The sequence below is a fragment of the Diadema antillarum genome, unplaced genomic scaffold (assembly GCF_040938485.1).
Source record: "Diadema antillarum isolate AM-2024a unplaced genomic scaffold, OU_Dant_1.0 seq00001131_RagTag, whole genome shotgun sequence".
In the NCBI taxonomy this organism is placed as follows: Eukaryota; Metazoa; Echinodermata; class Echinoidea; order Diadematoida; family Diadematidae; genus Diadema; species Diadema antillarum.
In genome coordinates this window covers 302,346-361,026 of record NW_027271944.1, presented here as the reverse complement: position 1 = coordinate 361,026, position 58,681 = coordinate 302,346, and the positions used below count along the sequence as shown (strand labels likewise).

The 58,681-nt window shown below is 39.2% G+C and overlaps 1 protein-coding gene across 1 annotated transcript; it reads left to right on the top strand.

Annotated features, from left to right (window-relative positions):
* Window positions 1-4,763: 4,763 nt before the first annotated feature.
* Window positions 4,764-53,298, top strand: LOC139744048 (bifunctional heparan sulfate N-deacetylase/N-sulfotransferase 1-like). Its single transcript, XM_071654507.1, has 11 exons — window positions 4,764-5,855; window positions 11,065-11,307; window positions 29,632-29,817; window positions 30,762-30,890; window positions 38,824-39,006; window positions 40,436-40,532; window positions 46,897-47,020; window positions 48,097-48,271; window positions 49,151-49,321; window positions 50,281-50,393; window positions 51,795-53,298. The coding sequence occupies exons 1-11, from the start codon at window positions 4,764-4,766 to the stop codon at window positions 52,012-52,014; spliced, it is 2,733 nt and encodes a 910-aa protein (XP_071510608.1). The 3' UTR covers window positions 52,015-53,298.
* Window positions 53,299-58,681: the final 5,383 nt, after the last annotated feature.

Genomic DNA, 58,681 nt, shown 5'->3' with positions numbered 1-58,681 from the left:
TACATGTTATATTCTTATGATATTTTCAAAAACGAATTTACCTGTCATGTAGAATATGCGTGTAGTATTCATGTTCTCTATCTGATGATAACCTTACTTTAAATAAAATCAAACTGGTTTGTACCTGTTTTGCAATCACTCTTCATGTATACACAGTGTAAAACTCATCTACTTGTAGACGTAAAAAGCGAACGTTTATGCTGGGAGTGCTTTGTAAACCTGTCAACGTTCTATCAAATATATTTAGATATAATATCATATTTCGATGGCATTCGTTAACAACTTAAGGGCAGAATTAGATTTCCGGATTGCAAATGCGACTGAAAACGTTTTTATGATCACCTATATAATCTCTTTTTCTGCTAAATCCGATAAAGATCCGATATTGATCGAGGTGATCGGATGAAAGACTGATATAGCCACCCGATATCTGCCAGTTGTTTTCACTGCGGCGTCCGATCCATCTGATTGTGATTACTATGGAGAGTAATTCGAGGTTGACCTGATGAGGCTAAGTCCAGACTTCCAACAGTCGCCCGACACCAATCTGACCGATAGGTTAGAAATCGGATGGTAATCCATTATAGTAGGCGTCCCCCCCCCCCCCCCCGTCAAAATCGGAAATCGTATATAAAAGCGGGTCATATTGACACCAATTCAAATGCTGCGGCCCTGACTGTGTTACAGTTCGTTATTCCGAAGCCAGGTCCTTTAATCCGAAAATGTGCACTAATAAACTACGTTATTCTACAGGTTCGTTAATCCGGAAATGAAAAAAAAAGGAAAGAAAGAAAGAAAACCATCCTAAAACGAAATGGGTCCTTCAGTACGCGTCTTCTACTCGTTTTTGGCTTAACCAATCTTATTATTTTCGGACTAACGAACCTTTGGAATAGTTACGACCGTTCGGAATATGCCACAAATGTTCTCATTAACGAACTCTGTTTCATTTTCGGATAAACGAACATCAGCTAATAGGAAAGGGATTTTGTGTGTTTCGGAATAACGAATCTTTCGATTTAATAACCTTCGGAATATTCCCTACGAACATCACCCGTGTTTTCATGCTACAGCAACATTATGCGCAACAAAAGCTAAGGCCCTTGAGGTTGATGGGGTGATTGGGTAATTAGTGGGAGCCAGAGCATCTTTCGTCTCTGAATCCTCAGGAGCAGTACGACTGTAGAAGTACATGTACGATATGTAGGCAGCTGGCATTTGTGGTGGAGGCGCAGAATAGTCTCCAGGCACTTGATTTGATCTATCAATAAGTTTTTGATTCATCCAGGTAACATTCAATAATATCAAGACACAAAATGAAATCACTGCATCTGGACTTACAGTTTACGAATTCCGAAAACGGTTACACGTCCGATCCGCGATGTTTCGCGAACTCGTCTCTGCTACACAGTTGTACTATCATTGCTATTGTCTTCATTATTCACTATTTTATATAGGCTACGTCACAGCCACAGTGTATATGGCAGCTAGAAAACATATATGGGAGCTGAGAGAGTAACAGAAAGTGTGACGCGTGACAGCTGTTGACATGCAATCCGAGAAAAATCCTCGGATGTTCACTATTTTAAGCTCAGCTGGACTGAGTGCTCATAGAAAATTCGTTGATTTTTTTTTCCAGCAACGTTGATAGCAAAGAATACGATAACTGCAACAAACGGTGGTGACATCACACACAAAGGAAAATGCACTCCGAACTCATCCATGCAATCCTTTTATGGCGGCTATATCTCTGCGGTTGGGTCTAGGGCAATTACCCCCAGGAAAATTTCCTTAGACCCTTCCCCTGGCCCTAACCTTAATCCTAATCAAAACCCTAACCCAAATTCTAACCTTAAACCTAACCCTGCATGCACGTTACTCCAATCTTATCACTAACCAAGTAACCAGTATTTAGCCGGAGGTAATTGTCCGGGGGGGGGGGGGGGGATAATTGCCCTGATATGCTGCAGTTATATAGCAGAAATACATTTGATCTAATGAGAGACTGTCACAGGAAAAAAAAGCTATCAATGTTAGCTTGTGGCAGAAATCATTTTTTTTTTCTGAGAGTGTGTGAAGAGTGGTGGTAAACGTTGCCACCCTGTGAATCACACGCGAAAAGATGCGCACTTGTACTTGGTAATACACTGATACACCCTGCGTTCAGACGATCCCCCGCTGCGAGGGGAATGTCCCGTTTGCCAGGACATCCCCCGGCAATCCCATCGTGTGGACGCTCGGTGGGACATTCCCCTGTCCCCCGGCAAGCTTGTCGAGCCCGGCAACAAATTCTGGTGGGGGACAGTGCGCGCAGCACATGCAGCTGTTTTTCTCCTAAGTGCGCATGCTCAAAATGCCATTTTGTACGCGCATACGGTGCCTAGCAGTGATTTGTCCCCCGTTCACCGGGGGATATCAAGACACGTGTGGACGGTCGATCGTAAAAAAGATACAATCTCTCTACGCGCTCCCCGCGAAGAGGGGGATCGTCTGAACGCCGGGATAGTCGCTTCTGTTTACATTGCTTTTCCAAGAAACCGGAACTAAACTTGGTGAGTACGCGCTGCCAGGGCGCAGCTACGCGCTGCCAACAATGTATCATTTTACTTTTAAAAACAAAAAAGTATCGTGTGTGTGCATGTATGTGTGTATGTGTGTATGTGTGTATGTGTATGTGTGTATGTATCGTGTGTGTGTATGCATGTGTGATGCGTATGTACGGTGTGTATATATGGCTGGCCTCAACTCCAACAGTGTACGGAAGACGCTCCCATTGCCCATCGCAGTACGTTGTACCTTGCTTGCACCCTCACCTCCCTGCTTGCACTGTGTACAATCGCTTTGCAGCACAACACTGATTGCTGTGTATTATCGTTCTCGATCTGCGGCCAGTCGCACGCTGCATTTATGTACAAAGGCATAACACTTCAATTGGTATGGACGAAATTTGTGTACGTCGTCGTCGGGCGAGGTAAGATAAATCTTGAAATATTGTGAATCCGTAGGGTGAAATTATTAAGTTGATACTTAAACTATGAAATTATGGTCATGATAGTATCCACTGGCCAGTTGTGGTTGTCATCACGCCATCTCTTTTCCCAGCACGACGTTGACTTCGCGGCATGTTTTCACGGGTACCCAGCCGCACAGCCGGGTCGCGGGTACGCGGGTCAGCAGTCGCCACCCACGTCCCGATCCTCCGAGAGTGATCCTCAACCAACTCCTGCACACACACGATGTACCAAAATAATTGAATTCATGCATATCAAGATGAATTTTTACTCTCGTTCGTCATAATGTCAGATTGAAATTTTATTGACGCTAAAGCAGTTATAAAGCATGTGGTAACAAAGTGTAATTGTAGGTAAATTTATATATGATATGATTTAAATGAACATATTACACCATGCCAGTGCCCAGGGCAGTGCAGTATAAAGTGCAGTGTAAAGTTAAATATAAAAATTTGTACTTGTAGAACCTGTGCAATCGATTCCATCTGACCTGTGGTCGTGCTGAGTAAAAGTGTGTTGTAATGTGTATGGTTTAGTAAGTAATGGTGTCTATAATTTTAGGAATATGTGATTGCCAATGCCATGCCTCATTACATTTACAATTTGTTATGGCACCTTTTAGCCTCCTTGCAAGACTACGTGTATATACTAAGTTGATAGTTTCACTTGAGCTATTTCCAACGCAACGGGCCCAATGGCAGTAGAACCGTCTCGGTCTATACATTTCGATGAAACATTTTCTACCTCATACAATTTATTGAAATAACCATAAACAGCAGTGGAAATTGTACAAAATAGTTTGTACCTCTAATGATCTTGAAAAACGTGTAGGCCTACCATATCTAGTCAGTGTACATGATGTATACTAAAGATACGGGTACTATATTCAGAGACTCCAACCCTAAGCCCCTTTTGATGATCTGGAGATTCTCCCGCCTGAAACCCCTAGCGAACGGGGGACTCTAACTTGATGTGTGCGAAGCACAAAGTTCTAGGGTTCTAGATTCTCTCTCCGTGCTATCTAAGGCTTATTTTTCAACATACATTGTACGTTGACAATAAGTAAGAAATCATTTCAAGTGGGAGACACAGAGCCAGGGCGGGAGAAATTAAATCTGAAGCGGGAGAACGGGGGATTTTGCAAAAATGGGCTTTCGGCCGGAGATCTCCCGTCGAAAACGGGAGAGTTGGAGTCTCTGTATATTTCATTACCTGCTTCATACTCATTTTCATTTCATATGCCGTGTCTTTCTCCAATGAAACTACTCTGACCTGTACATGTACAAATACATGGAATGAGTATGTGTCATACTGCCCTGCCAATTACATGTTTTCAGAATTATTGTTTTGTGATCATCCATTAAATACTGTTCCTTTTGTCTTTGTTTTGATTTTTACAGCTGATCAATGACTGGCAAGTACAGTGTATTTGTGGGGGAAATTAAAGCCCACATAAACATATGCAGAAGCAGAAAGGCAGTGAGTGAAGTGAGATCCTTCCAGTATGTAGCAGTGTACATCTGAATGGCATTTTACCCTGACATTCAGGGTTACCACGGTATCAGAGAAGAGCAGCTTGTCCAGAATTTCTTGCCAGGGGCTGGATATCCATGCTTGTAAAGCAAGGAACACAATCTAAGGAAAGTATGCCAGCCAGTTTGCTTTGCTTTTTCTGTGTCCTTTGCAATCGTTCAGGTTAGCAATGCTGATGAACTTAGTTGCTGGGCTTTTGCTACAGTCAGGACAGCCGTGATGTTTAGCAGCATCAAGTTGGCCGTGCGCCGCTGCCTCTTGCCGGGCAGAGCAAGGCGCTGCTTCTTGGTCATCTCTGTGGTCAGCCTGACTTCGCTATGGATGCTCGTGATGCAGGTGTCGCAGCCGAAGGCCTCATCGGATCTCGACAAGTTCAACAGGCAGGCAGCGATGATGAAAGATGCTCCTTTAGTACGAACAGCAATGCCATTAAAGGTTACTGCGAAAGAAACAGGACCTATAGGGGTGATACCAGCAAAAGAAATAGCCAGGCAGCTACAAAATCACCACATAGATGATCAGCCTGTTTACAAGACAGTTGGCAAAGTCATAAAAGAAACAGAAGATTGGATACTTGTATTTGTGGAGAGTCCACAGTCAGGACGCTCTATTCTAAATGTGCTATGGTCGCACCGCTTCAAAGTCAAAGTCGTGTCAGTCCACGGGAACATGTGGCCATCATTGGTCCGTGGTGAGAAGGGCATATTCAGTGTATTTATCTTCGAGAGTCTAAAATCGTACTCCCACCTTAGCAGTTTAAAAGCCAAAGTACTTGAGGAGTACTGCTGGACATATGGAGTGGGCATGGTCATTTTCTCCCAGCCAGATGTCGTCAACGATTTCAAGCAAATTAGGCAGTATCCCCTTTTTGTCGACAAACACGTGAGATTAAAAGATCCCATTTTCAACCAGAGCAGCGGAATCCCTCGCATCACGAGAGCAAACCAGAGGTTTGTTGGGAACCTCCCTGGAAACTCATGGACCACCTTTAGGACTAACCATTCCACTTTTGTTCCCGTCATGGAAGCTAGAGTAGCAGTACCACAACAGAATCTACCTTTGTTCAATGCCAGTGGAGCGTCAGAGAGTCGGACCTGTGTGTTATACGATCGGGGCTGGCTGGATGGGATCAAGCGGATATACTTTGGCTACTCTGCAGACCAGTTTATGCTCTCCATGCTTCTCCTGGATAGTGTTGCTCACCTCACACAGGGGAGATTGCAGACTGCCCTCAACAGGTACGTCCTCATCGACATCGATGACATCTTTGTCGGCAGGACGGGGATACGTCTGAAGGAATCTGATGTTGAGGTGAGAGAAAATTTATCCGCACAAGATGCTGTTGATGAATGTACTTTTCTCTATTTCTTTTACTACACTGTTCTTTTTGTCTAGTGGAGATTAGGGGTGAATGTCCCTGTATTGTTATGCAAGAATGATTGATTTGAAAAAAAATAAATCTAATCCTATCATTGCTCAGTGACTGCTGGGTTTGTAATTCCAGCTACTGCACATAGCAGTTGGATGTAGCCAAGCATTATAAGTACACGGGATAATGCTGTTCATCATTGAAGCCCATGTGGGTTTTATAATACACATGTACCTAATTGGTAGAGTTAACATAATGTGATTTTCTTGCAGTGACTTTAACTTACATTCAGTGTAGCTCTGAATAATTTATGACCCACTTATTAATGCTGTGGTTATGATAATACGTGTATATGGCATTACAAAAGTTTTAATTAAGTACAGTGCAGTCCCGTTATAACGAACACGGTTATAACAAAATTCCGGTTACAACGAAGTAAAAATTCAGGCTGCAGCATTATTGGCTCTATTTTTTTGTGTTATTGTTTATTTGTTTGGTTATAACGAAATTTTGATATAACAAAAGAAAACTGCCGGTCCCGAGGACTTCGTTAAAACGGGAGTCCACTGTAGTTCATTACATATGTGACCTCTCAGATGTCAAAACTGATGAGAAATACAGAATAAGGTGACTAGCGTAAGAAAAAGGAAAGTTTTGTCGGAAGAAAAAGGAAAGTTTTGTCGGTGAAAAAAATCAAAAGTTTGATTAAGTTAACCATCTCCTGTGTAAATTATGAAACATAAGATTTTTTGTTTAAATGTTAATTCAGAACTCTTTTCTCTTCGTAAAACATAAAACTCTGGTGTTGATAATTGATCTATAATTTTCAAATGCCCAATCTCTTGGATATTGTGTAATTACGTAGGTCTAAACTTTACCTGCATTATGAATACACATAAGGTTACTTGGGATTGTACATGCAATGTTACAGTGTACCTCTATAATCTGTGTATTGTGGTTAGGTGGCTTTATGTATAGTAGGCAGAGGTGTGCTGTGGAAAATGTCATTTAGCTGTTTGATTAGTGGCTGTCACTAGTAATCAGGAACCTACTGAATGCAAACTGAGTGCCTATTGCTGTGAATATGGCCTTGTCACACTAGAGCAAATGCCCAATGCTGGCCCAATGAATGCCCAATGGATGCCCAACGAATTCAACAATTTGAAGATAAGTTTGCATCCATTGCTAATACTAGAATAGTTTGTAACATGTTTGATGTGCTTTGTATTCATGAGCTATTTTTAGGGATTCACAGAGATACGCTGGAGATTTTGGACATGTTCAAAATAAAAATGGCTCCAGCTTACGTATATCTCTGCGACTCCCTACGAATAGCTGCATGTAATGTATGCAAAGAACTTCAAAGATATTACAAACTATTCTAGTGTTAGCAATGGATGCGAATGTATAGATCTTCAAATTTTTAAATTCACTGGGCATTTGCTCTAGTGTGACGGGCCCTACACAATTGTGCATAGCATCAATGTGGTAAATGTACGTAACTGTATAGGTACTGTACCTACATGATTCCTCCATTTGTAAAGCATTCTCTTCCTATTATTGACATGCATGTACCATTATTTAGAGCATTATGTACCCAGTACATGTACAAAACGTGTACACATGTACAAAGTAGAAGTGCTTGAGTGGGTTTTTGACAAAGTTAGTGTGTTATAGGGGAGGGGCACGTGTACATGTAAGAGTAAAAGAGGACATATACAATTTTGTAGGCCAGAATGAGTACACAGGTAGAGAGGCCTGCTGTGCAGGATGTGTCTGGGGAAATGAGAATTCACATCATACATCCTGTAAGTGTGGCAGTCCACAGCGACTGCTTTTTTTTTCTCTCCCCCCCCCCCCCCTCCCTTCCTACTCCATGTCTTTTCTGTTTTTAAATTTGACTGTATGTATGCTATATGGCTGGTGAGTGATTTACTAGGTTGTACACAAGTGTATTTTTTAACATGAACAAATTATCTGCAAACTATGAATTACAATGTATCAAGCACTTGCCATTATGCATTGTCTTTCAGATTTGTACAGTGATATTCTTATCTTAACTTTTTGAGCAATTGTGCATTCTTAATTCATTTCATTGTCAAGTGTAATAGTCCCACTTAAGAAGTTTCGCAAGTGTTATGGGAAGTGAGGATGCTGTCGCATCGGGGCCCCTGATTGGGCCTTTTCATCAACAAATGAAACGGCCCCTGCCGCAAACAGGTAATGCTCTACTATGTTGGAAAGTCCCCACCGCCACAAAGTTTTATATCACGAGATTGTGGACATTGCTGATATCCACATGCGTGATAGAAAAAAAATTACCTTGTACAGTACTGTACTTGTGTTTCATGCATTATGCCAGCAGGGGTATGACAAATGCAGTTAAAACCTGCAATATCATTTCTCTCTGCCTGTAGACAAAACTAGACAAGTTCCAGGTTGACTTCAAGGACTTGACACTGACTGCTGAAGTGTTTGATGCAGTAGCTGATATGACTCAGTACAGGAGATTGCTACTACCTAGGGAATTGTTTTTTGAAGTTTGGAAATGGCGGTTGGGGATGGATTTGGGGGGAGGGGGAAGGTAGGGGGTGTAGGTGTGGGAGGGGGGTTAGTGACGGGAGATGTGTTTGTATTGATTTGAGTTCGCTATTAGAGATGTAGGTCTCGGGGTATGTCAGTGGGACCGACGCTTCCTCCCTCACATTTGTGTAGGACTACAGTGACTGCATGACTAATGTTTTCCAAGTCGAGGTACCATGGCGCTCTGGGAATTTTGCAACCCATTTGTGTACTGTTATGTGGTATTGGTAGCGACACAGGCTGCAAAGAAAACTGCTGCAAAAAGGGTTAGATAGTCAGGGGTTTATAGTTGTTGTTCTGGAGTCTTACTGTAAGAGATTTTCCTGGCATGAAATTTTCGCAAATTGCCAGTGGCATCCAATGAATAGAGTGAAGACAAGAACTTTTGCATGCATTTTAATTTCGCGAATCTTGGCTGTCACAAAATTTGAGAAATTAAAACACACACAAAGATTTCTGGTTTCTGGTCCCAATGCAGTCCTCTATCTTTGTGCCATCATTATAACTTTTTAAAATTTTGAATCCTTCATGATAAGAGCTGCCTGGCAGCATTTTTTTTTCATCCTGTTTGTCAAGTATTAGGCACCTATCTTTTCTTAAAAGCTTATTTGTGTGTGTGTGTTTTTTGTGTGTTTGCTCAAAAACAACTCAGCAGGCCTCATCGTATGCTAGACTGGTAGGTGACAGCTGGCAAACATTTTCAAGGTGTTCATTGATCGCATGAGTAAAGCTTAGCTTCACCTCAACCTTGTTGATGGTAATAACGGTTTACACGGGCCCATGAAATATGATATTGGGGGCAGAAGGCTTGCTCATAATGTCAAGCTATCCATGATATAACCATAGGAAAACTTACAGTTAGGATCCTTGACTAAAACTGGCAAGTTACCAGGTACGTACCAAGTATACAAATAGATAATTTCCATAGTGGTCTGTTTGCATAATCCCTACCTTAAGCTTTAAAACTCATTTAGAGCTTCGCTATCATTGAATTTAGCTTATTTTAAGTTAATACATGTATGAAGTCAAATCAGCTTAGTGTGAACATACATGTGTAACTATTGGTATAGTTATTGGGAAATTGGGCATGATTAATGACATCACAGGTTATTATACATGAAATGCATGAACAGAATAAGATAGGTGAAGCTCATGGAAAAAAACAAACAAACAAAAAATAGCACACTCTAGTAACCTACAATATATGTTGCAGTAGGCCAGGATTTCTTCCAGGGTAAACTCCATTCAATGTTCAGGTTGAATTTGATTGGAAAAGTGAGTAAAGGCAAATTTAGTAAGGAAGGAATACTCATTGTACAAACACTTGACAAAGCAAAGACAAAGAATTCAATTGTTTTTCATGCTTGATTAAGCAATGGTATCACTTATTGTTCATGGTCTTCCATGTGATAATAACAAGATGAGATAAAAATGGCACTTCCTCACGATTTTCCCATAATTTGTTTGTGTGTATATAAGTTATACAAAAGAATGATTTATTTGTCAGTACCGGTACTTTATTTTCAAGTTGCCATTTATTATTGCATAACATTTCTGGAATTATTGTAGATGCTGAAGGATTGGATTTCTTCTTGGCCTGATTCATACAAGTAAAGGGAAATTTAGCAAGGATAAATGAACACAGCTGTATTAATGTACATTTGTACACTGTACATTGTAGGTTGTCCTACAAAATGTGGAAGCTTGAATTTGGTATCTAAATCTTGGGGCCTTTTGGATCTCTGTTATCCCCCTTCTAAAAAAAAGAAAGAAAGAAATTGAAGTGAATAAAACTCATGTACAACTGTACATATATGTAATGATTGCAGGACCCTACTCATGTTTGGTGAAGAGCGAGTACAGCCGAAATATGTATGTGCAAGATCATTAACTTTTTCTCCCCTCATTCATGAGACTTTATTATTTCATGTCTTAGGTGTAATGTACACTTTGTAGTTCATGGACACATACAATGTACATGTACGTACACATTTGTACATATGTACAAAATACATGCATACCCGTGCATGTACAAAGGTTCTGCATTGCAATGTGTAGCCCCTTACTGCCTGTATGCCAATCCTATGAAGGTGCGAGTTAAAGGGATGTGTGCTGGACTCTGATTGTACACGTAAGCTGAGGTTAGCCATCTCATCACCTGCCAAGCAGGAGGGCCCTAGCGTGAAATTTCACCTCCACATCAGATTGTTGTTTTTTTTTCATGACAATTTTACAGAGTTTTGAAAGCTCTGACATATGATGTGATCATCGTTTTTTTTTTTTTTTTTTGGGGGGGGGGGACGGGTGTGGGGTGTGATTTTTTCGAGCCTGCAAGCTGTAGGGCCCTTCTGTCAGGCAGGCGATGTTCTGTCAATAGCATCCTGTCTGAAGCTTGATTTTGCTTCAAGGAGAAGTGGCTAAGGACCTAATCATCAAGGACTTTTTAAATGTGTCATACAAGTATTAATTCATTAATATCAAGCTTCTGTTATTGAAGTGCATGTAGTTTTCTAATTGGTTTCTCATCATTTTTCCTTTCCATCTTTTCCTGCTGTCAAACACCCTCAGAGCCTAGTCTCAATCCAGGCTGAGTTGCAAGAGCTGATGCCGGGCTTCCACTTCAACCTGGGGTTCTCTGGCAAGTACTTCCAGCGGGGGACGGAGGAGGAAAACCGCGGTGACCAGCGCATCGTAGACCAGGCCCACCACTTCTGGTGGTTCCCCCACATGTGGGATCACATGCAGCCCCATTTCACTGGGAGCACGGCCAAGCTGATGGAAGGGATGTATAAGAACAAGCTCTTTGCCGAGGTGAGTCGTGAAAGACAGTGTACTCCCGTTATAATGAACAGCGACATACTGTAACAAAAATCTTGTTACAAAGAAGTAAAAATTCAGGTCCCAAAATTATCATTTGTATATCTTTACAATGTATGTACTTAATCGTTCCGCTATAACAAAATTTTGATGTAACGAAAAAAAAACCCTCAAAAAAACTGCCAGTCTTGATGACTACAGTAAACCTCGGATAAGTCGACGTCGAGTGAGTCGAAAATCGCTTAACTCGAAGCAAAATAAAAAGTCCCGATTTTCCCCTGTGTATTTTCCCTAAGAAATATTTGGATAAGCCGAAATACGAGAGTCGAATTTCGGCTGTGTCGAAGTAAAACATTCAGTCCCTTTTGTACAAAATACACGTAGTATACATCACTTGAGCCGAAGAAGATTTGTCTGGCATTCTCATGACATTTAGAGGAGAACAAAAAAATCGGCATGTCGCAGAACCCCGTCCCTGACCTGCTGCAGGTAAGCATGCACACTCAACGTACCGCTCCGCCGCACGCATGTCGAATACATACACATGTATAGTATACACACAGCACATCGATCCATTTATCCATACACACAGCACATCCATACTTTATCCATGTCAAGCCAGAACTCCTTGGTCAACCAATCGCTGCTTTGATATTTTAGTGACAGGCCAAGTGGGCGGAGCTTGTTTGTGCGTGCCCGGCTGGCTGTATAGTTTTGTTCAATGGAGGTGGGATGGGCCTGGGAGAGTGTTTGTCTCAAGGGTAGGTTGACAGAGATGGCTACCTATATTGCACCATAGGCATAACACATGCACATTGCCACATTAGCGCAGACATTCTCAAAACTACGTTTAACTACTAGTATTGATACAAATTCCATGTTCAATTAAGAACAAAATAAGAACATTATCTTCAAGAACAGACAAATTTGAATGCAAAAACACACACGCACGCACACACACACACATGCATGCAAATGTACTATAATACATGTACATAACTGTGAGTCGAAAAAAAATCGACTCTCGCGAGAGTCGAAGTTCACTTAAGTCGACGCATTTTTGTCAGTCCCGAGAGCTTCGACTCAAGCGAGGTTTACTGTATATTATAATGGGAGTCTGTATACATGTGTAAGAGACTGTCATATACAATGTGTATATGTATTACCGACTAGATCTGCATGTATCACATGTGAATATTCCATTTAACCTGATGACAGTTGGCAGTGCCATGTCCATTGAGCCACAATGGCCCCCTATGAGCTAGGAATACACGTTGTGGTTTGAATACAACCGATGAAACCAGGGCAGCAGCTTTATTAAAAGCCTGAACAATAGTGTCAGTGAGGGGTTACACACAATGAGAGAAAATTTGTCATTTGAATGGTGATTCTAGTGGAAAATCACTCAAATTTTGATTTTTTAGGATGCGTGTATTAAAGGGACTGTACAGTACTGGTTGAGGTGAGGATTCAGGTTTGTAACATTTTCTTTTGTGAGATAATGAGAAACGTCTAATGAAATATGAAAGAGCATGTAATTTCAAGAAGGATTCAACATTTATTTGATGAAAGTTGGCCTTGAAATGGCTGAGATATCCAAAAAAGCGATCCTAATAAAATTGACAGGCCACGACTTTTATTAGGATATCTTTGTTTTACCTTGTTTTTAGATATCTCAGTCATTTCATAACTGATTTTCATCAAATAAACTTTTGATTTCCCTAGAATTGTATGCTCTTTAACATTTCATAGAGTGGTTTCTAAACATCTTGCAAAATGTTACAAGCTGAATCCTCACCTCTACCAGTACTGTACATTATACAGTCCCTTTAAACTAAACTAGAATCACCAAATCTAATTATAATCATGAATTCAAATTCTAATGTGGAGTTTAACACTAGTAAAAAAGAACAAAAAACTCAAATCACAGTACAGAATATTTTATGTACAACTTGACCTAGTAAAATTTGATTCTGGAGGAGGAGCTTTGATGTGACCTTCCAAGCACTTCTGTCAGTAAACTTTGTGCCACACATACATGTACTAACTGCTGGTTGATGTGTAGCTTCCACCACCCTCACTCATCGTCGATATCGGTGCAGTGAAGGTAGAAACATTTCAAAGTGCACACTGAACATGCAAGTTTGATTGACATGGCACAAAGGATTAGGCTGCCTCTCCTTTTGTGAATTCACATTCCAGTTATAAAATTGTCGTTTCCAAGGTACCATGCGTATGGTCCAATCAATTTAGCAACGAATTGCAATCACCATTCAAAGCTTAATTTCAACAACAATTTCTCTCTCGCGTGTAACTACTCTTAGGCTGCGTCTATCTAAAAGATTTCTGAGGCAGAATCATGATCCTAAACGCGTTTGAGGCATTTTCAGGGGTTAGATAAACGCAATCGTGTTTTCAAACGCGTTTAGAAACTTCGTTTTGAAACGCCTTTCGAAGGGCTTTTTGAAACACGTTTGAGACCACGATTGCCGTTCTGTGAATAGATAAACGCAATGCTGTTTTGAAACACGTTTATATCTCAAGGTCAAATCCCAGCTGTTTCCGGTTGTGCTCTCTACCCATTATTTGTGTGTGACTGATGAGGCATGTTTGGTGGTATGCAGTTGACCTATACTTCACGGGTCAAACGGCGCAAAGCAGCTGCGCAGTGACACCACTCGAATCGCGATTGTATGATGGTTAGATAAATGCAGCACCCCAAGAATCACGTTTCAAACCACGTTTGCAAACACCGTTCCAAACGCGTTTGGAAACGTGATTCTCTCTCTCAAGTCAGACAAACGCAGCCCGAGTCAACAATGTCAGCATATCGAAGATGGCCAGTTTGAAGATGTGATGTGAAACTGTGTGAGCAGAAATATTTCATTACTTTAGGCATCAAACTATGAAAACCTATCAATAATTTTATGGTTGGGTTGTGATGATGACTATGATAGTGAATCAGTATATTTCTGCAGCATACAGCTGTAGGTACAATATAAGTACTTAGTTGATTCATTCGCATTGAAGTACAAAACATTAAACTGGAAAGTTTACTGGAGTTGGGAAGTGTGAAGATTCTTTTGTGTTTGGTTGGAAGAGAATAATTCAAATTTTACATGTGTCTGTGGATAAGCAACACAATAAAGCTGATATATAAAGTGCTGAAATATGAAATGGTTGTTATCGTAGATGGTGTAGCATTTTCAGTGAATGAGTTACACCTTTTTTGTTTTCCCTGGTAATATTTTGTAGGCTCTCAGAGCTAAATATTCTTGTCATATTGCCTCTGCCACAAGCCAGAAGTACAGTGTACATGTAGTGTACAGTTAGTGTAAAGCAAGATATTTTCATGGCATGAAATTTTTTGTGAATTGGAGCTGACGGCCTTTTTGTGGCATGTAATTTTCGCAAATTATCCCTGGCATTCATATGCGTATATAGTGTAGACAAGGACTTTTGAGTGCATTTTAATTTTGTGAAACTTGGCTATCACGAAATTTGCGAAATTAAAATACACGCGAACATTCGTTGTAGTGCTGTTGCGTGTTGTGACATCATAGCTTCTTCTGTGTATTAAATACAGCTGTAGACTCCCTGAACCATCCCATACATACATACAGTACATTGTTTTTGTAAATAATCTCCCCTCATACATGTGCTTTACACACATACATGTGTACATTGTGGAGTCACTTTTCATTGTTGTGTATGATTTCAAAGGAATTCACTGCCGAATTCTGGGCTAAACTGTGAATTCTGTGGTCTGCCCTCTGATTAAGCTCATGGCAGGCAGTGAGAGTATTTCATTTCCTATCATAACCGATATGAGATACTAATCCATGACTCATTTCTCCTGCCTAGCGTCTGCATCCATGTCATCTGGCTTACTCTGACCGGGTCGCTCTCCTAGTCTTGCAGGCAGACCTTTCATTTGATGGAGATTTTTCACGCAGATTTTGAATTTGCTCATATCATGTGTCTCCAGTCAGTGTGTGGAATTTTGGTGTTAAATAAGCAAAACATAGTTCTCAGTAAGGCTCAGAGTTTCATCTGCCACCATTTGGAAGTTGCTTGCAATATTTTGAAAGGCTCTACAGTACCAAGAACTTGTGTGGCTGATGCAGTTTGCCAGGATAATGAGTTGTTGTAGAGTATTGTGAGATCAAAAAGTGTGAAATGATTTAGGTTGGAGTACCCAGCTTTTATTCCTCAAAAGCCCTCCCTGCTCAGAAGTGTGTAGGTAGAATGTGATGATAAATCGTGCATTAGCAATCGCATTTCCCAACAAGCTACATGTACAAGCGATTCACTCTTGCATGGAAGATTGATGGATACTGCAATGGCCCGATTTGTCAATAATCGATAATAAACATTATATGTATGTAACAACCATGAGGGGATGTGTTCTCAAATTGCAGTACTGTTGGCAAACCTTTTTGGCTGATATTTTACGTTTTAGTTGTTAGCCAACTGAACTTGTGTTATCACATTGTTATTTCACACATTTCTTATAATGCATAGAGCACAGATAAACAACTTCTGTAGGCATACATTGTATGAGAACTACGTTTAGCTTTAACATTCTCCTTGAAATAGACGGTGCAGAACATGTTGCCAAGTTTAGTTTGAAATGCGACTTCTTCCTTTTATAACTCAGCAGCACAGATGAATAACACAACAAACCCCTTCCCGGTTTCTCTTTAAATACCACATGCTTGTATTTTTTTTTTAGTAAAGAGTATTTACCAGTAAAAAGTATTTTAATAAGAAAGTTGTAGATTTGTTTTTTCTGTACCATGGCAGCTAATGAAGTAGGTATGAATCCTCGGGATTTGGGAGAACAGTCATACAGGTGAAGTTACTGAAGACTATAAAATCTCAAAGGTAATATGGTAGAAGTGCTACTCATGCCATTTTTTTTTTTTTTTTAAAGTGAAGGTCACCTGTGATGTTAGAGAAGGATATCCGAATATCAGTAATATTGGTCTGCAAGCAGTTTTGATCGACAGCTTCACATACTGATTTCTTTATGCAGTGTCAAACTTTTCCTAATGATTTTCTGTCAAAATGACATTTAGGATACTGTATCTCAGAAAAACCTTCTCAATGACATACATAACATGTAGATGTCATTTTACGTCTGCAGTTTAGATATGATAATTTGAGTCCCGTTTTGCATATACTCATACATTTTAATGTACAAATTGTACACTGCAAGTCATTTTTGATGTACACAATAATCTAACAAAATATGAATTATCCATAAGACTACGTTCACTTTTTTCCTCCTTTAAAAGACCATCAGTATTCTGTGTTTTCATATCTAACAATGTACAGTATCTAGTTGTTTTTTTTTTCTCCCTGACTTGACATTTTCATTACAGAAGTCTAGGCAATTTCAGACTACATAAAACTTGCGATAGCAATTTCCCAGCAAAATTAACTTTAAATGGATAGCCATGAAGCTTCCTTCATGATAAAATGACATTGAATCTGAGGGTAGGACCAAACATGGGCTGCGAATATGATGATGGTAAATTGGCCTGATGGACTACGTTGATATTCCACGCATGCTGCATCTTAAGGATACATTTTTACTGTACGCGTATATGCAGAGTCGTTAAAGTGGCGGCCTGGCCAACCTATAATATGGATGACACCATATTGTTGACGTGGTTACCCTGCACCATCCCATTACAGTAAATTGGCATTCCATGTGTATGGGGGACATACTGTCAAGTATGTGAAAATCATTACTAGCTAGTTCCATCCCAGATGTTAGAGGATGGAAAGGAGAATTTGAATACAAACTACCAAAACTGCATGTTTAAAAATTCAATGTGGCATCTCTCTTTAATAGGGCTAGGCAACGTTAACAAATAACCATCAATTTTACCTCTTTGCTATTTTAGTTTCATAGGAATTGTGATATTAATCAAAATGTGTCTGCTCAAGATACAACTGTAGTTATGTCTGTTTTTGTGATACATAGGGCCCTTATATTGTGATCACTAATGTCTACTAGCATTTGACACCCTCCTTTTTTGTGTGTCTACTAAATTGAAAGGTCATGTGGTCATTGCTATAGCCTCCTAACCCAGGGACTACAATGCAATATGGTCAAGTCGTGCTAGTGTGCAGATTCTGGATTCACAGTAAAAGTTATGCTTGTGTGACTGGGCAGCAAGACTATGTGTCAGATACTTCCAGGGACTGCGTTGTGATTTCAGCGGGATTTGACATCATAATCTGTGATACTCAGCACAGAATAATTCCCCAGCGTGTTGATGAGTAGAATTAGATCTTTACAGGGAGCAATACCAGAAGATCTTTTATCTCATCTGCATTCAGAAGGAGCTTGTTATCCTCCTCCCCCGTAATCTCATTACGTCTTATTTTTCTCAAGACAAGGTACAGATCCTGGCACTGAAGGTGGTGGCTCTACATTAAATGCAATTGATGTGCATGTACTGTATGTAGGCCCATCCTCAGTGTTTCTTATCTACCACCGTACTGTGAGGACTTTTCACAACTGTACGAGCTGAAATTTTCGCGTACAGATATTTTCGCGAATTGCTACATGGAGGACATTTTCGCGTGTTGTTTATTTCGCGGTTGCGAGGGTCTAACTGAACTGAACTTAGCTATTCGCGCGCTGTCATTTGCGCGTGTTGTTATTTTCGTGGTTCAAAGGCAACTCGTGAAATTCGCGAAAATAAAACCACCGCGAAATTTCAGCTCGTACAGTATCAGTGTGACTGGTTCTCCAACCACCCAATAACAAAATATTAATCTGTGATATTGTTTTTGACGCTTTCTCTCATAACACTCGTAGCACATTCACAAGATCTGTATGAATGCATTTACCAGATCTTGCCTTTGCAAAATGATTTTGCTGAAGCATGCTAGGTGAAATTATATCCCACTTTAGGAAGATATGGAGGGATTTCCTAGCCACTGTGCAGTATAGCTCATGGAGAGCATCTGAATTTTTTTCCATTTGAAGTTAATTGATTGTAGTGACTTATTCATACTTGTACAAGTGTACCTCTAGGATCTCTTTCATCCCTCAATGCACTGCATTTCCTGGCCTGGTAGCATTAAAGGATAAATGAGTAAAATCTCTTCTTCAATACTCTGAGTTATTCTGTTATACAGATCTGTAATGTTGTAGTAACAGGAAGCACGTACTTTCAGTCAGACGATCTTTTGTGTCCTTTTGTCCCATCCCTCTCTTTCTCTCTCTTTTTAGCAGGCTTACATGTATGCTTTTGTCTCACTCACTAGACCGCCAGTACTAAGTATGGCTACAATTTGATGTGTGCTCATCATTCTGCACAGCAAAAAAAAAAAAAAAAAAAAAATTGGTGGTCCTAGTAGAATATACATGGCAGAGCAGATACAGAAAGCAAATTTGATTACTTGTATGGGTGGTGTTATATTGTAGGTAATTGGAAAGCTTTCCCTCTCAAAGTATCAGACAATCAGCTTTTAGCAGTGTAGAGAATTCAACATTTATGCTATTCATTTAAAAAAGTGTAAAAAAAATGTCATTGTATCTTTTTGTGTATTTTTGCTATTTGTTTCTACTACAGAAATGTTCTCCCATGGGCTACATTCTCATAATATTCTACTCATGGGAGAGCATGGCCGCCAATCATTACTTTTCTTTTGCAGCAAAAATATGGCAGGTTTCATGGAAAAATACTGCTTTTCATATATTATATTATCATACACTGTACACGTCTCTTGCAGGAAAGGTAAAAATTTGTTTTTTCTACTGGTATTTGATGACCCATATGAATACTATACAGACACAGACAGACAGACAGACAGACAGACACACAGACAGACAGAAACACACACGCACAAAGAAAGTCATAGAAAGAGACGAGTGGTGAGAGAATAGCTGATGTGCACTCAGTTTGTGTCCAGAAGATTTTGTGACTAAATTTACCAACTGCTGTAGCAGCTTTTGATCAAGACAAAGACTACATCCAGCATTCAATCAGCGAATGCCAGCCATGATTTTTCATGACCTGGTCATAGTAGTGTAATTATTTGTACCTGAAGTTTTTGTTAATTATGCTATGAAAAGTTAGGAGCGAACTTACTCTTGTAAAGCATGTGTATCATCTGTTAAAAAAACAAAGAGTGTGACATGAAGTTCTGTTAATTCATGTTTTTGCAGGAGAGAGAGAGCAATTAAAACTGAATTTGTTAAGTTAATGAGTGTTTACTTAGTGTAACTTTTTTTTCTCCTTAGGTATTTGTCTTTCACATGTCAAACATTTTAGTGATCATGCAAAGTACATTCTGAGTTTTTACACTGTATACCAATATCTTGAGGCATTATCCATCATGTCAGTCAAGATTTGTCATTTTAGCAGAGATGAAGAAATTGTTTGTGTGACAGGAGGGTTGGAGAGTAGTCTGTTCTGAGTGGGCGTGTTTTTGTAACATCTTTAACATGTTATTTCAGCAGATTTTCTCAGCTGATTTGGTGTGGACTTAACCCGAGTGTTGCAAAGGACTTCCGTCAATTGGGAACTCTGACGTCTTTTTAACATAGACTTTCTTTTTTGTGGAAAACACACACAGGGGAGTTCATGGCACTTCAGAGACGACCGAGCATCAGCGCCAGGTACACGTTGAGTAGCTTGCAGACAGTCTTGGGTGTGACTCATAAGACTGACTTATACACATGTAAGAGTTCATTAAACTTTGAGTGGTCCAGGCAACTTCTGCAGTGCCTTTTTTTCTTCTTCTTTTCTTTTTTTGCCACAGAATTGTATCCAGGTTGTGGAAAGGCCACCAAAAATTTTGGAGGAAAGAAAATGTTGTGCACGACAGCACCATCGGCAATGGTCTCGCAACGGGACAGAATATTGTGTGGCGAATTGTTGAGATTTGCATAAATTAGTTTCTGATTGCTTTTGAGCAGGATGTCTTTTAATATTTCAAGTTAGGGTTTTATTGTAGGCCTACACTTTCACTTTTTTTTTTGGGGGGGGGGGGGGGTAGAGTCAAGTGGTGTGATAGGAACACTGTTTCTCAAGTAGAAGGATATGAAATATGTGCTGGATATATGATAAAGTGGATCACTTGCATCTAATCATTCTAAAATACAGTACAGTATGTGCAGTAGTTGCCAACATAACGAGTTTGAGATTGTTATCTTCTGCTGCAAGTTCCCTCAGACATAACTTTGCATAATTCAGTCATATCATATTGTCTGACATGCTTTCTAAAGGAGAAAAAGAAGTGGATATATCAAGAATCTACATCATTGTCTTTTTTTCTTAAAAAAAAAACGAGAAGAAAATTAAGTTTGAGCTTTGACAAATGTAATGCAGTCATCGCATTGATGAAATGGTTGATTTGTGCTTCCTTTTTTATATTATCACGTTAAATGATTTTACAACAGATCAAGAGGTTGCAACCTTTTCTATTTTTTGATGAATTTCACTTGGCTTGTCACCAGTCCATTTGATGGTATTTGCCTCCCCCCCCCCCCCCTGAAGTACGAAAACAGTTGTTCTGTCAAAACATCATACATGTCATTAGTGGTTCCAAACCTTAGGCAGATGTGCATATGATGACTGTTGTCTGTGACATGTGTCCTAAGAAATAAAAGAGTGTTGTTGTCCTTTGTTATTACCATGGTTTCAATTTCTAGACATGTATACCTGCAGGCTTATAGCACTGTACAGAAAAAAACAAACACAGCATGTAGTCAATAGAGTAATAAGTCTCATCAAAACAAATTTCACGAATTTACAACATGATGCAACAGCCAAGTGTTCTGTGTGAAAAATGTGAGACAGTTGCATTTGTGCTTCAGTCACAGTGTATGCTTCTAATCATATTTCTGGATTCATGGCCGAATACAGTTTGTTGTTAATTTCAGCGAATTGCTCCCGCGGTATTGCATTTAATATTTTCAGGGACTCCGTAATTAAATCTTTTAGACAGAGGAAGTCGTCTAGCTGTTTGCTGCAGACCACCCTGTTTTGTATGAATGAGATTCGAGTAATAAATCCTGGATGCCCTTCGCCATAAAGCCAAATTTGGGGTTGCACACGTTTATAGCCTGGGGTGTAATGCCCATGATTGGAATTGTATGCAAACTTTTGTAGAGAAATTATCATTTAGAGAAGTCATCGTTTCAGGAACTCATTGTATTCAGTACTGTAAAAATGAATAGCTTAAAGTGTGCTGTAACTAGTGGCAGAGATAGGGAGAGAAATATATAGAGAGAAGGGGAGGGGTGAAGGAGGGAGGGGCAGGAGAGAATGGGGGGGGGGTAGAGGGGGTTGGGGAAGGGGAGGGGAGAGGAGGGGTCCTGTTCACATCAGTTGCTACATTTTAATATTGGTGAAAAATGAATACAAATTTCTTATAACCTGCCATAACCCTAGCTAAACCTGTCCCTAATGTGTGGAGGAACTCTTGGCTGATTCAAAAGCTCTGTCGCTTTCGTTGTAGCTCCATGGTTGGGGTGTAAGTTTGTGCCTGTGTGTAGGTCTCGGGGCATGAGTCAAGGGCAATTGACACCATCTGACAAGAAATCAGAAACCGCCGTTCCGTTGAGAACGTGCTTCGGCAGAGTATGCCCTGCACCTACCCACCCAAGATTGGGTTACGGATCAGCACCGTATCAGTGTCACACTCCACAGAGTCACGGCGTTGATGAATTGCACGATGTTGTGCCTTGAGAGCCATAACTGCACTGCGTGCTATACATGTCTGTGACATTGTCAATGAAATCACAGTTTACAAAATTTCTCAAGTTTCTTCTTTACATAAATATAGGTATGTACGTATACACTCAAAAAAGAGAAAATGCATCCAAGTTTGCATGCTAATATTTACAGAAATGCAGTAAATGTGTACGTCCTTGAAAATAATGTCATTTAATATACGGTTCATTGGAACAGTTCTCATGATCGATCACATGAAAAATAAGTAATTAATCTCATTGACAGACAGCCAGCCAACTGTAGAAATGGTTATGGAAGTTCCTTCCGTAAGTGTTGATGAATCTAGATAAGCATTACAATACATTATCACACAGTTGGAAATGATTCCGTCTCGTTAATAGTGAGTTCTCCTTGAAATGGAATTCAATCTATTATATATCTTTCATTAGGGCAAAGAGATGTTATCCTTTGCTCAAATCACATCATATCAGTACACTTCTAATCTAAATTTTCTCCCTGTCTGTGGGACCTTGAAAATATTGTATTTTAAACATTTGTATTCCATGATATTACATTATAAATATCAAATATATTTGATACACATGTTCATCGAATAACCAGAAAGCTAATGTCAACTGGTGTAAATGTCAGACATACAGTGTACAAATGTAAGTGTTGGTGAATAGTAGCATTGCTTTAGCATGTAGACTCATACTGCATACGCCATATATTTCACAGGGTTTTTATTTTCGCAAAGTTTGTGAGTCACATGCTCTTCACGAATTTAACAACACACGAGAATATCAACTATGATCCTGACATAAATGTGACATGCACACACATTTCTCCGTCTGGTGAATTTCACCTCTCCTGAAATTTTCTGAAAGTCCCGATTTATGAAAAATTAAAGTCGCTATCAGTACTGTCTGTGGCCTTTACAGTACACTGCCCACTGACCAAGTAATGATGTATAGGATCAGATTTCCAGTGTTAATGGATCTTGATGGTGTGTGCATTTAAAGCTGTGTATAAACCACACTAGCATTACAAACTTGGGTTTTATTATGCTAAAATGGTCAATATTAGAGCCTGAAGTGACTTGTATTGCCATGACTGCTCTGTGTGTGTACAGATTACATGTATGTATGTACAGTGTATGTTTATGCACCGCCATAGGGGTCATTATGAAGCTGAGAACATGGATGTGGGTTGTGTGTTGACTGGACGCTCTATGACAAGTTGTTGACTTGGACATGAAGTTGTCAAAAAGGGTTTGGGAAATGGAGAGATTAGGGTACAGGAGGTCAGTAAGTTAGGGGGGGGGGGAGGGGGATAACTTACTGTATGCAGTGCCAGATGTTGGCACAATTTCTGTTCACTGTTCGGTGAATGCAGGAGGTTGCCCCATATGCATTGCTGTGGTCACACAGCCAAATTTCTGGCTTGAATGTGGGAAGTGTGATTCAGAGCCAAGTTTTGGCTACAGTTGTACTATCTGTAGGAACAGTCAGATTTCTCATGCAAGCTTGCCACTGGCTCGGCTATTTCTTTACATAGAGTAAACACTAGATGCGTGGTGAATACTGATATATGCTATATACACGTAATAGCGAGTCTAAATTTTTGCAAATCGGGACTTCCCAACAATTAGCGAGTGGTTAAATTCGCAATCATGAAGTACAGTACTGAACGGAGAAATGTATGCGTGCATGTCACATTCATGTCGGGATCAGAGTTCATATTATTGTGTCTTTAAATTTGGAAATATCACCTGGCTTGCGATATTCGCGAAAATAAAAACCTTGTGAAATAAATGGCGTATACAGTAACCTTTGTGAACTCTTAATTAGTTGTACCGGTATCTGCTGATCCCTGTATGTACACAGGCATTTTCTCTTTTGCCAGCTGACAGTTCGCTGGCATTCGCTGTATGGTTTTCAATTTTAGTTGTTGATCCAGGGAAGTAAATTTCTTTGAAGTACTTTGCAACATGACTGTTGTTGTGAGCACATTGTAGCATGGAGGTACAACAATTGTTCATACAGTTTCCATGATTGTAGGGTTACTACAATGTATCTATACCACTGGTAATAGTCTCACATCTGGTCCCTCATTAGTTACTCTACACCGTCTATTGCTGATGTATGACAATCTCATTTATAACTGCTGTACCATTCTTGTCATTTTTACAAATTGTGAATGAAGTATGTTTATGTACAGTACGTCACAGAGTGTAAGGTTTTGACCTTTGATCCAAAAGATTTTGGTTACACGTCATTTTTCTCTCTTTGTGTATGAATAGTTCCAAGGAGAAAGAGAAACCATGTAAAACTTCCCAGATCAATGCTGGACTTCTGGCCTTGTGTGAAAGCTGGTACTGGTACTGGACCCAAAAGAACCTATTCACTGTATGGGCAGGTCTACAGTATGTAGCCAAATCCTGGACCAATCTCTCTTTGAGTTCTGGTCAATCAGCCCATACAAATGGGTTCTTCTATTCACTCTTTGTGGGCATCTAATCTTGCTTTTCTGCTATAGATGTATAGACTTTTATTTGCTGGGGTTATGGAAGGATACATTTCGTAGTTTCCTAAAGAGTTTATTGCATATAATCTGTGTCTTCCAAGTTGGCCTAAAAAAAACAAAAAAACAAAAAAACAAAAACCTCTTTGTGTGACATTCAGTGTGCAGAGCTTGTGAGTACACTTTCTGCAACCCATTCACATTACACATTTCCAATGCTGGGATACTTTCACATTGGTTTTGCATGTATTAATATGATTATCCATGTGTTTTCTTGCTTCCCTGCAGTGATGTTCATAGCTCATTTGTAGCACCTTCGAGTCTTAACATATTGCGTATTTCAAAGTGTTATGTTGAAGGAAAAAAAAAACTAAAATGATGGAATTGAAGGGGGAAGAGGGTCTGAGGGAACCTAAAGATAGTGATGACATGTGTAACTATGATTTCTTTTCATTTGTGTTTTGTAAATTGCATGTCTTGGTCATGTAAATTGTGAATCTTGTATTTGATTCATTTTGATTTTGATTCATTTTGATTTTGCCATCGTTGCCCAGTAATTACAATAGAACTGTCCAAAAGTTGAGTCAGTCTATTATAAAAGAGTGTCATATTTTTTTCCTGCTCGAGGTTAGTAAAACCACCCCACTTTTTGTTTAAATCAAGATGGAGCCATTTCGGCTGATATTTTTGGTCTCTGGTTACAGCTTGAATGCACAGATATTATTACACTGTAGTGCGTACCCCATGTATGGCATAGATGACCTGCATAAATTTAGATTGTCTCTTAAATTGGATCGAGTGTCTCTCTCTAGTATCCTCTCTGTTAGGGCGTACAAGATTTATGAATAGGAAGAGGATCTCCTTTCAGGTTTGCATGTTGAATACTGTTCTCAATCTGGGGACAGAAGGCAGAACACATTTTTACAATAATGCTAGTTTAAGATATGGTTTAACATTGTGGCAACTCACTCTAGAAATGAAAATGTCTGACAAAACTTTGCTGACTTGAGTTTGAAATGATGTTCAATTTGGAAAAGAAACACTCAGATATTGTACACATGGAGTCACAATCAAGATACATGTATCTAATAATAAATGAATATGTGGGAGAAAAGTCAATATGGTAAATCTAACCTTACAGATGTTCACTTTTTCCTAATTGTTAGGAATTTTTCTTTTCTTTTTTTTTTTGTTGCAACTACACTGTACCTCTTCAAAGTTCCTTATTTTCACAGTATCAGAGAAACTAGTAGCATGGAAAACCATGTAGCTCAGATTTTGCACAATGGAAACTTTGTGTGTAACTTGTAATGTATATCTTCAGCCTTGCAAAACAGTCTACACATGTATATTTTCCCATGTAAAATATTTCATTGTTTTTAATGATGTGTGTCTGACATACAGTAGAAGGGTGATCAAGAAAGGATGTACATTGTATAGTGGAACAAATTTTGTGTGCTGAAATCATGAGAAATGGTGAAGATTGTAAATAAATGAAGATGATGACAAGAATGATGGTAGTAGTGATAGTGATGATGGTGATGATATTGATGATATTGATGATAATGATAGTAATTGTAATGATAAAAGATAACAATAATATAATGATTCTACTACTGTTAATTACTAATTAGTAGCATTATTACATAGTATTGCAATTGTTTTTACTACTGGCATATTTCATGTTCGTTTATACAGTGTAAATGTTACATTTTAGAACCTAATAGGATAAAGACCAGCTTCAGCTTCAGAAGTGTGGCATTGTTAGCATTCTGCTTTATCTTGGAAACCAAAAAAAAAAGAAAAGAAAGAAAGATAAAATTAAAATTACCCATTTAACATTCACAGCACAGTGTGCCTGCACAGCCGGGCTCTGCCACAATAAATCCCTAGTGTATTCCAAGAAACAGTTCGGAATGGGCGGGAAAAAAATTGTCATTGCTACTCGTGGTACAGAGAACCTTGTAAATGGCTGCTTGTACACAAACTATCATTGCAGTGTATCTCATTCACAGATTCCTTCCTCTGGTATTGAATGAAAACATCAGCTGTCCTCCATTGGTGGTGGAAATTTGCATTGACATGAAAAAGAATATGAAAGAGTCATAAATATAGCTCTTTTTGTGACTTACATTGTACATGAACCACACACGCAGAACTATGCACAAAGAGAACACAATTATGATGCAGGCCCTATTCCAGTGACCGTACATCAAGCAAGTGTCAGTGGACAGGTCTGTGGCTGCCATGTTGAGTAATGCTGAACAGCACCTTTAAAGGGGTAAGGGAGTGAAGGTAGACAATACGGGACATAGCGAGAAAAATCACTTACTGGGCATATATAGTCTCCCCCATCCTCTTTGCCAAAATGTTGTTGTGCCTTTTGCAGCAGCAAATGCTGTTGTTTATCCTGCAAAGACCATCCGAACCTCCCACTCCAATGACATTAATGCTTCATCATTATGAATTTTAGGTACAGCTGGTTTTGTGATTGTGATTCATCAAAATATTCAAACTATTTATTGAATGTATTTTCCAGTTCTTCCTTTGGGAGTTCTCCTTGTCAGTATTCATGTCAGCTTGCTGGATCTCTTGTGTGAACGATATCGCTTGGCAGCGAATCATACATGAATGAGTCGATGCATTCACTGATCAGTCATTATTTTTACTTTGCAGCGAACAGTTCCAAAACATATTTTCATGTTAGACTGGCTACCCATAATTCTTTGCAAATTGGGTCAGGGTCAGCATGAGGTTTTTTGCACAAACAGGCAAGCATTTTTTGACTGTACAGAACATCATCAACCACCAACAATAGATGTCTCATTTGACTACAATGTAGCTCCACACCTAAACATCAGCTGCATTGATTTACTATAACTCCTCTCCCCCCCCCCCCCCCACACACACACACAAAATCAAACTTCTTATGTGATGTTTATAAGCTTGTAGTATTAAAGTGCAAGTGTGATTATCCTTTGTAAAATAATGTTATCTGTAAGACAGAGTAGAGAGCAAGAAATTGTGGGAATGCAGTGTGTGTACATGTACTATGCCATTCAAAGATTAGGGGCCTATGTGCTGTCCATAGTTACATGTGTAGGATACTGTAAGTACACAACATAAGCATTTGCATGGAGTGAGTACTGTAAAACTAGAAATGTTCGCGTGCATTTTAATTTCGCGAATTTCGCGAGCGTGAAGATTCGCGAAATTAAAATGCACGCGAAAGTTCTTTTGTACACTATATGCACTGAATGCCAGTGGCAGTTCGCGAAAATTTCATGCCGCAAAAAAGGCCGTCGGCTCCAATTCGCGAAAAATTCATGCTGCAAATATATCATGTTTTACAGTAATTGGCTGTCTAGACTCTTTCACCAGGAGTGACAACTTATCTTGCAGATATCCTGTTTTTCTCCATAAGTCATTTATTTGGAGGCATGGAGATATAAACCAGGGTAGTATAGTGTTTTTATTCTTTTCCTTTTTTGTTTCGTCTAGGTTGACCCCTGTGGTATTGCGCACAAAGAAATGAGCACCATGCTAGTTTCCTCTCTGTCATGGATCTACTACTGATCAGGCCTTTGCCAAGTTTTTGGTTTAAGAATCTAATATAAAAACAGGAAAAAACAAACCAAAAAAAAAAAAGTAATGCTGAGCTCTACAGCTGTTTTGAAGTAATCCATGCATGATACCTTTACAGAGCAATACTACATAAGCTGTTATTTTTACGTACATATATTTTCGCGAATAAGGAGATCACAGACATTATCGCAAGATATTGTTTTCACGATTTTGACACCGATTCTGTCATGTGTGCACTGATGCCTGTCAGTTTGAGATATTTATGCATGTTGTTAAATTTGCGGTCCAACCGTGATTAATGAAATTTGCGAAAATTAAACCCTCACGAAAATAACAGCTTATTAACCTCCTGCAGCAAAGCAGGCTTGAAAATTACATTGTCCTTTTGATGCCTTAAAGGAAGTTTTTTGGGTTTTTTTGTATTGGTGATGTCAGATAAAAGAAAACATTAATGGACAACAAACAATTTAATTTGAAAGATACGTAGTCTAATTGAAAAGTAATGGTTGTCCAGGTGGGCAACTTCTGCCACAATTTCCTTGCCCTAGGGCTGGCTTTGCCCATCCTGAGGAAGCAGAGCTCTGTTTTGCATTGTGAGTGCCCTGCAACACTCACTTATAACTGGACATTGATGGATCGGTCATCAGGAGGCTGACCGTTGTCCAGCCCCCTTATAGCTCTGTGGTCTCCTACCACAGAGCTGTGATGAAACCATTGCAGAGATATCTGGATGTGACAGCGACAATGTTCCCATTCATTTCCTCTCCTGTTCTTGAGCTTCCACAGTTAGTCCTATGGTGTATACCTAGGCATGGCTTTCTGCCCAATCCTTACTGGTACATTGTACAGAGTGTGTGCATTTCAGAGTAGATGTGAGAATTAAACTGGAGTTGCACCCTGATATCTCCTTCCTCACATACAACAGAATCAAATGGATTGCACTGTATGTTTCTTCCTAAAGTTCATAATGAATCTGCCACAACAGTTCCGAAGGCAAATTAATGAACGACTTCAACAGACAGTGCGCATTGATGTTGTTTTGATTTGATGGGTATTTTTGCCACAGAAAAGACATTGCTTGTGGTGTTACTGTATTCTACAGATGTCTCATCAGCCCTTACTATACTGATTATTTATGCCTCCCAAGCACAGTTAACTTCATACAGTATTGTGAGTCAGCTTCTTTATAATTGCCTTAATGAGTAGTAAATTATGATTTGATTGGAGGTTTAGGATGCGGTTGATCTGAAAGTGCTGAAGGATGAAATCTATTTCCTGTGGCATTCAAAGTAATGCCAATCTATGCGGTGGTTGCAACTCGTGATCATCATCATAATTGTCATCATCATCATCATCATCATCATCATCATCATCATCATCATCATCATCATCATCATCATCATCGTTTAAGATTCATTTTTCCCACTCTTGGGTTGGACAGATCAGGATGATCAAGCAAAAATAGAACAAACATAACATGGCATAAATTTTTTGCTCCTTCTAGGAACATGGTATCCCCATCACCAAGGGGTACTCGGTTGCACCCCATCACTCCGGAGTGTACCCCGTTCATGAGGAACTTTACGATGCCTGGAAGGAGGTCTGGGGAATTGAAGCCACTAGCACCGAGGAGTATCCTCACATAAAGCCGGCTTACAAGAGGAAGGGATTTGTCTACAAGGATGTTATGGTAACTATGACAACCTCATGAATGTGGAGTCTAGATGTTACATAATTCCTGTACTCAGTGGAAGTTGGGTTTTTTTTTTTGTCACTTAATGATTAACATTCTATAACTGACTGAAATTTCTCTGCATGGTTTTTAAGCTTTCAAAGGTGATGTTTCATCAGAATATTTGCACTGCATATTTAGTAAGATTAAGAAAGAAGGTAAATTGTTAGATTAGAGTTGACTGTGGCTCTGACAATAATAAGTCATTAGGCTGATCAGGAAGGTGAAGAAAAAGAAGAAAAGAATGATTTCATTATGATAATAGTGTTACTAATTTTATGTTGCTGACATAGTATAAGTTCAAAAATGTGATTAAAGCGAGGTTATGAATATACTACTTATATATGGGCAAATGATGCTTATCCCTCATGGTTTGACCCAGGTGACTAGTGATAGTCAGCAAAATGGTATCAACCAGGCATATTGTGCCATATGAGGAGAAGAAGAAGATATCACAAACGTATTCATCTTAGTAGCAGAAGTACTTGTAAAGATGCTGATGATGATAACAGTGGTAATAGCAGTGATAATATCAGTGATGATAATGATAGTGAGGTTTTAAGCAGAATAATAATATTGATAATAACAATAACAATGATGATAACAATAATATGTTCTACAGTTTCTACTTGTTTTGGTATTCAAAACACTTTAAAATGTATCATTACCCCAACCTGTAAAGTGCATTCACTACTCTCCTGTTGGAGCATTTATTAGGAAATGAAGATGCACATTTGATAGTATGCAAAGTAGACCTCAAGTAATAATGAAGATGCATTTTTTGATGTCATGTGTCGCACAAATTGTTTGAAGTATCAGATTCCATTTGTTTATTTGCTTCTTTTTCTTTTGTTGTTGTTTTGTTTTTTGTTTTTGCTATCATCATTGACCCCTGACCTCAGGTGATACCAAGACAGACGTGCGCCCTTTACACCCACACCAACTTCTACGAAGAATTCCGTGGGGGAAAACCTGCACTGGATGCCATGATTCAAGGGGGCGAACTCTTCAGCACACTACTTCACAATCCAGTAAGTCCATTTCAGAGCAATTTATAATTAGATAATTTTGATATTGTTCTTAATTTGCCTTCACATGTACTTGGGTAATTTTGCATCATTTTCTGCATTCAAGTGAAGTGTTTATATCCTACCGTCTTGATGTCTTTCCACAAGAGGCATTTACTTCTCTGAGATTTTGACTTGATTTAGTCAAAGTGATAGCGTCTTTTCATCTGTCCAGGATACAGGTTTGTGGAAAGATTTGTTGAGATTTTTTTATCATTTCATAGTGACTCTTCCCCCCATAGCTGTCATTGTCTGTTTTAGTATAATTTGTTTAGTGCTCCCTGTGTTTGTCCTCTAACAAATATATTGAAAAGTCCTTGATCTGCCAGATTTCTAGCAGTGCTAGTACGAGCTCTTGTGATTAGACAGCAAATTTTTCACCAGAAGAGTCAGACGGGGATAGAGGGGAGAGATTCCCTCTAAATTCTACGCTTTTTGCCGAGCAGGCTACACCGACAGCTGCTGGACTTGGAATCTGTCCGTGCCGTTGCGCTTCCCGCTAGCTCCCAGCAATGTAATCATACCTCCCATTGTACAGATTATGTGGTTTAGGCAAAAGATTAAGGCATCTTTACACTAAATCAGTTGATAATTCTGTCATTGTTTAGATGAAAGGAAAGAGCAGAGTTTCCTTAGGATTTCTAGGGCTTTTGGATAAAGGCTCATATTGGCAGTGCTCTTCATTTTTGGAACAAATTGTTTCAATTTTGACTTGGATGTTATTACTTTGTGGTTCTCAACAATAGAGTCTAACATGCTAAAATTGACATTGATACATTTTTGTTTTTCAAGTATCATATTGATATTTTGTTAGTTTGTTTATTTGAGAGTCATTTGCAACTTAGTATGCCATGGATAGCATTGTTTAAAATGCTGATTAAAAGTCTGTAAATTACCAGATTTACCAAGCTCAATTTTGCAAAGGCAGTAGTTATGATTTTTCTTTTTAGAAGAGGGTTTGTACTATCATGGTGGTACGTGTTCTTAGATATCTGGATAGAGGCCATGTAATTTAGAAAATATATGTATGCATGAGCATTTCATCATCGAGATTTTGACATTATTACATGGTTCAGTCAGCAGACTTGATATTTTGTTTATTTTGTTTAGGCTAAGCTGCCTTGATTTTAAGCAATTTCTGTAAGACTGTGAGTTTGTATTTGCCTAGCCATTGCACCAAACAGTCTCCATCATATCGATGGTTAACATAGGTTATCAATAGTGTAAACCACCCCGCCCCCATCTTTTTCTTTTGCTTCAAAATGTCAAGACCCACCTCAGAGGAAGGACTTTTGTTAAGAGCAGAACGACTTTCGCAATCTTTTGTCAGCCGCATGTTACATTTTTTCAGATACGATCGCGGCACAGCCGACTAAAGATTTTCCTTGAAAGTTGTGAAGTGCAGATAAAGATAGGGGTCAGGGCCAGCCATTTATTGGCCACAAGTGATGACAGTCACAGTCTCTGAATATAAGCCATGAATAACTTGGAGAAAAAGAGGATAGTGAAGAGTGGTTGTCATGGCAACATGCACAAAGTGAAAACCATCCAATAAAGACAGTTCCAATTCATTTGCTTCTTGTTAAGGAGGAGCTCTTGATTAAAGCAGACTGTGAAATACTGTGTGGTGTCGTTCTCCATCAAATTTGTCCCCAATTTCCCCCAGAATATGTGAGCCTGTCCTTGGCCCAGATATAGGGAGAGCTACTTCTTGATCAGTGCCCTCCCCTTCACTCTTATTCATTACTTCCTTGTCTGTGGGGGTGGGTGGGGGGGGGGGGGGGGGAGCGCAGAAATTTATTGCAAACCTTCCCCATATATCATATTGTGAGGAAAGTGACATGAAATGATACTTCTTGCTGGTAATGTGATATAAATGAGAACACTGTTCTGTGGAATTTTATGATAATTTTGTTTTGAAAATAACCCTTATCAATGACATGCCCGCTTATCAAGACCTGTCCCTTTTTCCCCATAGTGTAGTAGTCCCTAATGCTATGGTAAACAGCATCATGAAAATCCTGCACCTTAAGACACTCCCAATTGTGGTCCTTATTCTCCAATTCGCACGGAGTTTTAAGCAGTGAACAGGAAGTGTGCGGAAGTCACGTGACAAACTTTGCGATTTTCCTGCGGTGAAGGTTGACATTGCAAATCGCGGCAGCAGACTTCGTGTGAAGAGTGAAACTTTGCACTCCGGCTTGCAATCTTTCTGGTGAAGTTTTGGGAGGCATGTGAGGTTGCAATATGAACGACACTACCGTTAAAATTTGCAGAAGTCTATACCAAGCAGATTTTAAACATAAGCTATATATTCAACCAAAAACTTGACTGAGGCTTTGATTCAGAATGACAGAAATCAAGTTTCATTCTTCAAAATTTCAAAATGTTTACGATGGCTCTCTGTGCATTTGAAAACACATGTGGTGTAACAAATTGACAGACCAGATGCCAGTTGTCATTTCTACATTCTGACCCTCACCTTTTAATTGGTTTCATATTTCCATGGGCACTGCTGCTGTGCATGAGGTGATCTGCCCCACCCCCTTCTCTCTGCCCACCCCACCCCCTTCATTCTTTCTCTCTCTTTTCCTCTCTCTAATTCCAGCATCTCTAGATGATTTGGCACTGCTTCCCATGAAAAGGAAAACAAAAATTACCCCCCCCCCCCATGATTATAGCCTGCGGGTTGCTGACAGTTGTTTGTAAGTTACAAGTGTTGGGATTTTGCCAGGGTATGCCCTAGTGAAAATTGAAAACCCAACTTACTAGTGAGCTGTGAGGTCTACAGTGTATATAAGAGGAGAACAAAGTCACAAGCTTTGAAATGGCCACGTGTTTCAGCATGCATTGGTGCAGATGATTTTGTGGTCGTGATATTATTGTATGTTTTTTTGCTAGTTTGAAACTTGCTAGATAATGCATGCATAATTTTGCTTTTTATTTATTTCACACCGATATCACAGATGACAGTGAATATAATTTGTGCATATACTATTACATGGTCTGTGGATGTACACAGGATGTTTTTGCCAATAGAGTTTGACAATCGTATTATAGAATGAGTAGTTTTCACACTCAGGAGGTGATTGCTAGTCCCATATACCAGAGTGTGTGTGGTTTTTCATTCGCTGCTCTTTGTTTGTTTGTCTGTTTTTTTATCAAAAAAGAGGTTATGGTAAAGAGTAGGCCTTCTTGGTAATTTTCACTATTTAATGGGCATCCCAGAGCAAATTAAGAGTGGCTCCATTCAGGCTGTTATGAGATTATATGTAAAATTGCAAACATTTTCTGAGAGTGCAGGGGAATATTGTACAAGGTAATTGTCACAGGTTATTTTTGTCCTACATTTTGAAATTACAGATTGGTGATGCCCTTGTAAATAGTAGCTCATTGCTATTGATTGTCTCAAGATAATATATCAGACTGCTATGTCAGCAAATCCTATGTTTAACCAAAATTTAGATAAAATAATCAAACAGTTCTGTCAATCAGAAGGAGAAATACATTTGTACATTACGCATGTTTGTTTTAAAAAATTGAGCCGAATTCTGTAGCTAACATATCTAGAGGTTAACATCATCACAATGATTTTAACCCCCCCCCCCCCCACTTTCCCCGATCCCCTTCTCCTTTCTAATACAATGAAAATCAAGTGGCCCCCTAACAAATGTATTGACTGACTTACTCCCCCTCAACAAGTGGTTTTCCGCTTGGGTCTAGTGGACAAACAGTGCTCAGTGTACCCCTGTCTCGATCAGAGAAGTCCGTTCTGACTGTGTAACGTCTTCTCTGCTACTAACTGATGGTGATGGCAGATAAGAATGCAATTTTGTCATCGGGATGAATCACAAGAGTTGACCTGACAGTGATTTGATACAGACTAACGACAGATAGTCTTCTCCCAGCCTGCAAATCAATAATTTTCTCTTCCTGAGTACAACATTGTGTATGTAGATTTACAATTTGCCATCATTCTCAGTCCACATTTTGTCAAGAGATATGTAAATGGTGTGATTTAAATTGTTGTGGCTACCATGACAATAGTTCATTCTTCATAATTAGCTGTGGCCTATCTGTTGCCATGGTAACTGCACTTACAACAGATTTCAAACTATAACTTGAAAATGCTAGTGAAATAGGACTCGATTCAAAATGATAATGGTGATGATAATGAAATGAAATGCAGTTATGACAATAATGGTGATATGGTAATGAGAATGGTAATGAGAATTATGCTTGTAATAATTAAAGTCAGGTACAAATAGTTTTGTTTTTGAGTGAGATGGCATGATATTATGTCAACAAATGGCAGAATCATCAAATGAATGCTTCTGAAATTCAGTGCATCATACGATGATGTTATGTCATAAATACGATATGCTAGAGAAAAACCATTTTTAAAGTTCGTCACGTGCCTTAAAGGTTGTTGCGTTACTGACTGGTTTGAGTCAAGTTTACACTTCTCTCATGGCTTAATTTTAGAATATTTCTGGGCAAGGGCCCTCCTCTAAAAGCCCCTTTGTTTCAGTATGGAATAAGTATGAAAGAACTTCTTGAAGAGGCATCAAGCATTCCCAAGGCCAAACCAAGACATTTTTAAAGGGTAATTGCAGCCAGTCATACTCAGTTTACACAATGTTTCACCCTTTTTAGGAACCTTCTTCCACCCCTAGCACCTGCTGTCTATTTTGGCAACCAGAAGGAGGTTTAATTCAGATCTCTTTCTTCATTCTTTTTTTTTTTAGTGTTCATGGAAATTTGCTGAAGTGAGGCTAACGTACAATATGTTACTGTATATGCCATATATTTAGCAAGTCTAATTTTTCATGAATCGGGACAATTTTGTGAGTGGTTAGATTTGCAGTAGTGGAGTACAGTACTGAAGTGCATGCAGGCAAATCACATTCATGTTGGGGTCAGAGTAAATATTTTCACATGTGTTTAAATTTATGAATGTACCCAAATAGCACCCAAAATAAAAATCTTGCGAAATATACAGCATTAGGTAAACACTGTGGAGGGACCCTTGACAGAATGAGACTCAATTCAAAGCATTTGTAGATGCCCAAAGTTTAGAGAAATTGTCATTTCCAAACTGTAATCAACCTCATTCATGTCCTCAATACATCAGAATGATTTGGTCACATAATTTCATTTCAGGGGCAGCATGACATGGAAACATCACAAACACATAAATTATAATTGATGTAATGTGTGTCACTGCAAAATAGACAGCAAGTGTTGGATTCTTCTTCAGCGGGGATTTTGATCAGCTTGTTTCATATGCAAAGATGGAAATCAAGGAAAATATTTGCTCACAGTATTAAAAAATAAATAAAATAAAAAAATAAATAAATAAATGGAACTAGTGCATTCTATACTCATATATAAATACCTTTGCTGAAAGTACACCTCATTTCCCTAGCTCTCTCTCCTTCTCTTTCCCTCTCCCTCCCTCTCTTTTTCGCTCTTCCTTCCTCTTTTCTGTAGAGGAATATCACTTTGTATTATTAACTCTCTAAAGAGGTGAAGTATGTTGTGTTAGAGACTAGCATGTCTTCCTGTTATGATGGAAGTGCACACTGCTGAGCGTTGTCAGTACTGATGTGAGCCAATGGAAGGACTGCAAATGTTTTGCTAAGGGGCTCCATGAGAAACTGAATATCCACCACCCCTGCACTAACTTGACCTCTTTCAAGGTGCTGACAAGAGAATTCTTCCTTTTTGGTTCAAAAGATTGCCTTGATGCTGAAACATGACTATATTCTAATTAATTTGAACTAATCTTGCCTCTCTGACTTGTTTCTGTATCGCAATGAACTGTGTGCATTTGTTGCAAGTGAAATAGAGGTTTCCAGGAAGATTCCAGTTGTTATAAGTTTTATGCATCTTCTTAACTGTCTGTAAGTGGAATGATAAACCTACAATACCATAGCTTAGTTAGATTTTTTGTAAGATGCAAAGATATAAAAGCATCGTGAATGCAGATCCTCACAAGGCAGAGTACATCCAGTTTTTCTTTGGAGTGTTTTTACTTCACTGTACTTCACCGAATGTTGCCTTAGGCATCTCAGACAATGCAGCACTATTAACTTCTAGCTACACCTGCCTCCATTTCACACACACAAAAAAAGATTGTATAACGTAGGCTCTTTCTGATTAAGGAGACATTTCCTTGTGTCTATAAGCAATATCATCAGGTGCAGTATGGAAAGAAAGCTATTTTGGTTTCAGGTACTGTGATATCTCTGAGATAAAGGGAAACTCTAATGTCATGTTGCCAGATAGCTCTTATTTATGAACTTCCTGTCACGGCGGCAATTAAGGGAAATTTTTACTTTGCTGTTCTGTTGACATGCATCTCTAGATAGCAGTGGCCCAAAGTAAGGTAACAGTATGCCACCCCCCTTTTAAAAAAAAGAGAAGGATAAAAAAGAAGAACAAAAGGGAACAAAAATGTATATTAAAATGATGGATAAACTGGCATGTGATTAATCCAGGAATATGTCATCACATATAAGTCAAGGGAGCAGGTATGTGATGATAGTGATACCTTATATGTCTGCTGCTGTTTATAACATCGCTCACGTATCCTCAAAAGGGGCATAGACTTAGCCAGTTTGCTGACGCTGATGATGCGTAATATTATGGGCCTGCCCAGCACTTCAAAAGCAACCCTGTCGATTTTGCCAGTGGTAAAGAATTTCTGCAGGATGACGACATGGGGGGGGGGGGGGGAGGCATCAATTCATTCATAGTTAAAACCCCGCCTACGTATCCTCATATTGACCGATTTCTGATGGTGACTGACACACAAGGGAGCTCAGTAATAAAGTGGGATTAATCTCATGCAGAATGCATGCTGACATCAAACCTGTGAACCGCTTTTTCTCACTGAACCAAAATGAGCAGTTTTATTTTTTTCCCCCCTTGGTGGTAGAGAGGCAAGGGGGTTAAAGTAGAGCTGTTTGGAAATAGTGTGTAATCAGTAGTTTACTGAAGGATTATCTAGTGTAATATGCAACTTCAGAATAAGGGTAATTGATGATAGAAAAAAAAGAAATACATGCCCTGAGCCAGAAATAATGATGGCACTATCCTCAAGAGCCAGATTTCTCCTGTGGGCGGCTTCATCCTCCACAGACATGCATGCTTCGTTTTCATACATGATCACTGTAGAGTGGACACTGTTAGTCATGGTCTAGATCTGGCTGACTTGGACATACCGAAAGGGGTTTGGCGTATCAGAAGGTGTAGCCTTTGACCAGACTGATGCATTTATTGAAAAGTGTGATTGATTGATCCATCAAAAAGATCAAGGAAGAAAACAAAAACACAGCACATACATTGTACTTGGGTGCTGTTCTCAGCAGTAGCCAAGTATAACATGATAAACCTATGTACATTGTAAAATGATGATGGTAGCTGTGATGGCAATAGGGGTAAGAATGAATTCAACCTGCTACAATATTAGTCGTGCATTTTTTCTTCTTATTTGCAGTTTTTTCTTCCTTTTTTTCTGTGATTACGAATGACTATCTGTCTATTATTATTATTATTATTGTTATTATTATTATTATTATTATTATTATTATTATTATTATTATTATTATTATCATTATCATTATCATCATCATTACTGTTACCGTCGTCATCACCATTATCATCATCATTATTATTACTCACATTGTTGTCCTCACTATACGTGAGTAGTTATCCTCTTCACATTTATGTCACCATGAATACAAGCCTTCATTCAGAGAGACAGAGAGAGAGCAAGAAATTGAACCATCCAGTCACGCAAAGCACATGTCAGAGCCCCAGTCTAGTCCGGGTTCTGAAATTATATACAGTCAGTACTCACAATCTTATTTATTTCCTTCTTCCTGTGCAGGTAAATGTCTTCATGACTCACATGTCAAACTATGGCAGCGACCGCCTGGCCACCTACACATTCAAGCGCGCGTTCCAGTTCGTCAAGACGTATACTAACCTGCAGCTACAGACGCTTCCTCCCGTTGCAACGGCGAAGAAGTATTTCGAGCTGTACCCGGAGGAGCGAGAACCGCTGTGGGGGGTAGGTAGTCTTGCTGGCGTAGATAAGAGAAAGAAAAACAGATATTTAGGCCCAAACTTGATATGTATTTTCAGTCTGCACTATTTGAATTGAGTCGTGATAATTTGCCAGATTCACAACACAGCGCTATGTTGTTTGGAGGTTGTGATGGCCCACAAATCGTCCAGTTCTGCACAGGGAAAAGGTGATGATGCCAGCTGGAATTTGAAACAGAGCCATTGGGTAATCTAGAATTTGTAGAGTGTTAGAATACAGGCACCAGGGTATGTGCTTGCTCATGGAGAGAGCTTCATGGCAGTACAAATTTCTTGGATACTAGCTTGTAATTTTGATATCATGACATGATTCGTTCCAGTGATCTTTGTGCTTTACAATAAGACAGCTGAAAGTTCACCACTCTGTCTTCAAAATGATGTCAAAACTGAGTAGACTCAAATGAATTGAATATAAAAAGTGGTATCAAACTTGGGCACAGGAATGTTCCTTTATTTCGGTTGTTTTTAGATTTTCACCTTGTTTTGAAAAAAAAAAAAAGACTAAAAACATTGGTTGAAGCAACAGATGCAAATTAGATGTGGTGAGATATAAAACACTTGCCAACACTCCCAAATATATTCACTCATAGGTATTTATCATTATATATTCATATATAACAGCATTTTGATAGTTACTTATTTGCAACTACAGCCCCTATGTCCCTAAAAGTCATCCCTGCTAGCTCAAATATTACTATGATAACTTGACAGAATGAGTATAGACTACACTGTATCTTGATAGTGATTTCATTAAAAAAAAAAAAAAAATTTAAGGGGAAAATTAGCAGAGATTTGTGTGTAGTATAGAAGGAGGCTTGTGAGTTAATGACACCATCTGCAGGAAAAGTGAATGTTTCATACAGTGAAGTCAATATATCGTTTCTGTGGCTGTGTCAGTTGGAGGTGGTATATCGACCTCTTTGAGCTCGTCACCGAAGCAACGCCCCACACCTCGGGAATCCACCAAATTCAAGGTGGATTTTTTCGGCGCCGCTGAGCAGCCTAGAGTGTAACGACAGTAGCATGAGAAGCACTCCCACTCTTATGCCCAGGGGGAACTGTAGCGGGTTCACTCAAAAGAATTTTGACCCACTAGCGGTCCCCACATGTACATGCATGATGACTCACAGGAGCTGGTATATGCCCCCCCTTTTTTTTGTCTGCTTGTCTCTTTCTGCCTATATCCCCTTCTTTTCTTTTCTTTTTTTCACCCGATACCAGAATTAATTAATTTCACCCGGCTAGATACTCCTTCCCTGTTCTTGCCAATTTTTTGGGCATGCCATCATTTGCATGAATCATTCTCATGCCTGTGTGTAAGTGTCTACTAATCTTTCCTCTTTTTTTCTTTCGTTTGTATTGTTTCTCTTCATTTTTTTTTTCTCATTTTGCAGAACCCGTGTGAAGACAAGAGGCATGTTGAGATCTGGGCAGAGAACAAGGACTGCACAAAACTCCCAAACTCGCTCATCCTCGGCCCCCAGAAAACAGGTGAGCTAATAGGATCCAGTACAGCACTTCGCAGAATGCAACCGTGTGTGGCATGCAATTCAAAGAAAAGCATGTTCAGAAACTCTTTGGGGTTCACAAAGGTTGCACATGCTGGAAAGAACAACCCTAAGAATAAAAGTTCATAGTGATGTAATGATGACTCCATACAGTCTTGAGGATATCATGCATTATGCAAGAATATTGCCACATATGAATGCAAGCGATGTAGAAAATGGCAATGCCAATTTACAAAGTTAGGATTATATCAGAAGGTATGATAGTGTATACCATTCACTAAACATTGCAATTGTGATGAATGTGAATAAGAAGGAAGCAATATACAAAGGGAATACAGGGTAGATGCTAGTGGCGCAGAAAAAGCCCTGCAAGTACAGCAGAATAGATCACATAATCAGATTACACAGAGTGCAATGAACAGCAGTGGAATCTTTACGAAATAGAGAAGGAGAGAGAAATCTAGGCCGATTAAAGAGGGTTGCCGCATTTTAATACTGCTGCATTGCTGTCTGCCAGTGGCTATGATGGAATGCATGAGTGAGTGTCACGCCAATCCAGCCCATGCCGACGTGTCGTCACCTCTCTAGGCCCCCCAGGGGCTGACAGAGTCGCCTCAGCGGCGTCCCGATTATATCGGCTGGCCGGAGAGGCCGGCACCGGTACTGTCTCCTGTCGCAGACGCCCCACCAGTTGGCAGGCTGTTTGAGAGAGCCCCCTCTTTGGCACTAACTTGCCAGTCCTGAGGGCCTTAATGCTAGTCCTGAGGGACATGTGTGGTACTCAACTGTCGAAATGCAATGTGCGATGATACAATGTTTTATATGACAGTGCTATCCAGGGTTATGATTGTGGAAGTGATAGTGGTATGTAACTTCACTAGCTTCTTGCATTCTTTCTGTCTCCGTCAACCCCAAAGTCAGTTGAACTGAAGTCATACTGAACAGAAACAGAGAAAACCAACAATGGCTGAAGTAAAAAAAAAAAAATGAACAGAGAAAGGTGTAGCATGTAGAGTAACTACAACTGATTGCAAAATTGCTCTACACTGACGTAAATGTACAGTAACAGTTGAAAAAACTATGTGTCATACTCTATGTCATGCTTCCAGATGTCAGATTCAGGTGGAAAGATATTCTTTCAGAGAGTGCCTTTAACTGGGAATCAACCTTGTTGACCCAAACATGAATTTTAAGGCCAACAGAAAAAGATTGACCCATACAACTTCTTGTTATTTTAAGTCATAAACTATTATCTTACTCCTATTTTCCATGGATGCATATGGGGTAAATGTGCCTTGATGGTTTATTCACCTGTCAATTGCAGAAATATAATGCAGTTTCAATTCTGCATTTGATTATATTAGTGGTTTTTGTTCAGGTAGACACTGATCATATCGTGGATGGCAGGTGTGCTAAAGTACAGCTGCACATTTGCTTATGTACCCATATATACCTCAGCAGGACCTTTTCACTGAACTTTAATTCAGCTGTGGGCTGCTGCCGGAGCGGTGCGTAGAATGCACCCTCTGCCAGCTGGCCAATTTCAAAGTTGACTCAAGGTCACTGGCATTTGTCGAGGCAGCCGCAATGTTTGGATATCTCGTGACTTTGTGGCGGAAGAAGCACTGCCGGCCTCAACTCGATCTTCCCTCACTGAGAAGGAGAACTCTCTTTGTGTTAGAAGTGGTAGAGTAAAAAGACAGAGAAGTTTGTGAAACCTTTTTTAAACAACCACAAACAGATGACAATAAAGTTGTAGCTCTTTGTCAGTAAATGAACTGTGATAGCATTTTACTGTCCATCTATTTCTCTCTAAAATTCTGAGAAGATGATGTTATGGACTGTGTTTTTGATTAGCAAAGCAAATGCTGTTCAATAGATTTTGACATGTCCATATGTGATTGTTCCTAATATCTGTGTCTTTGTAAAAATGCTTGAAATGAAAAAAATTCCACAACAAACATGCTTTCTGACACATGGAAGTTGATTGTTCCTTGATTTTCATGTCCATCAACATGAAACCTCAAGTAACAATTTCCTCTGACATATAATGTAGTATGAACTTTTTGACTTAATCTGGAATTTGCCCAAACATTAGCCACTGTCACACTGGCAAAAGATCACGAAGCTTAAGATCACAGAATTTACGATCTTGAAGTTTTGTCAGTGTGATTGCAAACTTCCCGAAAACTCAAACTTACAATTGAAACTTTGGAAAGTTTGTCACATGACCAGTCCACCACCTGTTTGCGGCAGCGATCAACGATCGATCAGTGCCTTATTGAAATGTACATGTGTGCATTGTTACACCACAATCATTAGCTGTCATAAGTCACGTTCTTTCTTCTTTGTTGCGCATGCACACAAATGACCCAAACTTCAAGAACTGAAACATTGAGAAGTTTGGCTGCCAGTGTGAACAGACAAGCAAACTTTGAGAAGACTTCTCGATCCTAAACTATGCAAACTTTTGCCAGTGTGACCATGGCTGTCTGATACATTTAGGTACCTCTGCAAATCTCTGCAAAGAGGCAGCTCACCCTCTCCTCGGCATTGAGCAGGTGCTCTCTGCCATGCCTCATTCTCAAGTGATATGATTCATTCTATGTGTTCATCCCCACCCTCAATCTGTGAGGGGTTTTTGGACATCATAGTGTGTTAAAACAAAGATTCCTGTCTCAAGGCTTTTACAAGATTTCCCACGGGGTGTGTATTCAGCAGTCTTGTTGCCAGGAACAGATGGACAACTATTGTTCAATTGATTGGTTTAGCCAAAAAAGAATGTTGTTATCTATAATGAAATAGGTTCAAGAAAGTAGCCAGTTGGAAGTGCTGGAATGAGTCACGTCTTTATTCTTTTGTTTGTGCACAGAAGTGCAATAAGTGTGCAGCAAACAGCATAATTGCACTGTATGTTATCCTATGGCAGATTACCAGTTGTTCTGCATGCTGCTAGCTGTGCACGTGGTATGGTTGGGGCACCACCTATCAGCAGGGCACCTTCCCATCGGCACCCTGCGTATCATGGCTGTTTGCGTATAGAACAAAAAGGTACGCGCGGGATTAAGTGTCATTAGCTATAAAGACCATAGAAACGAAGAAACGAAAATCAAACTCAAACAAACCAAGCTAAAAATTACACATCCGCTCAGTAACGACGCATGGCTGTGAAATTTACGTGTATTACCTATGGCCTGTGAAATTCACGTGTATTACCTATGCTGTGGAATTCACGTGTATTACCTATGGAGGGGAGGGGGTGCCGATCGCAAGGTTCCCTTTTCAGCTGCGCGAAGAAAACAGAACGCACGCACTAAAATTGCGCTATTTTAAAACGGAGATTCATAATCAACGAGACGGTCACGACATTCAAAACTGCAGTATTTATGGCATATTTGAGGTAAGAATTAGGCGGATTTGTGTTATATTTTTAGAATGAACAAGCTACAGATCCTTAGGGTGACGATAGGTGGTACCCCCAACCCTACAAACCCAAACAATTGCTTTGATTCACACGATAGTCTGCACAGCAGATTGAAGAGCGCCCTCATTGCATTAAGATATAAAATTTTACCAGGTGATATTATAGCTCATAGACCCATAATATAGAACGAATAATGCACAGGTTTACGTTTGTGATGTTAGCAGAGATGCAGCACTCTTTTGAGCATACACAATATTGTGCATGGTGCACTAATGTAAATAGCCTTGAGTGCATCTCCAGTAATGAATTCTCACCTGTGCTATTAATGACATCTGTCTATCTCATTGTACACTTAGCGCAAAATGCATTTAGAGTTCAGGCTTCTAACCACATACATATAAAGTTTTATATTTTCTTCAGCACCTCTGAATGTGTTTATACATGGAGAGCCATGGCCTTTTTGTGTGTCTCTGTTTGGTTTCTATTGTTGTAATGGAGACAAAACACTTCCTAAGATGTTTTATTCAAACAGAAGAAAGATTTTTAATGATCTAGAAAAAAAAGAGAGGAGTTGGGAGAGAGATAGAGATCAGATCAGGCAGACCAGCAAAAACCAACATACAAACAAACAAACAGAAACAAAAACAAACAGATACAAAGGAAAGTGACAGCTCTTGGGAATTATATCACTGCCAAATGTTCATTTTTTTAACAAAAAAATTGCCCTGTCTTTCCAATCAGGGGTAGAAACTTTTCTTAGATATCATATTCACTAGGTGACTAGTGAAGGCATATACTGTAAAACCAGAAATGTTCGCATGCATTTTGATTTCGCGAAAGCCAAGATTCACAAAATTAAAATTCATGCTTCTTGTCTTGTCAAGTTCTTGCCTACATTATATGCATTGAATGCCAGTGGCAATTTGCAAAAATTTCATGCTGTGAAAAAGACCGTCTGCTCCAAATCACAAACATTTCATACTGCGAAAGCATCTTGCTTTACAATATAGTGTAATGAAGTTGATATATGTTACATAGTCACCCAGTAGTGTCATTCGATTGGACTTGCTTTCTTTTAAGAAATGATTAGTAACCAAACAGAGTGCCAGGTCCTGCCAGTAGCTGGCTTCATTGGTGGCGTTCCATCTGTTCTTTTTGCTGGGAAAGCAATAGTGTCGCACCTTTCCTCTCTGCCTACAAGCACAAGACAAGGCACTCTAACTCGGAGAACTGAAGGAGACTACAACAAGTGTGTGTCATCAGTCTGTGTTGAGATGGCACGGAGCACTGCCGCAAAACAATAATCTCGTTTAAAGACCTTCCCCCCTCCTCACAAAGTTCCAGGAAATGTCAAGTGTGTGTCGTGTAGGAGCTCGGCTTCCTTTTTCTCCCCCTGGGGTAGTCGGGTTTCCGGGTGTCCCATCTGCCAGGTGATGGCAGATCCGTCCCTTGAACCCTGTGACCTTGGAAAGGATGTCCCAATCTTTCTCTGTGCATTATTCCCCCCCCCCCCCCCCCCTGCCATTCTGGGCCTTCATGATCTAATCAATGTTGCAGACCTGGTCCATACAATAGGGGGTGAGGTTTGTTTTGGGGGTGGCTGTGTGTTCATATACTTACTGTGAACGAGAAACATTTTGTGGCATGAAACTTTCCTGAATTGGAATTGATAGCCCAAGAGGGCCCAACCCCCCCCCCCCCCCCCCCCCGAAATTAAGGAATCTTTAAAAAACTTCTTCTCTAGAACCAGAAGTGATGGAGCTAAGTTTATGATATGAGTTAGTACATTAGTATCTGGGAGAAGGTGGTCCAAATTTGGGCCCTAATCGTACATTTTCATCTTCTACTTGAGAATGCCTGGTCAAATTTTAGTAGAGCTGTGTGTAATGTAGATTAGTGACTGCGTGAAAGGTGAACTTGCAATACTCAGGTGAGCGTGAGACTCCCGGGTCTCTTGTTTCATGGTGAGAAACTTGTGAATTGGCGACTGGCTTTAAATGCAATGTGCATAGACAAAAAATTTTGTGTGCATTTTGTTTTCACAAATCTTGGCTCCTTGTGAAATTTTTGAAAGATTCATGCACACAAAAAATTGTGGTTTTACAGTAATTCCAAACAGTACATTAAAATGTGGAGCCCTTCTGTTTGTTGGTCAGTGTGTATATTCCAAACGTTCTAAAGGAAATTGTTTTTAATTTGTTTGTAATTGTTTTAAGATAAAAATAACATTATAGTGTAGTGCTTTAAAATAGTTGATGCAACAGAGATACCAGAACAAAGATCTGTGATTTTGTTTGTTCTTTATGAAAGTTAGCACAAATTTGTTTAATGCCCCAATCAAAACATTAGCCATGACTTGATGTCACATAATTTATATCAGAGCATTGATAGAAAAGCATGGATGTTAAATTATGCTCTCCCCAGAAAACCAGATTTTTCATCTGAAATGTACCAGAGTGAATAGATATATAGTATACCTTGGAGGAGCTCTTCATGCAGTACACATGCATCTTTTCTTAAAGATTGTACATCCCTTTCGCAAACATCATGGAATTTTGCATGGTCGGAAGATAATGCTTCCAACATTTTGTATGAAATCTAACGGTAATACACCTCCAGAGGTTTTTAAAAAACAGAAATGAAAAGAATAGCCCCATGTGACTCAAGAATATGCTGCCCTTTTGTATCGAGAATAATGGTTGGAATTTTTTCGGGGTGCAAATGGATTCACTTGAAATCTGTAGTATTGTTTTCCCCTCCGTCGTAATGAACTTTCCAGTTTTATCATTCTGAGCAAAGGTCTGAATTACCTTCCTCTGCATTATGCCAGCTTTAGAAAGGAATCAGTGTTTTTAGGGTTTCAAAAGGGACACACAAACTTTTATGGTCCTCTTCTCAATCTGTTTGTAAATGTGTCCTGCAGGTACTACAGCGCTACATGCCTTTCTTCTAATGCACAAGAAGATTGTGAGTAACCGGCCGAGTGAAAAGACATACGAGGAGGTCCAGTTCTTCAATGGTCAGAACTACTACAATGGCTTGGACTGGTGAGTTCAGAGATTTCCCACAGTTTTGACCTTTCACTGGAATCTTTTTTTTTTTTCCTAAGGGTTCAAATAATCTTATTTTCTCCCTCCAAACTATATTGCTCTCTCACCCTATCCATCATAGACCAATATTTCCTGAATGAGCAACCACAACCAGCCACAATGTTTTATTGTTACAGACTGTGCATATCAACAGAGGTGCCAAGTAGTATGTTTATACAATTTAAAGTATGTTTTTTCTGTATTTAAAAGAAAATGAAATGAAAAGTATGCATTTTTTCCCCCAGAAATTTCGTGTGGCATCATTATCTCTGCAATTTTCCCCTTTTTTAATCAAACTAATTTTGCCTTCAAAATGTGAATGTGTTTTTCTTTTCTTCCCCTGTATTTGAATAACTTTTTTGATCTGCAGAACTTAGCAGCCCTAGATCCAACCACTTTATGTTTGGCACCCCTTTTCTAAATGCCTGCTCTTCCAACTGGACATCTGTTGATTCTCTTTTTCCCTTTTTCTCTCCCACTGCTTATTGCTGTATAGTTTTTGTGTAGAACAAATGCCATCTCGATCTCATTAACCTGATAATCAGACCTCAAATTGACATCCCATTTACACCAGCTTCTTTCAACATGTTCTTGCTTGCTTTGTCTGTTGGAAAAAAAAATTCTCCTCACTTTAATTGGAAATGCACTTTATAATCTTTACTTCATCTTTGTTTCCCAGCATCATCAACCCAGTCTCATGTCCATGCATAAATAATGGATAAATGCCATGCATTACTACACAACAAAATAAAAGCTACTAGCTGTTCAGTCTGTATCCACATCCCCAGCAGGAAGTTGAAATTTTTTTTGTTGTTGTTGTTAGATTTAATATCTGTGTGTGCCAAAAGGTGGCACCTTAACGAATACATACCTCAGGGAAGTGGAGTACACAGTGTAGATAAAGAATAGATTACTGTGACTAGGGTTTCGAAAGTGCTTTGAGTGCCTCAATGTAAGAAAAAAGGTACTATGTAAATGATGTGTTCACATCACATCAAATCTCACATCACATCGTAATCTTAATCTTTCCTTAGGTACCTTGACTTCTTCCCATCCAACAAGAACCGCACGCACGTCCATGTATTCGAGAAGAGCGCCAACTACTTCGACAGCCCCCTGGCCCCGAAGCGTGTCAAAGCACTCCTCCCCAAGGCTAAGCTCATCGTCATTCTCAAGGATCCAGCATTGAGGGCGTACTCCTGGTACCACGTGAGTTTCCTCTCAATTCCTATTAAACCAGAAACATTCATGGCAATAAAACTTTTGTGAATTGGAGCGGAAAACATTTTTTTTTTTTTTTTTTTTTTGTTGGTGGCATGAAACTTTCATGAATTGCCACTAGCGTTCAATGCATTGTGTAGAATAAAAAAGAAAACACTTTTGTGGGCATTTTTCTTTTCGCGTATCTTGGCTCCTTGCAAAATTCATGAAAGTTTCCTGCATGTGAAAATTTCTGGTTTAGCAGTATCTGCAGCTCATTGCCCTCACTCCACCAGAGTGTGAGTGAAAAGCATTTCAATTTGAAATCTAGGACTGTCGTTGTGCTGAGAGGTAAAACATTTACACTTTTTTTCTGAGGATCTGTTTTCTTAAAAGTATATTTTTTGGGAGGACTGCAAGAAAAATATTAATTAGGATCTGTCAATGTAGGGACATGAATACATTCAACCATAGCCCTATACTTTCATCATATGTACACAATTAATCTTGCCTTGCTAGGCATTTATGCAATTTTTAATTTTTTAATTCTCTCTGCAAAACTCTCTTCACTTCTGTGTTAAGTAAATTGTGCCAAATAGCAGCCTGAAAGTGAGTTGATTGTGAATATGAAGTGGTTCACTTAACTTTCACTGTAGGTCCCTACATTTTTTATATTCTGTACTCCACTCTCCTCCTTCCCTCCCCCCACCCTTCCCCCCCCCCAAAAAAAAAATAAATAAATAAATAATAATAATCAAGTAAGAGAAACTCAGGAACTGCAAGAGTTGACATGTAAGTGGCAATTACAATCTGACCAGAGTGCTGTATGAGGATTCAATTCATAATGAAGTCTTTCTTCTTCTACACTGCTCACTATAATGCATCCAGCATATGAGGGCGCACAACGATCCTGCCAGCCTCCAGTACTCTTTCCGCGATGTGGTCATGGCCAGGCCGGATGCCTCCAAGCCCCTGCGTGACCTTCAGCGGCGGTGTCTTGAGCCTGGAAAGTACGCCACCCACCTTGAGAGATGGCTGCAGTACTTTCCAGCTGGCAAGGTATGTTAATAGAGCATGCTCATTTCTATCTATGGCAGGGCCCTCTGGTAGAGCAGTGGCAACACTGAAGAGGTTACCCTGGATAGAGAAGACATTATTATCATCTCCAGTACTTGTTTTCTCCACTTTTGATGGCAGAATGGCAAAGTTCTCTGAAGAGAGGTCGCATGTGTCATTCACAGTAGAGTCATAGTTACAAGTTGCACCCTTCAAACAATGTTTGATGTATTTCAATGGTGTGATACTCCCCAATGAGGAAATAAGATTTATTCGAGTTTGGAAGTGGCTTTACAATGAGACTGGTTTCTCCTGTTCAAAAAAGACGAAGAAAAAACAAAGAAAGACTGAATTCCTCATTGTATTTATCTCTTTTCTTTTCTTGAGATACTTTTGAAAGTAAGGAAGGATGTTGTGAACTGAAATTATGGCTTTTTTGACGTAGAATTACCCCTTGGAGCGTATTAATTACTGTTAGAATGTAAATCTGGCATAGCATAATATCGATCAATGTTGTCATCAACTAGCTCTTTAGGTATGAAGATTTCTAGAGGCACTCGTAGCCTATTGCAAGAAAAAACTGAAAGCAAATGTTTGTAATGTTTATTCTTAAAATCCGACTCCAGATTTCTGATAGCAATCATAGTTTTGAAATGGCCTGATTTCATTCAAAAGTTCCTTCTCGCTCATGGCAAATCAAAATAATATCAGCTGTATCTCATTCTTAATCTGGTGTTGAATCTATTTACTTGGCCAGATTAAGCAATAGTGCAAACATTTAAAGGTCAAAACACGAGATAAAACTCTTTTTTATGGGGTGTGTTGAATTTTTCCTGTTATTTGTTTGGTCTCTGTTTATCTAGACAGGCTCCAGTCAGAAGATAACTGGCATCCAAATATCATATATATTCTCACAAACAATTATGTGTATATTTCTTTTCTGTGCCTTCATTGATTCACAGCAAATCCTCCTCCTGGATGGTGATCAATTAAAGGATGACCCTCCTCAAGCCATGCAAAAGGTTCAGAAGTTCCTGAAAATCAAGCCAGCTCTTGACTACTCCAAAATGCTCAAGTAAGAAAGATTAGAGTGATGAAATGATGACGTGTATGCTTGTATTGTTGCATTATTAGATGTGTTGCTCATTGTCAGTTTGATTAAGGTGTGGCTTTGGTAACATGTTAAGGGCTTTTTACACTTGTAAAATTTTGCTTAGCCCCGGACCAACGGTGGGGCTAAGGGGGGGGGGGGGGGGGGGGGGGCCTTAGCCCCACCGTTGGTACGGGACTATCCTTAGCCCACTTTCTGTTTACACTCGTTTTTGCCAAAGTGGGCTAGCCCCACCGATAGTACGGTACTATCTGGCCCTGCAAAATAGCAGGGGTTAGCACTGCAATTGCGGTGCCAAGCAAGTGAGTGTAAACAGAACGAAAAAAGCGTGCGTGTACGTGTACAGTACACAGCGTAATTATGAATATTCATGTGGTTTGGAAAGTCCGGGGCTAAGAAATACGAGTGTAAAAAGGTCAGTTTTCTCCTTAGCCCCGGACAAGAGATAGTACGGGACTAATTGGCGAGTGTAAAAAGCTGAAAAAAATTGGTACGGGACTAACGATAGTCCTGGGTCAGAGAAAGTCCGGGGTTAAGAAAACAAGTGTAAAAAGCCCTTTAGTTTCTTTTATTAATCTTTTATCATATTCCTCTCAACTGATAATAGAGGATTCTGGCCAGTTCTCCTCTAAAGTATGGCTGATATGAATAATGATTGTAATAAGCATGATAATTTCCATTCAGCTGGTCCCATCAGCTCTCAATTGTTTCATAATATTTGTATTTCCCACCTCTATAAAGTAATATCGGCCTGAGGGTTACATGCTATGCTGGTCATTCTAAAATTCATATTTTGAATAATGCTTTCATCAAACTGAATTGGGCAACATTCTGTGCTCTAAAAGTTCCATGTGAAGTTAGGGATGGAATTACTCAAGTGGTCGTGAGGAGAAAATTCTAGATAAAAGTCTTAGTGTTATTGAATGTTGAAACTGTAAAACCAGAAATATTGCGGCACGAAACTTTTGTGAATTTTAGCTGACGGCCTTTCCCATGACATGAAACTTTTGCAAATTCGCTGACCGTGAAAAAATTATGAGTATACCTCATGTACTGGATTGTGTAGAAAAATAAAAATTGCATGTATTTTGCAGGTATTTTGCTTTCATGATTTGTGGCTCCTTGCAAAATTCATGAAAGTTTCATGCATGCAAAAATTTCTGATATTACAGTAATGGTTCAAGTGTTCATCTTGACCGGTTGGAAAGGGAAGAATGGTGGTTTCATACTAGTGCATCTGGTATTTCACATCTAAAACTGTTCTAATCCTGCTTATTGTGTGTGCCAGTGGTGGCAGTCTCCACTCTTTTGTATGAATGCATTCTAATGACGCCCATTATCATTTGCTTGCCGCCATTTGTCCAGGTACGATGCCCAGAAAGGTTTCTTCTGCCCCGTTGGTCCCAGGAACCACGTCCACTGCCTGGGCAAGGGCAAAGGTCGCAAGTACCCGGAAATGGACGAGGAGTCAGCGGAGTACCTGAAGGGCTACTACCGGCAGGAGAACCTCCTCCTCTCTGCCGTCCTGGAGAGGTTTAACCAGGCATCCCCTCAGTGGCTTTCCAGTCAACTCGAGGACTTCTAGAGCACCAGTACTGTCCATTGGACATATGACCTTATGCAGGGCTCAACACTAACCTTTTTTTTTCTCTGGTGGTCCAAACAAAACACTAGAATCATTGAATTTGAAATGTTGGTAGCCCCAAAAAGAGTGTTGTGGCACTGAAGAAAAGGAAACATAGCAATCTATTTTGAATCTTAGTTGCCCGATGGGGGCACCAAAAGATGTGCTTTTTGAAAGTTTGGTGGCCCGACATCCATTTGTAGTGGCCCTGGGCCACCGGGTCACTACCAATATCAAGCTCATCCTTCTGCATGTGACACGACAGGATGAGGAGACTGTGGTGTCCACCGTCTCTTGTTGTGAAGAGTGAGCCATCTCTGTGAGCCATCTCTGTAGGTGCAACAAGTGAAGTCCACTACGAAGGCATAGGGGAAAGCAGCAGATGCAAAAAAATAGCTTCTGTGTGCATTGTGTCTTTTTTTGTGTGTGCTGGCCAAGCAGTCACTGTGAAATTGATGGAGGAGATTTCTCTGACAAATCTTAAATGTAACTTTGGGTTTTACTTTACCCCCACCCACAGTAAGTTGTATGTAGGAATCACTGTGTGGTCAGGTGGCGGAGTGGTCAATCGGTCGATTGGTCAGTTGGCCAGTCCGTTGCAAAATCTTGTGGATCTGACTACTCCCACAGTTTTTTTAGTAATTTACCAAAAATTTGGCACTTGTGACTCATGTTAATAGGTAGATGTGTAAGATACCTTTTTCGTCATCAAGTAATGTGTTACCATGATAACAGCAAATTTTCCTCAAAAGTGAACCAAAATGTTATGGATCAAACTACTCTCTCTGTTTTAAAGCACTTCACGTGAAATGTGGCACATGTGATCACTGTACTTTAACGATAGGTGAAAAACAGACAACTCATTTTTGAAAAATTTGTACAAAATGAGACCCAAGTAGCAAGAATCAATGGCTGCTAACAATTGCAATCAGGTGGATCAAGGGGTAGTTGTACCTGTAAATGATCATCTAGATCATGTGACTGATGTCATGTGACTGAGATGTCATGTGACTGAGAAGTTCTCATATATTCCGCCTTTGCAGTGACATGTGCTCACATATTCTGTTGAAATGACAACGTCATTGATTACAACCACACTATTTCAAGGGCATTATATTTATAGACCTTTTTTTGAACTGAATTTAGTCTAAATTTCTTTGTGTGTGTGTGTGTGTATGTGTTTGTCTGTGTGTGTGTGTGTGTCTGTCTGTCTGTCTGCAAAGAGCAACTGAAGAATACTACGCATTTGGTACTGCAGACATGTGACTGTTTCCCCCCCCCCCCCAATTATTTTGATGTGTCACCTTTTTTTTCACCAATTAGAAAACAAATAAACTAGAGAACAGAAAAAAAAAACCCACACTCAAAAGTTTTAGTTTAACACCTTCTGTCCAGCTTACCGGCTTGGTTGTGGGACAAAAGTACAAGCTTGGTCCAATCATCTTCCTGCCAATTGACTCGTCCGTCACTCGCCCATGATGTCTGTGCATGAGGTCATATGTCCCTGACCCGCCTCATGGAAAGAGAGAACTTTTGACTGCAGTGGTATGAACAGGTGGCGGACTCACTCCTCCTCGGCAGCCAAAATTGTTTCTTTAAGCCTCGAAGCTCCACAGCAAAGATTTCTTACCCCGGGAGACATTCAAGGTGATGTTAAGACATTTTTTAACTCTGTACAATGGAGAGAGCAATGGTACATTAGGTAAAATATCTTCATGTTGTATTGAACCACCAATGTAGTCATGTGGAGTAGGTTTCTTCAGATGATACTGTCAATGCAGAATGCATATCTGCCGGAATATATACGTGTATGCTGTATGATACTGTCAATGCAGAATGCATACTGTCAATGCAGAATGCATATCTGCCGGAATATATACGTGTATGCTGTATGTCAATTTTGTGCAATCCGAGACAAATGCTAGTAATTTGGTGATGACAAGATGAAAAGATAAGTGCTGAACAAAGGGATACAAATTGTTCATTCATTTGTGGCTGAAGAGCGCTCGACATGGATAACACCGCGTAAGTTATCAACCCAAGCTGCATTGACAATTGACTTTTCATCCGCTGTATGTTTGGCAGCTCACCTTTCACCAAAGTACGTATCAAGCAACATATCAATCTAGATTATTTCCTGCACTTGATATCCAGAATAATGTATGCCTAATTTTGCCATATATCGTTGTGGAGATGTTCCTCAAACTGTGAGACTTCTTTCAGCAAAGTGATATCATACTCAACTTGAGCCATTCCGATGATTTTGATCATGACAGTGACAGTATTGTGGGATATGTATGGTTTCCATTTACAGGGAGGAAAAAAAAGTGACTTTTTCTTCTAAAGATCATGTCGTGACAAAGAATAAAGCTTTGTTCAGAGAGAGAAAGTGTTGTTGAAAAATAAGGAAGAGTTATTGGGAAATGCAAGCAGCAAAGTGGTTGATGTTTTGCCTAGTTTGTGATTTGACAAAGTTTTGTGCATGTCATCTCATACGCGCAAAAAAGAAAGTATATATATATTATATTATATGTACAGTCTCTAATATTGATTTGATTCAAGTTACATCATTTGAATCAATGTACTGAGATTTGTGTGTTTGTCTTTTCTTAAGGAGATGTTAATTGTGTGGTAATTTCAATGTGGGTATATTGTAATTGTAGTACTTGAACAAATTAACAAAGATTGTTAAATGCACTTTAATCCCTACTTTTCTTGACCGAACATGTTTTAACCGAAGAGAGATATTACACTGTAAATTTGTCATGTGAGGAACACTGCAGAAAAATGTTGAATTTTAAGTTGTCATTTCAAACAGCCTAACTGTATGCAGTGTGATGGCGTACTCTTAGGGTTGTAATATTGTTGAATGGATTCTGTGTGGAATTGTATTGATAAGTTACGACTGTAAGTGTGTATCTGTGAGGAAATACTAAACTCAGTCTACAAAATGCTCTGTATTAGATGAGGCATGTAGTTTAGAGAATCTATTTGGTGTCTTTGTTTCTGCTATCAGGTGAAAGTCACAATGTGACCAGAGCTTTGTAGTTGAGCTGTCATGATGATATCTCTTCATCACTTTGAAAATCTCTTGTTGCTCATGCCACGATGGATATGACCTTTGACAACCTATTTCAAGGAGGGGTTTGATGTTTTGGTCATTTTATGTCAAGTATTATATTCACCAATATGAAGACTGGTGAATTAATGTGCTATTGAGATATTTCACCTACCTGTGGCCACTTTTTGAATATCAAAATGGAGACGAATAGGAAAGTCAGTACTAAGTCCTAATAGCAACTCATCAGTATTGTAATATATTTCAGTACATGTACAGCAAAATTTAATTTCAGCTTCAAATGTTTCTATTTAATACCTGAAAATCTGTACTTGGCGTGTGGGGCAGTGGTGTTTCAAGTCGCCGATGGCATCCAGAGTTTGCGCTCATATCACAGAATGCAGGAAGTGGCAAAAACGGGAGAGATTTTATAGGAAGCATTTTTCTGTGAAGTTAAAAAGTACTGTAGGATGATCTTTTGTGTTTTGACATAAGGACATGTACCATACAAGACATGCATGGATGTGTCCAAATTGTATTTCAGATGGAAGCACAATCAAATTGGGAAACTTAAATTGAGGGGGGGGGGGGATGATTGGAGTGCCATGAGCTCCTCCTGAAAATCATGACTGAGGGTTATTGGGAATGTGTAACAGGTTTTTGTATTGAGTCATTTCAGAGGAACAGAAAACTGCATAGACCATTTTGGATATCTCTTATGATGGAAATTGTTATCAATTGCATGGAAGGCATCTAGACATTATATTTATTGCATCCATATTGAGAGACTTGTTTGTAGCTAAAAGAGCTCAGTATGTTAGACTGAAAAAGAGAAAATTGCAGACAATTTGGAGAAATTTCGGATAAAGTTATGTTCTAGCATCAGAAGAAGCAGTAAATCAATTAATCAAAAATTGTTTTGTAGCTGAGGGCTGAAAGTTCCTCATTGATAGTTCCATTTCAAAGGTATGTCCATTAAGTGGTACTGCTAAATGCTAGTCCTTGAAAGCAGCATTGGAAAAAGAGATGGTATGGGTTGCACATTAATGGGGGAAAATCACGGATAGAACATGCTTTAGTTTTGCAACTGAAGTATGCAAGTTCAGTGAGTTGGGGTGATGTATTGGATTGTTATAAAAAAATCTTTGTCTCTCGAAAGAAAAATAATAACAACTTGTTAAAAGTGCTCACCAGCACAATAATTATATTCTTAGGCCTTTGAGGGAAAAGTTTTGGTACTGCATTCTTTCTCCAGTGCAAATCATACAATGGTTGCTAGGAGTTCATCATCACTCAAATTTTCACAGATTTTTGAATCATGCGAACCTATGAATATGGATTTAATGTCGAAAGATGAAACCCAAAAAAAAAGTTTGCTCAGATGGCAAATGCTAAACTTACAAAATGGCGAAGTTTGGAAAGGAAATCAGCATTTTTTTTTTTTTTTTTGGTCATCATAATTGGTACTTGCATGTTTGTTTACTTACACCTAGAATGTCAAATTATCAAAATCATATTTTTGGTTGTTGTTTTGTTTTGCTTTGTTGTTGTTGTTATTGTTGTTGTTGTTGTTTTGTTGTTGTTTTTTTTTTGGGGGGGGGGGTTACACTAAACTTGTGGCACTTGCCATATACTATCACTCCTAGAAAACAGCTAGACCACATATTACCCCGCAAAATTTACCAATTATTTATTTTTTCTTCATGGTTTACCAAAAATTATACTCTGATTTACATGCCAAATTATCTTGATTTTGAAATTGAGAAAGAGAACACCTCTTCACATCCAGTCATTTTGTGTGCCCCAGGCATTCTTCTGCTGGCATGTTTCTTGGTATCTGTAGTTTGTGTGATGTTTAATGTATTGATTGCGATAACAGTGTGTATTTGACTGTTATGTTGCATGAATCAGTATAGTGTAGTGGTGGGAAGTATGTATTTGTAAAGTTTCTTTTTCTCTTTCTCCATTGCTACAAATGTATGTTCTTTCTTTTTCTTGCTGTGTCATTCTTAGCAATGCCTTTTTATCCTTTCTATAAAAAAATAGTCTGTGCTATAAGTACAGTGGACTCCCGTCATAACGAAGTCCTCGGGACCAGCAGTTTTCTTTTGTTATATCGAAATTTTGTTATAACTGAACAAATAAACAATAAAAGACCACATAGTAGATAACGTTGCGGCCCGAATTTTTACTTCATTGTAACCAGAATTTCGTTATAACCGTGTTCGTTATAACGGGTGTACGCTGTACTCCTTTTTTTTTTTGGTGCTAATAATGCTGCCTTCCCTCTGTTGTACAATCTGAAAATATTGTTTTTCCCTCAGGATGGTATTTCTTGGGTTTGCTTTTGTTGTCATTTCCTTCTAATAGATTCCTTGAAATTTAAGATTACCTGGGTATTATATTTTTGTTGCAGGAAATTAAATGACAAAATAGTGCTACTTATCTACTATGTATTACCTTTGTCCCCTCCAACACAGTGGTTCTTACACCTCCCCCTCCCATACACACACGTATATGGCATTAATATAATCTGCCCAGATTCTAGGGAGTATTTTATATGTTTGATCATGTCCGTGTGACTTCTTTTGCCCAAGGTTTAGCAAGGCCGATCATGATGGGTCTAATGAATATGAATATGAATTTGATGATGATGATAATGATGATGATTGATTAATGGATGGTCGATCATTCTCCCATTGTACTGCCATGGCAGAAAGACACACATGTAGCAAATCTGTTGGGACTACTGCAACCTGAGATCTCATGTTGATGTAAATCTGTTATACACTGAAATTGACAATCAGTTTGATGCCCTTTTTCTTCAAGCGTCAGAGCGATGTCAAATGATTTCAAAGTTCATCTTATATAATACATTTTTTTTTCAATGCATCTCTGACTACAGAGCAATTATTGATAACAAAGATCAAATTATATCAGTACCATGTATAGGTGATTTGTATATACTAATGTCTTGTATATTGATCTACCCATGTAAATAAATCTTGCACTTTTCAATATTTGAACTGGCGTTGTTTTGAGACAATATTTAGTGTATGTGTTCGACATCAAGATCGTGCATTTACTGATAGCTAAAGAGTTTGACCTCAATATGGGCTGAGTGCCATTTTAATTTTTTTTTAAATTAAGTCCATCATCAGATAGAACAAAACATAATTCCCGTGATAACTCGCTTGTAACATGACAAAGAATATCCTTGAAGCTATAATGAAAAATATCTCACTTTTCCTAATTATATCCTTAGTTTTTCAGCAACTGTTTAATGCAAATATCTCAACTTCAAAGGAATGGAGTTAACATGTTTTGCAAATCAGATATTTCAACTGTTAATCACAAATTTTGCTTTTAAGTGACACTCCATGTTGTGTTCAATTTGACGTCAAGTATGAGGAGTTTTATCTAACAATTAATGACAATTTCATCAGGAATGGGCAAGAAGAGATGTAACTTTGTAAAATTTTCAGATATCATTTTATTGAAAAATATGTACATTTGCAAGTCATAATCACTTCTGCAAATTAGATGAGATGTTGATCTCATCGCATCACA

What these genes read in the sequence shown, in the direction of transcription:
- LOC139744048 (XM_071654507.1), top strand. Translation starts at nt 4,764, where the DNA reads ATGTTTAGCAGCATCAAGTTGGCCGTGCGCCGCTGCCTCTTGCCGGGC. An exon ending in AGAACAAGCTCTTTGCCGAG is followed by an intron (nt 11,308 to 29,631) that starts GTGAGTCGTGAA and finishes TGCTCCTTCTAG; the next exon opens with GAACATGGTATCCCCATCAC. An exon ending in TTGTCTACAAGGATGTTATG is followed by an intron (nt 29,818 to 30,761) that starts GTAACTATGACA and finishes CCCTGACCTCAG; the next exon opens with GTGATACCAAGACAGACGTG.